The 72089-nt window shown below is 37.0% G+C and overlaps 1 protein-coding gene across 1 annotated transcript; it reads left to right on the top strand.

The window, feature by feature from the left end:
* The first annotated feature begins 42285 nt into the window (after positions 1–42285).
* On the top strand, positions 42286–44386 carry LOC127118515 (probable protein phosphatase 2C 25). The gene is made up of 4 exons (XM_051048725.1): positions 42286–42887; positions 43190–43528; positions 43635–43814; positions 43955–44386. Exons 1-4 carry the CDS (start codon positions 42423–42425, stop codon positions 44114–44116), a joined length of 1146 nt encoding a protein of 381 aa, XP_050904682.1. The 5' UTR covers positions 42286–42422; the 3' UTR covers positions 44117–44386.
* Positions 44387–72089: the final 27703 nt, after the last annotated feature.

The raw sequence follows: 72089 nt of genomic DNA, 5'->3' as shown, positions 1-72089 counted from the left end.
AATTCAAATGAAATCAAGTGAAAAATCCAATATTTTTGTGATGAGACTTGATGAAATGTAATGCATGATCATGATAGAGCACATCAAGAGAAAAATGTTCCAAAAAGAACCACTTCATTTGGCCTTTTGGTTCAAAAGTTATGCCTTCTTGAAGTTCAAATTCCATTGACAAAGATTGATCCATAACTTCTCAACCACAAATGGGAAATGGATGTTCTTTGACTTTTTGGAAAGGTGAGAGAAATATCTTCAACTTTCATGTTGGACAAAATTTCATTTGAAGCTTTCTTGATGATGTAATTTTGAGGAGAAGACCTTTCCATTTTTGGCAGTTTGAAATTACAAGTCACTTACTATTTTTGGAAACTTTTTATCTGACCTCAAATTCTTCAATGTTGATGTTTGGCATGTCAAATGAGACTCGTATGGCCATGAATGAGGTCTCTCTAACCATCTCCCACCTTCAAATCCATGATTAAATGCACAGTTGACTTATGTTGACTTTTCTAGGGTTTCAACTGACCTGGCTATGCTCAGATGAAATTCAAGCCTCTTCCACTTGAGATCTTGATTCAAAATGATGTCATGGTTCATATGAACTCTTGTGAATGATCATGGTGCCCAAATTCTTCAGAATGGCCACCATCTAATGCTCAATGAATGCCTTTGACTGGCTTGGCCTAATGATTGCTTCATCTGCAAGTAACAAGGTTAGATGATATATTTTTGTACTTTTTGGTTAGTAAACAAATGAAAAGCAATGATATACAAATGCAAAACATGCTCGGTGATCAAGAACCACACTCAAAAGATGACCCACCCACTAAGAAAGCAAGCAAAGGTGCACAATGATCCTTGAGGCAATGATATGATATGATATGATGCCATGAGGGATCTTAGGGACAAAATTGGGGTCTTACACATATGCATATGCAATAGGATCTATCATGTATGCCATGTTATGTACTCTGCCAGATGTCTCGTATGCTTTAAGTGCAACGAGTAGGTACCAATCTGATCCTGGTGATGCCCACTGGGTAGCTGTCAAGAATATCCTTAAGTACTTAAGAAGGACTAAGGACTCATTCTGGATATATGGAGGTCAGGAAGAGTTGGTTGTAATTGGTTACACCGATGCCAGCTTCCAGACATATAAGGATGACTTTAGATTGCAATCTGTTTATGTGTTTTGCTTAAACGGTGGCGCTGTGAGCTGGAAAAGTTCAAAGCAAGATACAATTGTTGATTCTACAACCGAGGCCGAGTATATTGCTGCCTCAAGTGCAGCAAAGGAAGTTGTTTGGATCAAAAAGTTCATTAGCGAACTTGACATAGTTCCTAGCATTGTGGATCCCATTGGTCTCTATTGTGATAACAATGGTGCCATCGCACAAGCTAAGGAGCCTAGATCTCACCAATGATCCAAACACATACTTAGGCGTTATCACCTCATTCGAGAGATAATAGATAGAGGAGATGTGAAAATATGTAGAGTACCTACACTTGACAATATTGCTGACCCACTGACAAAGCCTCTTGCGCAACAGAAGCATGATGGCCATACTAGATCAATGGGCATTAGGGGTATGCTTGATTGGCTCTAGTGCTAGTGGGAGATTGTTGGTGTAAGCCCTAGAGGCCAATACTTATGGTACTTGTATCGAATTATTTATTAATAATAAAAGGCTTTTTCTTTATTATGTTTGTTTAATAAAGTCCCTGGAATAGATAGTCCGTTTAATGTATCAAGTATGACTTAATCATGAGATCACATTAAACATAAGGACACTATTCTTAAAGTATCCGTAGTCGAGCTTTATTGTGAAGTGGGATAACATTAAAGCATGAAGACTATTATATTTGTAGACTGATGATCACATCTCATGGATCATGGATAAGGAGTTATCAAGTCTTAAACATGGGTATGAATATTAAGAGTAATATTTATACCGGATTGACCCGCTGTGAGAATACTATATAGAAAGTTATGCAAAGTGTCATAAGTTATTCTCATGGTGATAATGTTGTATACCACTCTTCGACCTGAAACGACTATGGACCCTAGATGTAGAGTTGAGTGCTTTATTGTTGATCCAACGTTGTCCGTAACTGGATAACCATAAAGACAGTTGATGGGTACTCCACGAAGCATGCTGAAGGACATGAGTGAACTAGATGGAATTTGCCCATCCTGCGTAACAGGATAAATGTCTATGGGCCCGATATTGAACTGGACAAGGATGACACGGTCTATGCCTTGTGATCAATATAGACATAAGGGCAAAAGGGTAATTATACACATAATTATTATCACAGGAGGACTTGTTAGATCACATGACATTTTCGTGTCTTGGGTAGCAGTGATGTGTTGCTAGATACCGCTCACTGTTTATTATGTTAAATACGTGATTTAATATAATTGCCAACGCCGTGAAAACCTATTGGGTCACACACAAAGGACGGATTGATGAGAGACAGAGTAATTAAGGAATACCGTAATGTACGGTGCCCTTAAGTGAATTATAGAACATCGTAAGGTACGGTGTACTTAAGTAGAATACGAAATATGGTAAGGTACCATACACTTAAGTGATTTTGGCATATTATAAGATATGGGCCATATACACTTGAGTGGGCTTTTTTAGCTTGCAGCCCACACAAGTGGTTCTATAAATAGAACCTTTGTGTAGAAGCATTGTCACTCTTGCTTGCAATTTCGTTTCTCTCTCTCTCTCTTTCACTCAAAGCTTTCATTCGTAGCAGCTAGCACTGAGATTGAAGGAATCCGTTCGTGTGGACTGAGTAGAGACGTTGTCATCGTTCAACGTTCGTGATCGCCACAAGAGGTAACGATTCTATCACTGATCATGCCCATTCGTAAGGATCACTAAATGGATAAAATTTTAAATTCCGCTGCGCCTTGGATGGCAATTCTCCTTCATACCCCGCTACAGAAAAGTGGCGACTCTGCTGGGGAGATTTGCCTAGTGGGTTTGCCTACTTTTCATATTTTGTTGTATTGTATTGTATATTATTTTGTGACATATTTTTTGTGCAATTTGGGATTACTGTATTGTATGTAATGATTGAATTGCTTGATATCTTAATTCCTTGTATGCTTGGTGATCTTTGTGAGATGAGTTCTATACCCGAACTCGAGTGCACTTAAGATAGGAGAGTGGCATAGTCTTGTTGACTTGTGTAGAGTTATTCCTTAGCAAGTTGACTTGCAAGCCCATTCACTTGGTGGAGGTCATGTTGGGATCAATAATGTCACACGAGTAGTCGTGGTTAGGCATTACTCTTTCCAATATAGACCTTAGAAGCCAAGGACCTTAGTTTACCAAGCCCATCTTGGCCTATTTTTTAGGACGTAGTGCGAAGGTCGTTCAAATGCAAGATTTGATACGATTGTTACGCGATACTACACTCATAAGAGTCTCTCTTGAGAATATTTTTGGAATACGAGTAGTCGTTTATCCGATAATATCCGAAAGATGGGATGATAACTATGGGAACCTCTTGTAGAACATGTTTGGCAGGTTTAAACCCTAGTACACTCCCTTTGGGTGGTTCTTAACCAAGACTTCATGCTCGTGACTTGCAACAAACCCTTGATTCATGGTTGATCCGTTCTTGTATCCCTAATATCAATGGAACTTGGGTGTTGATAAGGTGTAAACCATAATCCACCAAAATGGATGATTGATATTAAGGATGGCATAATCCATCCCATGACCTTTGTGTGGTGTGCTTTTCTTGATCCTTGAGTGTGATTGTTGCATCCATGCATTCATGCACCCATTTGCACCCATATCATCAATAATGAGAAAATTTTCAAGGAACTTAAGAGGTCTATTTGCAAATTTTCAGACATGGAACAACAAAGAAGGAATACGAAGAAGTACAGTTTCAGACAACCCGACTTAAAAGAGCTAAGGAATTTGACATCCTATGTATTAGATCCCTTGGGTTTCAAGGCTCGTTATGGGAAGCTTCTATCTATTCTAGCTACTCAAGTGGACGAAGGATTAATGAGTGTATTGGTGCAGTTCTATGATCCCTTGTACCGTTGCTTCACATTTCCGGATTTCCAGCTTTTGCCCACGCTTGAGGAGTATGCCTATCTTGTGGGTATACCTATCCTAGACCAGTTACCGCTCAGTGGCTTAGAGAGGGTTCCTACTTCTCAAGAAATAGCTGATATGTTGCATATAGTTGAATCTCTGGTTGGTGCTCATATGACTACCAAAGGTGGAATTCAAGGACTCCCTTCTGAGTTCCTCATTACTCAAGCTACTTTATATGGGAAGGCCATGAGTGAGGACGCCTTTGAGGCCATATTTGTACTTCTCATCTATGGACTAGTGTTATTCCCCAACATCGACAAATTTGTGGATGTGAACGCTATTAGGATTTTCTCTACCCTTAATCTCGTTCCTACTCTGTTGGGTGATACTTATTTCTCTTTGCACATGAGGAATGCAAAGGGTGGTGGTACCATTGTGTGTTGTTTGCCTCTGCTGTACAAGTGGTTTATTTCACACTTGCCGCAGACGGTCGCCTTCAAGGAGAACAAAGGATGTCTACGGTGGTCACGAGACTCATGTCTCTCACTGATGATGATATCTTTTGGTACAACCGTGTATATGATGGTGTGCAGATTATCGACTCTTGTGGTGAATTCTTCTATGTGCCTCTTCTCGGTACATGTGGTGGGATTAACTACAACCTTATTTTGGCACGTCGTCAGCTTGGGTTCCCCCTAAAGGATAAACCTAATAACATTCTGTTAGATGATGTATTCTTCCAGGAGGGTAAAGATCCCCAAGGCTTGAAGGGCAGGATCGTTCGCGCTTGGCGCAAGATCCATAGGAAGGGAAGGAAGGAGCTGGGTCCAAAGAATTGTATTGCTTTGGAACCCTATACCTCTTGGGTTAGGAGGAGAGCTTCCGAGTACCTCATGCCTTATGAGTATCCAAGACCTAAACCTTTGGTTGTGGCTGGGCCTTCAACCCTCACTGACCAAGGAGTAGAGGAGTTGAGAGACGAAGATCGTTCACGTGCCTGGATCCGTGAACGAGAGGAGTTGCTTCAGCAGATTAGAGAGAAGGATGCTTTGATAGAGTTCCTTGAGCACCAAGTTATTGATGAGCCTGACGATGCGTTGACTTCTCTTCTTCCTCAGTCTTCCAAGTTTTGGAAGAGGAAGTACGATCGACTCGCCAAAGAGAAGGCGGATATGGAGGCAGCCTATGAGAGGGAGGTGAAGAGGCTTCGTGCAGCTTATCTTCCAGTCTCCAGAGCTTTAGATGATTGCTTCTAGGGGCCCATAGGATTTTCATTTTCCTTCTCTCTTGTATTGTATTTGGTTACCAAGACTGTACTTCTTTGGTGTAAAAATATTTTCCAGATACTATTGATATGATATTTCCATATATGTCTAAATAATTAATATTTTCAAATATTTGCAAATAGGACTCTAAAGTTCCTCTGATAAAATAATAATAAATCATATGCACAAGCATTGCATGCATCATGTGCATAAGCAGGTTTTGCTCCAGGTTTCTTGTTCAGTGGTCTAACTCCGTGTTCTTCATTTATTTTGAAGACAAGCTGACTCACCGGTACTACACTCGAGCCAACGCTTCAAGACTAATGGATCATCTAGAGCAAGAGAACCGTGAACTCAAGGAGGAAGTGGTCAGATTGACTGCCCTGATGGAGTCTTTCATGGCCGCCCAGAGCCAGTCGTCTCCGACGCCTTCAACTCCTCCCCAGAGGACAGTCATCTCTGAGATTGCCTCTTCAACGGTGCCTGCGGCCAATGCCCACTTTGCACTAACTACTATGCCAGTCGGGTTTCCTTGGGGGATGCCTCCCAATTTTGTTCCTAAGGGTCTTGCTCCCACATTTGCTTCTCTGCCGGTATCTAGCCCGGTCCTTGTCGTTCCACCTCCTATCGTGCATACTATGCCCAAAGTAGACGACACCATCTACCATTCTGAGCCGTCTGAGGGCCCAGATGTCTATGAAAAGATGGATGCTATGAACGATCAATTTCTTGAGCTCTGCAAGGAATTGAAAACTCTCAGAGGAAAGGACCTCTTCGGCTAGTCTGCTGCTGAACTCTGCTTAGTCCCAAACGTCAAAATCCCTGTGAAGTTCAAAGTGACTGACTTTGAAAAGTACAAGGGAAATACTTGCCCTCTCAGCCACCTAGTCATGTATGCAAGGAAGATGTCGACTCAGACCGACAATGATCAGCTTCTTATTCACTATTTCCAGGACAGTTTGTCCGGTGCTGCCCTGAGATGGTATATGGGCTTGGACAACGCAAACATCCGATCCTTCAATGATCTTGGTGAAGCTTTCGTCAAGCAGTACAAGTATAATATGGATATGGCTCCCGATAGGGATCAATTGAGGGCCATGTCCCAGAAGGACAAGGAAACTTTCAAAGAGTACGCCCAGAGGTGGCGAGAGCTAGCAGCATAGATTGTGCCTCCGCTGGAGGAGAAAGAAATTACCAAGATCTTTCTGAAGACCTTGAGCTCATTTTACTATGAGCGGATGATTACCAGCGCTCCTTCTGATTTCACCGAGATGGTGAACATGAGGATGCGTCTGGAGGAAGGAGGAAGGGAAGGGCGTTTGACCAGAGAAGAAGGCTCTTCTACTAAACGATATGGGACGTTTGGAAAGAAGAAAGATGGTGAGGCACATGCTGTGACCTCCCATAACAAACCAAGAAGACCTCGGTAAGGAGGAAGACCGTGCGTCCTGCCGGTAATCAGCATCAGGTGGCTCACGTAGCACCTGTTTTCAGAGATAATCAGCACTATCAGCACAATAATAACCAGCAACAGCAACATCAACAATATCAACAACCGTAGCACCATCCTCAACAGCAGGCATACCAGCCTCGAAACAATAATCAAACTAGTACAAGCTATGAGAGGAAGAGGGTCACCTTTGATCCTATTCCTATGACCTATGCAGAGCTCTATCCCTCTTTGATAGAGAGGAAGCTGATTACTCCACGCGATCCACCGGCTATACCTACCAACCCTCAGTGGTGGTATAAGCCAGAGCTACATTGTGTTTATCATTCCGGTGCCCCCGGACATGACGTGGAGAACTGTTACCCACTGAAGACCAAGGTTCAAGACCTTGTGAGATGTGGTATCTTGTGTTTCGAGGATGTAGGTCCCAATGTGAAGAAGAACCCATTGCCCCGAGCATGGGAAATCCTCTGTCAACATGGTCCAGGGCTGCCCTGGTAAATATAAGGTCAAATATGTTAGCCATATTCGACAATCTTTGGTCCAGATGCACAGACTGTTGTGTGAATACAGTCATTATGAGCATGACCATGACAGATGTCGTGTTTGCACTGTCAATCAGAGAGGATGTCGCCAAGTCCGTAAAGACATCCAAGAAATGCTGGATGAAGGTGTAATTGAAATACTTCAGAATCGCAATGCTGATGATGAAGTCAATGTGATATCTCCGGTGTTTCGGATCCCTGAGCCTGTTGTCATCCGGTATGATGGCAGCAAACAAAAGGCTTCTCCCTCTTTGATTATTAAACCAGTTGGCCCTGTGCCATACTCTTTTGATAAAACGGTCCCTTATCGTTACAATGTTGTGGCATTGGAAGATGGGAAAGAGGTACCCCTGCCCTCAACTTCTGTTGTTAATATTGCCGATGTCAGCGGCCTGACCCGTAGCGGTCGTGTTTTCTCGGCTCCGCCAAAACCCCAAGCTGACACCAAGAGGGTTGATGTTGCTGATTATGCTGAACGCCCGGTTGGGAATGTTGTTATTACTCCGAAACCGACACTTGTTGCCAATAAACCTGCCACCGTTGTAAGAACTTCTGTCTCTGCTGGCCATAGTGGCACGATGAAAGAAGACTGTGATGAGATGATGAGGCTCATCAAAAGGAGTGAATACAACGTTGTAGATCAGCTGCTACAAACGCCATCAAAGATCTTTGTGCTATCTTTATTGATGAACTCAGAACCACACCGTGAAGCTCAGCAGAAGGTGTTGGATGTGGCGTATGTAGATCATGACGTCACAATAGAATAATTTGATAGTATTGTTGCAAACATCACCGCTTGTAACAATTTGAGTTTTTGTGATGCCGATCTCCCTGAAGAGGGAAGAGACCACAATTTGGCACTTCACATATCTATGAGCTACAAGGATGATGCCATGTCTAATGTGCTGGTAGACACTGGATCATCGTTGAATGTGTTGCCAAAATCCATTCTTGCTAGATTGTCATACCAGGGGCCTCCCATGAGGCAGAGTGGGGTGGTGGATAAAGCTTTTGATGGGTCCCGCAAAACTGTGATTGGAGAGGTTGAACTCTCAGTCAAGATTGGACCAAGTGATTTCCAGATCACTTTTCATGTCATGGATATCCACCTATCATATAGCTGTCTGTTGGGCAGACCATGGATTCACGAGGCAGGCGCCGTGACATCCACCCTACACCAGAAACTGAAATTTGTCAAAAATAAGAAGCTGGTGGTGGTAGGGGAGAAAAGGCTCTCCTGGTTAGCTATTTGTCTTCCTTTTCTTACATAGATGATGAGGATGAAGTTGGAACGCCGTTCCAAGCTTTATCTATTGCTGAGCCTACTAAGAAAGGAACTTCTTCATTTGCGTCCTACAATGATGCGAAGTTGGCCATTGAGCATGGTACAACTACCGGTTTAGGACAGATGATCAAGTTGGAAGACAACAAATCCCGGGTTGGCATTGGGTATTCTTCTGGCGCTTTCAACAAGCATGGGCTATTTCAGAGTGGTGGGTTCATCCACACTGTTCAAGATGAGGAAGCTGTCGCTATTGAGGAAGAGGATGCAGAGGAAGATCCTGGCAACTTTGTCATCCCTGGAGGGGTCTGCAATAACTGGGTCGTTGTTGATGTTCCAACAGTCATTCATAAGTCAACGTAATATTCATTTTGTTCAAAAACCCTTCTCCCATGCCAAAAGGAGGAGTGATGCCATTGTTGGCTCATAAATACAATGATATTTCATTCAATAAATTCATGTTAAATGTTTGTTTTTCCAAATTTTTTTGCTTTTTTCTTTTTTTGCATGAAATTGGTGATCACATAAAACCTTAAAAAATGGAATAAAATCAATCTTTTCATCTGCATAATGATTTGCCTTGTTTGAATTCTAAAATCTCTTTATATCCAAAATCATTATGCGGGTTGATCAAACCCATTGAACATAATGATCCAACATCATCTCCCAACTTTGAGTTCCCTGTATTTGAGGCGGAAGAAGATGATGTTGAAGAGATTCCTGACGAGATTACCCGCCTACTTGAGCACGAAGAGAAGATCATTCAGCCACATCTTGAGAATCTGGAAATAGTCAACCTGGGGTCTGAGGATTGTGTGCGAGAAGTGAAGATTGGGGCACTCCTGGAAGAATCCGTTAAGAAGGGATTGATTGAGTTGCTACGAGAATACGTCGACGTCTTTTCCTGGTCATATGAAGACATGCCTGGTCTGGATACTGATATCCTGCAACATTTCCTGCCTTTGAAGCCTGAGTGTGTGCCTATGAAGCAGAAGCTCAGAAGAACTCATCTTGATATGGCAGTGAAGATTAAAGAAGAAGTTCATAAGCAAATTGATGCGTGGTTTCTGGTGACTTCTACATATCCTCAATGGGTGGCCAATGTTGTGCCCGTACCTAAGAAAGATGGAAAAGTCCGAATGTGTGTGGACTATAGAGACTTAAATAAAGCTAGTCCAAAAGATGATTTCCCTCTACCACATATTGATATGTTGGTAGATAATACATCTAAATTCAATGTCTTCTCATTTATGGACGGATTTTCTGGATATAATCAGATTAAAATGGCACCCGGGGATATGGAGAAGACAACATTCATCACACCTTGGGGAACATTCTGTTATCGAGTGATGCCCTTCGGTTTGAAGAATGCCGGAGCCACGTATCAACGAGCTATGACTACCTTGTTTCACGATATGATGCACAAAGAGATTGAGGTGTATGTTGATGATATGACTGCAAAGTCAAGAACGGAAGTTGAACATGTAGAGCACTTGTTGAAGCTTTTTCAGCGTTTGAGGAAGTATAAGCTTCGTCTGAATCCCAACAAGTGTACATTTGGAGTCCGTTCCGGCAAGTTATTAGGCTTTATTGTCAGTGAGAGAGGTATTGAGGTTGATCCTGCAAAGGTCAAAGCAATACAAGAGATGCCTGCGCCCAAAAGTAAGAAGCAAGTCTGAGATTTTCTGGGTCGCTTGAATTATATTTCCAGATTTATATCCCACATGACTGCCACATGTGCGCCGATATTCAAGCTCCTCCGGAAAGATCAGCGTCATGATTTGACTGAGGATTTCCAGAAAGCCTTTGATAGTATTAAAGAGTACCTGTCTGAGCCTCTGATTCTGTCCCCGCCTATGGAAGGGAGACCCTTGATTATGTATCTGACTGTTCTTGAAGACTCAATGGGTTGTGTCCTTGGTCAACAAGACGAATCAGGAAAGAAAGAATATGCTATCTACAACCTGAGTAAGAAGTTCACTGATTGTGAGTCTCGATACCCGATGCTTGAAAAGACATGTTGTGCTTTGGCTTGGGCTGCTAAGCACTTACGCCAGTATATGTTGAATCATACGACTTGGTTGATATCCAAAATGGATCCAATCAAGTATATCTTTGAGAAGCCTACTTTAACTGGGAGGATTGCCCTTTGGCAGATGTTGTCATCTGAGTATGATATTGAGTATCGAGCTCAAAAAGCTATCAAAGGTAGTATCTTGGCAGATTATTTGGCACATCAACCAATTGAGGATTATCAGTCAGTTCAGTATGACTTCCCAGATGAGGAGATTCTGTATTTGAAAATGAAAGATTGTGATGAGCCTACGCTTGATGAAGGGCCAAAGCCTAGTTCCCGATGGAGCATGGTGTTTGATGGCGCTGTAAATCAATATGGAAATGGTATTGGGGCAGTAATTATTACCCCTCAGGGCACACATTTCCCCTTTACAGCAAGGCTAACTTTCAAATGCACGAATAATATGGCTGAATATGAGGCCTGTATTATGGGATTAGAAGAGTGCATTGATCTTAGGATCAAGCATCTGGATATTTATGGTGATTTGGCCCTTGTTGTTAATCAAATTAAGGGTGAATGGGAGACAAATCAGCCTGGCCTCATCCCATATAGAGATTATGCGAGGAGGATTTCAACGTTCTTTAACGAAGTTGACTTCCACCATATTCCTCGAGATGAGAATTGGATGGCAGATGCTCTTGCTACGCTTGCTTCTATGATTGTGATGAGACTCTGGAATGAAGTTCCCAATATCACTGCGATGCGCTTGGACAAACCAGCTTATGTAATTGCAGTAGAAGAGGTGCAAGATGATAAGCCATGGTATTATGATATCAAGTGTTTTCTTCAGAGTCGGATTTACCCGCCTGGGGCATTTGTGAAAGATAGAAAGACTTTGAGGAGATTTTCAGGCGGTTTCTACCTCAATGGCGATGTGCTTTATAAAAGGAATTTTGACATGGTTTTGCTCAGATGGATGGATAGACACGAAGCAGGCCTGTTGATGACTGAGGTCTATGAGGGTTCATTTGGTACTCATTCCAATGGACATGCCATGGCTAGAAAGATGTTGAGAGCAAGCTACTATTGGCTGACAATGGAGTCTGACTGCTGTAAATATGTGAAGAAATGCCACAAGTGTCAGATTTATGCGGACAAGATTCATATTCCCCCGACACTTCTGAATGCGATTTCATCACCATGGCCTTTCTCCATGTGGGGAATCGACATGATTGGCATGATAGAACCGAAAGCGTCCAACGGTCATAGGTTTATTCTCGTAGAAATTGATTACTTCACCAAGTGGGTTGAAGCGGCATCATATGCAAACATGACCAGGCGGGTGGTTGTAAAGTTTATCAAGAATCAACTCATATGCCGTTATGGTGTGCCAGACAAGATCATTACTGATAATGGATCTAACTTGAACAACAAGATGATGAAAGAGCTGTGTAGTGAGTTCAAGATCGCGCATCATAATTCTTCCCCTAATAGACCCAAGATGAATGGGGCTGTTGAAGCTGCTAATAAGAATATCAAGAAGATTGTCCAGAAGATGGTTGTTACGTACAAAGATTGGCATGAGATGCTGCCATTTGCTTTACAAGGATATCGTACATCTGTCTGCACTTCAACATGGGCAACCCCTTTCTCTCTTGTTTACGGCATGGAGGCTGTACTCCCAGTAGAGGTGGAGATCCCATCAATGAGATTCTTGATGGAAGTCAAGTTTACTGATGCTGAATGGGTTCAGAGTCGTTATGACCAACTGAATTTGACAGAAGAGAAGAGATTGACTGCCATGTGCCATGGTCAGTTATATCAGCAGAGGATGAAGAAAACCTTTGATAAGAAGGTCAAGCCTCGTGTGTTCCGAGAGGGTGACCTCGTGCTCAAGAAAGTTTTGTCTTTCGTGCCCGATTCCAGGGGCAAGTGGACTTCAAACTATGAAGGTCCATATGTTGTTAAGAGAGCCTTTCCAGGCGGTGCTTTGATGCTTACAACTATGGATGGGGAGGATTTCACTCGTCCTGTGAATTCACATGCAGTCAAGAAATACTTCGCCTAAAAATAAAAACAGAATAACTCGCTAAGTTGAAAACCCGAAAGGGCGGCTTAGGCAAAAATGAGCGTCTCGGTGGATTGAAAACCCGAAAGGGCGATCCAGGCAAAAGTTAGAGACATAAATAAATATATATATATATATATATATATATATATATATATATATATATATATATATATATCCCGCAAGATTGAGTACCTCACCCTGGGGCAATCTAGGCAAAAATTAGGGATTTGGCAAGTAACTGCATCCTGACAAGACTTTGTTCTACAACTGTCATCTGTCAGAGATTCTCGCTCAGTCATCGTCAACTGAAGTTTCAAATACATCGGATTCAGAGTTGGTGGAGAAATGGTCATTATGTTCAATGTAGCCCTTTTCCAATATATATCACCAATTTCAAATTTGTAAAGATCCATGGAGCCTTGCCATTTGCAGACTACCATTCTATCAAATAAATTTGAGCCTTTATCCAAATATTTTGCATGTTTTAATTGAAAAATATCATTGTTTTAAAAATTGTTTTTAAACAAAGTGAACATTCACAATGGCAAAAAGGATACTTGGGACGTCTTCAGTGCTCTCCCAAGGATGGTATGATCTCCAAAAGGGTAATACATTTATTCATATTCCCAGCATACTTGTATCCTCTTCATTATCTTTCAGGTTGTCTCCTCCGCGAGTGTAGAAGAAAGTTGTACATCCCACCAAATCCCCAGAGAGTTTGGAGTTTTGGATGCGGTCTCAATCTTCTAGACCCCAGTGAATCTGGATTTAGCATTTGTGCTATCAATTATATGGTTGTCGTCCCTTATGTGGATTGACCTAAAATCCCTTATAGATTGATAAATTGAATATGCTAACCTTTCCGAAGGAGTTGGTCGTCCCTCACTTTGATTTAGAAAATTTCTCCGCCAGAGTGAGCCAGAAATTCCCCAGCATAAGCAGAGTCATCATCAAGTTTGATTTGTAGCTTTTCCCCTGTGGACTTGATTACCTTTGATCTCCAGCACATTTGCTCCTCGACCATCCTCAGCAGGGTTGATCCCACTTTTATTCCCCAGTATGGTCACCAGCAGGGTATCCCCAATAGTCGCCTACGGGTAATCCCCAATTCGGTCGTCAGCAGTATTTCCCTGGTGGAACTGTCTGATCAGAGCCTGTTTGTGGTTTCCTCCCGAGCAGAGTGGTTGATGAAGATGTTTATCTTTCCTCCCCCAACAAAGTAGTGTTCTCTTCTCCTCAGCAAGGATGATTTATCCAGCAGTGCAAGGAAAGCCGTAGGTTTTGGAACTTTTTGATTGGAGGTTGTTCCCCACAAAGTTTCATTTCTCTCTTTGATAACTTCCCTAGTAGAGTTGCTTCTACAGCGGATTTTATCCATGGTTAGATTCCCTAGCCAAGACTTTGCCTGATTGCATGAAGATGTGTTGATCCCTTCCCTGTAGAGATCTTTATTTCCTGGTATCTATTGCCCGCATCAGTTTGGATGTTCTCCAGTGGGCCTGGATTTCTCTTTGAGATGTAGTACCAGATGTTTTTCCATCGAGCCTTGGACCTGGTTGTGTTAGATATGTCTGTTTGTCAGCACTCATCATACATAAACCACGCATATATGCATATTCTTAGCATTCAGATATTCATGATGCATCCTTTGCCATATATCTTTGTTTTGTTGTCTCCTGCTAGTTGGTAATATATTTCCCCAAGCAGATGTTTGTGTCTGATCTCTCCACTTAGAGTCAACCCCATAAGCAGAAAGTGTTTACCCTTTCTTCATGTTCCCCACTGAGTTATGTCCTCGTGGATGATTGTTATTTCAGTTTCCATCCAACACATGCATTGGGATGGAGTTCTCCCCTGAGATATATCCTCATTGGGTTGAGTCTTGATGCGGTGTGTCTTTCTAGTTTATTCCTAGATCGACTCCTTTTGTTATCTCCCCTGCACTTCCCCGCAGTTTAGATAAACAATTGCTCAGTAGCCAGTAATTGTCCATATATTCCCCGGCGGAGTCTGTGGCCTTCTACCCAGTATCCAGTAGTTGTAAGTCCTATCTTTGTGGTTTTCTACCCTCGTACCGGTAGTTGTAAACCCCATTTTTATCCCCTTGCAAAGTTAACCTTATTCTGTTCATCCTAACCGATGGCGGTTACTCTTATGTGGTTTTCTACCCAGTATCCGGTAGATGTAATCCCCTCTTTGTTGGTTATCTTTATCCAATATTCGGTACTGATATTCCTTCACTTTTTGAGTATATCTCCCAGTAACCGGTGATATATCTCCCGGATCATTGCCTTTGACAATGTATCCCCAGCGAGTCATCTTTCGTTTACCCTTGGCTGGTAATGATCGTTTCTCCCTTCGATTGGTCATCATTTTATACCTAGTATTCGGTATCCTGATGTCCTTTCCTTTCGGTCGATTTATCCTTTATTAACCCAGTAACCGATTATGGATAATCTTCCATGCGAGTATATTATCTATGTTTTGACGGTAATAGATAATACATCTCATGCGCTCTTTGGTCGAAGTCTTTTGTTCTTCCCCAGTTGAGTAAGATTCGTATCCCCTTTGACGGAGTCGAATGTCTATCCTGTAAATTGAGTTTTCTTTTTAGCCCTCCTTTTGGATGATTAGTTTCTTGGAAATATTCCCCAATTCACGCCTTGGTTGGTCACCTATTATATGCCCAGTAACCGGTATCCCTGGTGTTCCTTCCCTTTCTGCTCCCTATTATGACTTTTTGTCCCTTGTGGAGTCAGATTTCCTGAGTTGAAACATACCTTTTTAGGTCTTCCTCAGATGATTTTGGATGTTTGATATCTCTCACCCTCATACCGGTCTTAGATATTCATTCTCCCCGAGCATGTTGTTCTCTCACCCTTATACTGGTGTTTCGATCACATGTCTCCTTGAGCCTATTACCCAGTAACCGGTAATACCTCATCCTGTTATTTCCTCAGATGAGTCCTCTTTGGACATTTCCCAGTGAACCCCCTTAGTGGATTTTCCCCATCTGAGTCCGGACTTTTATCCGAAGTATCCTTTGTGGATAGCTTTGCTGTATTGGCATATTCCTGAATACATGCATCTCTGAGTCAGCTCGAGTCTTTCCATTGATTTATTTTCATGGAATTCCTCTCGTGTCCCTCGGCAAGTCTTAAGTCGTGACCTTCTCATGCATTTTATTCCCTTTCTTATCCCCATTAGAATCCCCAGAGTCCCTGTCCCATTGAGTGTATTACTCATATTGGATTTTCAGTCTCCTCTGATTTCTTTTCTCTTTGTGGACACATATCTGTTGGTGTAAGCCCTAGAGGCCAATATTTTTGGTACTTGTATCGAATTATTTATTAATAATAAAAGGCATTTTCTTTATTATGGTTGATTAATAAAGTCCCTAGAATAGATAGTCCGTTTAATGTATTAAGTGTGACTTAATCATGAGAACACATTAAACATAAGGGCACTGTTCTTAAAGTATCCGTAGTCGAGCTTTAATGTGAAGTGGGATAACATTAAAGCATTAAGACTATTATGTTTGTAGACTGATGATCACATCTCATGGATCATGGATAAAGAGTTATCAAGTCTTAAACATAGGTATGAATATTAGGAGTAATATTTATACCGGATTGACCCGCTATGAGAATACTATATAGAAAGTTATGCAAAAGTGTCATAAGTTATTCTCATGGTGATAATAGTGTATACCACTCTTCGACCTGAAACCACTATGGATCCTAGATGTAGAGTCGAGTGTTTTATTGCTGATCCAACGTTGTCCGTAACTGGATAACCATAAAGACAGTTGATGGGTACTCCACGAAGCATGCTGAGGGACATGAGTGTCCTAGATGGAATTTGCCAATCCTGCGTAACAGGATAAATGTCTATGGGCCCAATATTGAACTGGACAAGGGTGACACGGTCTATACCTTGTGTTCAATATAGACATAAGGGCAAAGGGGTAATTATACACATAATTATTATCACAGGAGGTTTTGTCAGATCACATGACATTTTCGTGACTTGGGTAGCAGTGATGTGTTGCTAGATACCGCTCACTGTTTATTATGTTAAATGTGTGATTTAATATAATTGCCAACGTCGCGAAAACCTATAGGGTCACACACAAAGGACGGATTGATGAGAGATAGAATAATTAAGGAACATCGTAAGGTACGGTGTACTTAAGTAGAATACGAAATATGGTAAGGTACCAAGTACTTAAGTGATTTTGGCATATTATGAGATATAGGCCAAAATGCACTTAAGTGGGCTTTTTGGCTTGAAGCCCACACAAGTGGTTCTATAAATAGAGCTCTTGTGCAGAAGCTTTGTATGGGAAAACAACACAACTGAAGAGTTGGAATTTCGTATCTCTCTCTCACTCAAAGCCTTCATTCACAAACAGCTAGCACTGCGATTGAAGGAATCCGTTCGTGTGGACTGAGTAGAGACGTTGTCATCGTTCAACGTTCGTGATCGCCCTGCGGATCTGTACCAAAGGTTTTGATCATTATCAGAGATCTGCACCAAAGGTTTGAATCGCCACAAGAGGTAACGATTCTATCACTGATCATGCCCATTCGTAAGGATCACTAAATGGAGAAATTTTTAAATTCCGCTGCGCCTTGGATGGCTATTCTCCAACAGTGGTATCAGAGCCTGGTTACGAAACCATGAATCTGATATCTGTTTTTGTTATGTAATAATATGATTAAAACAGAATGAATCATAAATTAAATTGAGATCGATCAAGTTACATATATGTGATATATGTAACCCTGATGCAAAATACATTATATATGATATAATGTTCTTGTTTCGTTCATTCAAAAACCTCGATGATTGTTTTCCTTTGAGCGATCAATGGTCGTTTGCTTCTTGATCCGACATTAGTATGGTGAAGCAATGACGTGTTGATCAATCATACTGAATTAACAATCGAGACGTGTTTGACGGTCTGAAATTGGTGCATTAGGGTTAGTGACGGCACAAGGGTTGTGTTGTCAGAGAGTTATGCGATTGGGGTTTGAACGCACAAGAGTTGTGCTTCCTAAACACTTTTTGGAACAGTGTTAACCGGTTAACGCGTATGGTTAACCGGTTAACGGAATGCGAAATAATTTTTTTGAGATTTTCAAACAGTGTTAACCGGTTAACGCATTTGGTTAACCGGTTAACGCAAGGCGGAAAACAGTTTTCCAAGACATTTTCAAACAGTGTTAACCGGTTAACGCATTTGGTTAACCGGTTAACGCAAGGCAGAAAACAATTTTTAAGATTTCAAAACAGTGTTAACCGGTTAACGCATATGGTTAACCGGTTAACGGAAGGAAATTTTCGCCCATTCGGCTAACTCAGTGCTTTAAAAGTGTCAAGTGTTGATACGAAAAGCGACATAGATTTTAAATGAATTGTTCATTAAAATGTGATGATCGGTCGTCGAAATTTAATTTGATTAATTAAAGGAATTAATTATAATAATAATAAAGTGTTTATTATTGTCTTGTGGTGATCGGTTATGGCCTTAGTTTTCCTTTGTTTTGTTTTGGGATTTTAAAATACGACCTGCGTGTCGTGCCTCTCTCTTAATCTCCCAAATGTAACTTCTTTTCTCATCTCACTCCCTCGTATGTAAAACGAGTTTCTTTCATGTAATGTAATGATATGAAGAAAGCAAAGAAGTCAATGCCAAAGGAGGACAACCTTGAAGATCTTGCTTGGAGAAGCTTAGATCGTTGTAGGTTAGCTTAGGTTCTCTCATTGGCTTGGGAGAACAATTGCACTAGGGGCCATAACTGTTTCATTATGTATGTATGTATGTATGTTGATGCATGTGAATGTATGTTGATGCATGTGAGAGACGGTTTATATGATAAACAAGCCGGTGAGATCAGAAAATTGCAATTCCCTCAAAACTAAATATTAAGTTTTAAGCTTTCCAAGTTTTAACACTCATCAAGACTAGTATCGAATAATGTAGGTTTCGCCTACGCGAGGTGCATGTTCTATATTAGTAAGGTGCGATGGGATAATTGTAATATCCAACTGTTAAAACAATGGGTCAAACTTAACTAAACAAATTATAATAAGATTATATATATGTTTAGAAGCAAGAGTTGGGAATGATCCATATGATGGATTGGAATAAGGAGTTATTCACCCAACTGAAATTTTCGAGAGTTGTATGAGATACAATTGGAAGGAGTTCCTACCTAAATAACCTAGTTTTGTGTAATCCGCCTACGCGGACTTAGAACGAAGTGAAATATGGATCTCGACCCACTAGAAAATCTTCCAACGGGATTTTCCGAATCAGATGATGAGGGTCATTTGTTTTGAGTAAAATAGTGGGAGCATATTTAATTAAAGGCCTAATTGAATATGTCAATGATACTTATATTTTCATTAATCCTTATGTAGATTACCATGACAGCAAACACCTCTAACAACATCCTGCGATCAATCCTTGATAAGGAAAAATTGTCTGGGACAAATTTTCTGGATTGGCACCGAAACCTGAGGATTATCCTCAAACATGATAAAAAGTTGTATGTCTTGGAGACACCTGTTCCTGAAGAGGAACCTCCTAGTTCTGCACCTAAGGCAGAAAGAGATGCTTATAAGAAGCATGTCGATGATGCCAATGAAACTGCTTGTCTCATGCTAGCTACCATGAACTCAGAATTGCAAAAGCAACATGAGAACATGTCAGCGTTCGATATGATCGAACACCTGAAGTTGCTCTATCAAGAGCAAGCAAGGCATGAGAGGTTTGAAGTTTCAAAAGCCCTTTTTCAAGGCAAGTTAGCTGAGGGAGCCCCTGTAGGTCCCCATGTGATCAAGATGATTAGGTATGTGGAAAACCTTGAGATATTGGGTTTTCCCCTCGAAAAGGAACTTGCGACTGATTTGATCTTGCAATCGTTGCCAGATAGATTCAGTCAATTTGTCCTAAATTTCAATATGATTGATATGGACAAATCTCTTCCTGAACTGCTCGCCATGTTAAGAACTGCCGAGCAGAATCTGAAGTCAAAAGGGAAGTCCATTCTGATGATCGGAAATGGAAAGAGACATAACAAAAGGCCCACTAAGCAGAGTGATAAGGGGAAGGGCAAGGAAGTTGCCAATCCCAGACCCACTGCTGCTTTGAATCCTAGTGGAGGCATAGCAAAAGAAGGCACCTGCTTCCATTGCGGTAAGACCGGACACTGGAAGAGGAACTGCCCAAAATACCTGGAAGATAAGAAGAATGGAGTAGAGACTTCAACTTCAGGTATTTTTGTTATTAATTTATCTACTTCTACATCATGAGTATTAGATACTGGATGCGGTTCTCACATTTGTACAAATGTGCAGGAACTAAAAAGGAGTAGAGATTTGGCAAAAGGTGAAGTCGACCTACGAGTTGGCTATGGAGCAAAGGTTGCTGCTTTAGCCGTAGGAACTTTTGTATTGACTTTACCTAGTGGTTTAATAATTCAGTTAGAGAACTGTTATTATGTACCTGCAATTAGCAGGAATATTATTTCCATTTCTTGTTTGGACAAGTTTGGTTTTTCATTTATAATAAAGAACAATTGTTGCTCAATTTATTTGAATGATATATTCTATGCTACTGCACAAATGAACAATGGACTATATGTCCTTGATCTTGAAATGCCTATTAATAACATTAATACAAAAGGGTGAAACCTAACGAGTTAAAACCAACTAGGTAATAATATTAAAACTCTTCGATCAGATCGAAGTGGTGAGTATTTAATCCTAGAGTTTGATGACCATCTGAAAGAGTGTGGGATCCTATCCCAACTTACTCCTCCTGGAACATCCCAATGGAAGGGTGTATCTGAGAGAAGAAATCGAACCCTGTTGGACATGGTCCGATTCATGATGAGTCACACCAATCTTCCAAACTCCTTTTGAGGACATACACCATTAACATCAGCTTACACACTTAACCGTGTTCCATCCAAAAAGGTTGATAAGACACCATATGAGATATGGAGTGGTGAGAAACCACACATGTCTTACATGAAGATTTGGGGTTGCGAAGTTTATGTGAAACGACAAATTTCAACTAAGCTTGAGCCCAAATCTGACAAATGCTTATTTGTGGGATATCCTAAAGAAACAAGAGGATATTACTTCTACAATCCTTCAGAGGGCAAAGTGTTTGTCGCTCGAACTGGAGTTTTCCTAGAAAAGGATTTTAATTCCAAAGGAACCAGTGGGAGGAAAGTAGAGCTTGAAGAAATTCAAGAATCACAAAGCATCGATACACCTATGGAGGAATTAGAGCAGGAAACACAAGTAGTTGTGTAAAAGCAACCTGCTCAAGTAGAACAAGACCAGCATAGGTCAGGCAGGATACGTCACCTACCTGAGATATATGGATATCTGATCAAGGTGATGTATTACTCATGGATCAAGATGAGCCTGTCACCTACCCATGGAATCTTCGTTTTGATGAAACAGTAAAACTGTATGGATTCATCAAGAACGAAGATGAGACTTGTGTCTACAAGAAGGTTAGTGGGAGCATGATCGTATTCCTGATACTATATGTAGATGACATATTACTCATTGGAATCGATATCCCTACCCTGCAACAAGTAAAGTCTTGGTTGGGGAAATGCTTTTCTATGAAGGATCTGGGTGAAGCAGCCTATCAGAATCTATAGAGATAGATCATGAAATGCTTGGCCTAAGTCAGAGTACATAGACAAAGTGCTGAGACACTTTAATATGAATGATTCCAATCTGGTTATGTGTTTTGCTTAAATGGTGGCACTGTGAGCTTGAAAAGTTCAACGCATGATGCAGTTGCTGATTCTACAACTGAGGCCGAGTATATTGTTGCCTTAAGTGCAGCAAAGGAAGCTGTTTGGATCAATAAACTTGGCATAGTCCATAGCATTGTGGATCCCATTGGTCTCTATTATGATAACAATGGTGTTATCGCACAAGCTAAGGAGCCTAGATCTCACCAACGATCCAAACACATACTTAGGCGTTGTGTGAAAATATGTAAAGTACCTACACTAGACAATATAGCTGACCCACTAACAAAGCCTCTTGCGCAGCAGAAGCATGATGACCATACTAGATCAATGGGCATACGGAGTATGCCTGATTGGCTCTAGTGCTAGTGGGAGATTGTTGGTGTAAGCCCTAGAGGCCAATATTTTTGGTACTTGTATCGAATTATTTATTAATAATAAAAGGCATTTTCTTTATTATGGTTGATTAATAAAGTCCCTAGAATAGATAGTCCGTTTAATGTATTAAGTGTGACTTAATCATGAGAACACATTAAACATAAGGGCACTGTTCTTAAAGTATCCGTAGTCGAGCTTTAATGTGAAGTGGGATAACATTAAAGCATTAAGACTATTATGTTTGTAGACTGATGATCACATCTCATGGATCATGGATAAAGAGTTATCAAGTCTTAAACATAGGTATGAATATTAGGAGTAATATTTATACCGGATTGACCCGCTATGAGAATACTATATAGAAAGTTATGCAAAAGTGTCATAAGTTATTCTCATGGTGATAATAGTGTATACCACTCTTCGACCTGAAACCACTATGGATCCTAGATGTAGAGTCGAGTGTTTTATTGCTGATCCAACGTTGTCCGTAACTGGATAACCATAAAGACAGTTGATGGGTACTCCACGAAGCATGCTGAGGGACATGAGTGTCCTAGATGGAATTTGCCAATCCTGCGTAACAGGATAAATGTCTATGGGCCCAATATTGAACTGGACAAGGGTGACACGGTCTATACCTTGTGTTCAATATAGACATAAGGGCAAAGGGGTAATTATACACATAATTATTATCACAGGAGGTTTTATCAGATCACATGACATTTTCGTGACTTGGGTAGCAGTGATGTGTTGCTAGATACCGCTCACTGTTTATTATGTTAAATGTGTGATTTAATATAATTGCCAACGTCGCGAAAACCTATAGGGTCACACACAAAGGACGGATTGATGAGAGATAGAATAATTAAGGAACATCGAAAGGTACGGTGTACTTAAGTAGAATACGAAATATGGTAAGGTACCAAGTACTTAAGTGATTTTGGCATATTATGAGATATAGGCCAAAATGCACTTAAGTGGGCTTTTTGGCTTGAAGCCCACACAAGTGGTTCTATAAATAGAGCTCTTGTGCAGAAGCTTTGTATGGGAAAACAACACAACTGAAGAGTTGGAATTTCGTATCTCTCTCTCACTCAAAGCCTTCATTCACAAACAACTAGCACTGCGATTGAAGGAATCCGTTCGTGTGGACTGAGTAGAGACGTTGTCATCGTTCAACGTTCGTGATCGCCCTGCGGATCTGTACCAAAGGTTTTGATCATTATCAGAGATCTGCACCAAAGGTTTGAATCGCCACAAGAGGTAACGATTCTATCACTGATCATGTTCATTCGTAAGGATCACTAAATGGAGAAATTTTTAAATTCCGCTGCGCCTTGGAGTATTACCTTTTGCATACGCACATTTGCATCATGAGGTCTCTTAGATACTCCAACAATATCTCCATAGAGTATTACCTTTTGCATACGCACATTTGCATCATGAGGTCTCTTAGGGACCAAAATTCGTCTCTTTGTTATTATTTAAGCCCATTCTACCTCGTTGAGACAAAGATTTTAACCTTCACTTCTCCGGCTAGAATGACCTTAAATAGGGGCATCTGTAAGATCCCAATTTTGACCCTAAGATCCCTCATGGTATCATAACATTGCATTTGCATTGCCTCAAGGATCATAGCATCTTGGCTTATTACCTTTGGATGGGATCTCTTGAGAGTTGATTTGAGATCACCAAGCATGCTTGAATTGTATATTATTGCTTTTCTCAGTTTATTTACTAACCAAAAGCATAAAAATATGTCACTAACATCTCTTGTTTGTAGCTTGAGCAGTCACAAGATCCAAAGCTTCTAGGAGATCCTATGTGCATTAATATGGTCAAGGGAAGATGAAAGCAAGCATGGCAATGTTTCCCAAAGCTTTCATCCATCAAATATGCCTCCCAAGTATCTCAATTCATCATTTTAATCAAGGAAACCCTAATTCATCTGTGTATCAACTGTGCCTTGCTCATGAAGCAACCTCAACCTATGATCAAATGCAATCAAGGGAAGTTATTTAATTAATCATTTCATACATATATGAACTTATTTGAGTGTCCTCAATCATCAATTCATCAAGATATGAGGCATGGACTTGAGAAGTTGATCAGTCAATTCATCTGACTATTTTGAAATACACTGAGACCTAACTTTTGATGTTTTTGTCAAATCTAGATGTACCCAAAATAAAAACTGTTCTTAAGAACCATATGAACAACTTTCATGTTCATCAAAAATTTATTTGAAGCTTGGAAAGTCATCATCCATTTCAAAACATTATAGGTCATTTTGACTGAAACCCTAATTTTGGGTCAACTTCCCAAGGACATAACTCATTCATTTTTCATGATTTTGAGGTGGGATCAAATGAATTGGAAATATTAAGATGTCTACTTAAAATTTCATGTTTAGAAAAAGTTCAAAATCCTAAAAGAAATACATGTGATAAAGCAAAACATTATAGGTCACTTTGGACCAAAGGCTTTAAAATGTGAAAAAGTCCAACTTCAAGTGCCCATAACTTCTTTATCAAAAATCCAAATGATGCAAAATTTAAGTCCAAATTGATTGTCTTGAGAAGATCTACAACTTTGATGTTAAATATTGTGTCATTTGGAGCTTTCATAATTGAAACAGAAGGGCTTGAACTTTGACCATTTTTGAAAATCTCACATGTACATGTTTTGCACCCTACACTTCATGTCCATTTTTCATCAATTTCCAAGTTTCAAATGAAGTTTTTATCAACATGACAAATGATCCTCATGCAAAAAGCTTTCCAACCATTACTCATAAGGTTATATTTCAGTTATGGATATGGCATTTTCGAAGACTTGAACATATTGGTACAATTTTGGAAAATCAATTAATTTGCATTGCATGAGCTAAGTCTGTACCATTTGCATGTCCAATTTGCATCTATTCTTGTTCAGCTGCCAAATCCAAGTGGAATTGGGCCCTCCATGCACCTGTACAGGCCCATGCATGGAGGCCCTTTCCACAAGTATTAACACCAAGGAATTGTGTCTCCAAGCCCTGCAAATAAGAGGTTTACTTTTGATTTTAATTTCTTCGAATCAGCTCATATTGTGCTTGTTTCTTGTTGTTGTTGTGTGATCTGAAGTCCTCTGCATAGAGGCAACATTTTAGAGCTTTGAATTTTTAAATTCCATTAAGTTCAGTTGAACACCACAGAAATTCCATCTCTGATTTCTCTCAATGTAGAAACCTAGAGTGGATTTGGTTGGTACAGGGGTGATGTACATCACCCCAGCTCTCGATTGGTACCAAGATCGTGGCATTTGGTTAACATTTTTTTCTCTGCAAGTTTTTGCTTCGCCGGAAGTTGGCCGAAGAAGACGGTGGCGCTGGTCACCGTCCAATCTCCAGATTTAATCATGGTCGTGCGTTTGTGTTTCCAGATCAAATCTCGTCCGTTCCATGTTATGACTTATTTAAATGCTATCTGTGATGCATTGACCAAGAAACATGGTAGGCGCGCGTGTGTGAGCCTCATGATTTGCCAGCTCAATTAATGAGCTCATATCAGACGGTTCACGTTTTTCCATCATTTTAATTTCTGATTTTAATTTCCTTTTATTTCTTTTAATTCCATTTCATTTTAAAAATTCATATCTCTTTCATTATTGGTCCAAAAAATATGAGACCAATTTCATTTTTCTTCTTTTAATTTCTAGTTTCTAAAAATGATTTTTAATATTTTTTATTTTATCATTTGATATTTTTTAGGAATTTTCTCTTTTCTGGTTATTTTTAATTCATTTAAAATAGTTTTTGATATCCAAAAAATACAATAATATTTTTCCAACCTCTTTGAATGATGATAGATCTATGAAAAATATTCTCATCAATTTATTAATTGATTTGTGATTTATTTGAGATTTTAATTCAATTAGGTTATTTTTATGCATTTTTAATTGATTAAAAATAGTTTCTGACTTCTAAAAATGCTGAAATTTTTTGTCAAACTTTGTTTGACCTTGTTGAACTTAGGATAATTCACTTGGACTTTTCAAAGTTGATTTGAAGTGAGTTTGAAGTTTGACCTTTCCTTATTATTTTAATTCAAGTTTTATTTTAATATTGAAAAATACCAAAAATATTTTATTTGTTTCTTGACTTCTAATTTTCATTTTGCTTCTGTTTACTATTGTTTGACATTGATCTTCTCTATCTTTGGTCAATGCTTGTTGATTATTTCATTTCATTTCCATTAATGTACTTTAATATTCACCTTCATCTTCCTCTTCTTCTTCTTCTTCTTTTTTCTTTTTTTTTATCAATGAGTTAAAGATTGGTGGTTAGCCTTGATACATGGGAGGTTTAACCTTCCATGATTCAAATCTAATTCAACTTGATCAATGGATCAAGTGAATGGCTTTGCATTAAGGATAGGTTGCTTCCTAATCAAGCAAAGAACATAAATCAATACAAAATCATTTCTCATCTTCTTCTTGCCATGGCAAGTTGTAGGAGCTTGATTCACTAATCAAGATCTCTAACTTGTGTTGTTGCCTACATTATTATTGACCGATCTCAGATAGTTGTAACTTCTACATAAGTCCAATTATGATTGCTTAACATAGCACTAAATTGCCTTATGGTACACTAACCATTAACCATTAACATTTAATTCTTGCTCTTTACATTTATGCAGTTTACTATTCTTTTACATATTATTCATTTGCTTTTTCCCTTTGCTCATTTGAGCACATATTTATGTTAATGCAATTTGCCTTTTGCTCACTTGAGCACATAATTGTGTATATACTTTTGTGCTTGTGTTTTTTTTATTATTGTGAACCAAATGCCAAAATGGACAAAAAGGAATTAGACTTTAGGAGATTCTCTATGCAAATTTGGAGTCAAAGAACAGCTAGGCATTGGGCCTTTAGAGTGCTATAAATGTTGAAGAGAACTTTGAAAGGACCAATTTTTAAACTCCTTCTTGTTCATTCTTTGTTTGCTTGATAGAACTTTTTGATGTGTGTGTTCTTGTGATAGGGATTCCAACATTGAGCCTAAGTGAAGAACCATTGTCATGAGCTTCAAAATAGAGAGAGATCTAAGAGCCATTGGGGATCTTTTAAGAGCTTGCTTGATTGATTTGATTGCTTGAGTATACACTTACTTACTTGCTTATTCCAAAGGATGGGAGCTACTTGGATCATCAATATGATCTCAAGAAGGGAACTCCATTTGTGGTCTCATTTCTTCTCCTTCATCTCTTGTATGATTAGGACTTTAGCCATTCTTCTTCTTCCCTCCACTCTAACCCAAGCCAAAACTTTTGTGCAAACATTAACACTTCTTTTCAAACATTAGAAACCTAAGCATTATGCTTTTGATTTTAAAACTTTCTTTTTATAACACTTATTTTGAATTGAATCTTTAAGTCAACTTTGACCATATTTTGTAAATACTTCTTATTGGTAAATATAACCCATTCAAATACTTTTGTGGTTTCAATGACCACTTTCTTATCAAAACTTTTCATAACCTTTAACTATTAGGTTAGAGTTATCCTTGAGGTAGATGTAATACTCACCTATATCCTTAGTGATGGACAATGAGTCTTCCATGCTTATTATAGGGTTAACCCCTCACTAGCATGTTGAAGCTATCCTCACATGGTGGATTTGTGGTTTTAGGTTGAGTTTTCTCCCTTGGATAATAAAAGACCTTAAGGCTTTTGGACCAATCAATTCACCAACTTATTTTTGAGATTTTTACCCCGAACTACGAGGTTTTGATCCTAATCTTTTTCTAAGATGGTACGTAGGCAATGGGTTTATCCATTCAAACACAAAATTGTAAATAACTCGTATATTCTCTTCTCATCTCTTCAATCATGTTTGCACAAACAAATTTTTTTTTCACAAAATACCAACCTTACAACAAGTGTGAAAAGGGCTCCCTAGGAGTACCTAGGATGTTTTGGATGCTTAAAACCTTCCCATTGCATAACCAACCCCCTTACCCCGATCTCTGACTTTTTTTACTAGTTTTTGATTCGATAAAACTATTAGGTTTTTGTTCGCTTTCTAACCATTCCTTTGGATAAATAGAAGTGCGGTGGAGACTCGACTTGTATGGTTTACCTTGGATTTAGTCAATATGTCTAATGGTAACAAATACCCCGCTACAGTATGGCGCATTAGTTGGAGGATACATGCAAAATTGCTTCACGTGAATGATATGTCCCATCTATAAATATGGCTATGTTACTCTTCATTTCCATCAAACACGCTCAATCTATACACTTTATCATCAACAAACACTTAGAAGCATTCCAAAAAATGACTTTATTAACCATGAGTGATACACATCGAGGAACTATCAACAACACTGTGGAGTTTGTAAGTTACAATTTTGAATGTATTACAAAAAATTTCGCTAATACTTTTCCTTAATTATTTTTCTTAATTATCTTTTGTTAGGATCCAAATATATTTCACTGTCGTGTACATGAATATGTACCACATAACCCATTGATAGAACCATATTTACGAGCAGGCGGTTTTGGTCATTTACTCAACATAGTCTCATACTCTATTGATTACAAATTTATCCTTGCTTTGATAGAAAGATGGAGACCCGAGACACACACATTTCACCTTTTATTCAGTGAATGTACTGTCACACTAGAGGAAGTGTACATGTTGTTGGGTCTACCTATCGAAGGTAAGGCTACTAATGGTATAGTTAACCAAGATAATGCAATATGCGAAGAATTGTTGGGTGCCCCTTTGTGTGAAGACAGAGTTATGGGTCAAGCTAGGGGTCAAGGTATTAATCTAAAGTATCTTAAATAACATTATTCAAGTATAATATTAACCATAAATTCAATAGAGTATGAAAAAATAGTTAAAACTCGGTGTTATATTATGATACTATTTAGTAATTTTTTATTTCCTGAAACTACTGATAATACGATAAATATTATGTATTTGCATTTGTTAAGAAACATAAATAAAATAGGAACATATAGTTGGGGTTCTGCTGTTTTGTACCATATATATAGTTCTTTATGTAAAAATGCAAAAAAGGGTACTTGTTCGTTTTATTCTTGCGCCTTTTTGCTCCAAGCATAGGGTTAGTCAACAATGTCGTCACTCGCCCCCATCAATGAAACAACTTCACATTCCACTTTGCAACAAAGTAAGTTTCTCTTTTTTTACTTGCTTACTTTATACTACAACTAATGGTAAATAATTTATTTTCACTCTTTTCGACTTAGGTGGTCTGTTCTGGGGATAGAGTACAACAAATGTCCCAAACAGGCTATAATAGTCTATTGAAATCTTATAGGCCACCTTGGACCATACGATGTATTACTACTAAACAACTCATTAGAATATAAATTTAGTTTTAATATTACCAATTTACAAATCTTCTAAGCATGTATTTTTCCTATACATTTTATCTGGAGGCCGTATCTGGGTATCGACCATGAGGTTAGCCCCGAGGATGCTGCACTTTGGACAAAAAAACACCCATCATCATATTCACTACTATGGAGATGTACTAGAGTGATTGTGTCAAACTGCAGTTCGGTATGCAACAACAATCCCAGACCCTCCAACGTGTTTGGGACAATGGCATCAACTAAGAGCCGATGCCTAATGAAGTTATTTCGATTGGAGAGAATTTGCTAGGGAGATGTGTATTCAATGGAGGAATATGAAGGATAATTGCAATCTAAAAAGCAGCAGAAGTTAAAATTTTCCTTTAGTGATCCTTATGAATGGGCATGATCAGTGATAGAAACCGTTACCTCTTGTGGCAATTGAAACCTTTGATGTAGATCTAAGGAGTGATCACTAGAGTTGAATGGTGACAACGCCTCTACTCAGTCCACACGAACGGATTTCTTCAGTCTCAGTGCTAGCTGCTACGAATGAAGGCTTTGAGAGAGAGAGAGAGAGAGAGAGAGAGAGAGAGAAATGAAATTTCATCAAGTCAAATGCTTCTACACAAGGGTTCTATTTATAGAATCACTTGTGTGGGATGTAAGCTAAAAAATCCACTTAAGTGCATGTGACCCATATCTTATGGTATACCAAAAATCACTTAAGTGCGTGGTACCTTACCATATTTCGTATTCTACTTAAGTGCACCATACCTTACGATGTTCTACAATTCACTTAAGTCCATCGTACCTTATGGTGTTCCTTATTTACTTTATCTCTCACCAATCCGTCCTTTTGTGTGTGACCCTGTAGGTTTTCGGGACATTGACAATTATATTAAATCACATATTTAACATAATAAACAGTGAGTGATATCTAGCAACACATCACTGCTACCTAAGACACGAAAATGTCATGTGATCTGACAAATCCTTTTTTGTGATAATACTTGTGTGTGCAATTACCCTTTTTGCCCTTATGTCTATATTGAACACAAGGCGTAGACCATGTTATCCTTATCTAGTTCGATATTGGGCCTTTAGACATTTATCCTATTACGCAGGATGGGAAAATTCCATCTAGGTCACATTTCCCCCAACATGCTTCGTGGAGTACCCATCAACTATCTTTATGGTCATCCAGTTACGGACAATGTTTGATCAACAATAAAGCACTCGACTCTACATCTAGGGTCCATAGTTGTTTTAGGTCGAATGGTGGTATACACCATTATCATCATAAGAATAACTTAAGACACTTTGCATAAAATTCTATGTAGTATTCTCATAGCGGGTCAATCAAGTATAAATATTACTCCTAATATTCATACATATGTTTAAGACTTGATAAATCCTTATCCATGATCCATGAGATGTGATCATCAGTCTATATACATAATAGTCTTAATGCTTTAATGTTATCCCACTTCACAATAAATCTCAACTACGAATACTTTAAGAATAATGTCCTTATGTTTAATGGGATCTCATGATTAAGTCACACTTGATACATTAAACGAACTAGTTATTCTAGGGACTTTATTAAACAAACATAATAAAGAAAAAGCCTTTTATTATTAACAAATAATTCGATACAAGTACCAAAAGTATTGGCCTCTACGGCTTACACCAACAATCTCCCACTAGCACTAGAGCCAATCAGGCATACCCCTAATACCCATAGATCTAGTATGGCCATCATGCTTCTACTGCACAAAAGGCTTTGTCAGTGAGTCAGCAATATTATCAAGTGTAGGTACTCTGCATATTTTCACATCTCCTCTATCTATTATATATCAAATTAGGTGATAACGCCTAAGTAGGTGTTTGGATCGTTGATGATATTTAGGATCCTTAGCTTGTGCGATAGCGCTATTGTTATCACAATAGAGATCAATGGGATCCATAATGCTAGGAAATATGCCAAGTTCACTAATGAACTTTTTGATCCAAATAGCTTCCTTTGCTGCACTTGAGGCAACAATATACTCGGCCTCGGTTGTAGAATCATCAACTGTATCTTGCTTTGAACTTTTCCAGCTCACAACATCGCCGTTTAAGTAGAACACGTAACCAGATTGTGATCTAAAGTCATCCTCATATGTCTGGAAGCTAGCATCGGTGTATCCAATTACATGAAGCTCTTCCTGACCTCCATATATCAAGAATGAGTCCTTAGTCCTTCTCAAATACTTAAGGATATTCTTGACAGCTACCCAATAAGCATCGTCGGGATCAGATTGGTACCTACTCGTTGCACTTAAAGCATACGAGACATCTGGTCGAGTACATAACATGACATACATGATAGATCCTATTGCAGATGCATATGGAATCTTATTCATGTGATCCCTTACTTTCTTAGTTGAAGGGGATTGTGTTTTTGATAGACATTGGCTATGTTGCATAAATATGAATCCTTTCTTTGAATCATGCATATTAAAGCGTCTCAACACTTTATCTATGTATGTACTCTGACTTAGGCCAAGCAGTTTTTGTGATCTATCTCTATAGATCCCAATTCCTAATATATAGGCTGCTTCACCTAGGTCCTTCATAGAAAAGCATTTCCCCAACCAAGTCTTTACTTGTTGCAGGGTAGGAACATCATTTCCAATGAGTAATATGTCATTTACATATAATACCAGTAAGAAGATCATGCTCCCACTAACCTTCTTGTATACACAAGGCTCATTTCATTCTTGATGAATCCATATTGTTTTACTATTTCATCAAAACGGAGATTTCAGCTTCTGGAAGCTTGCTTCAATCCATAGATTGATCTCTATAACTTGCATATCTTTTAGGTTTCTTATGGTATGTCAAATCCTTCAGGATGTGTCATGTACACATCCTCAAGAAAATTCCCATTAAGGAAAGTAGTTTTGACATTCATCTATCATATTTTGTAATCATGATATGTAGTGATAGCAAGGAAAATTCGAACAGATTTAAGCATTGCAACTGGTGAAAAGTTTTCATCATAGTCAACCCCATGAATTTGTTTATATCCTCTTGCAACCAGTTTTTCCTTATAGGTATGTATCTTACCATCCATGTCAGTCATCTTTTTGAAGACCCACTTGAATCCTATAGGGTTAACTCCTACAGGAGGCTCTACTAAGGTCCAAACCTGGTTTGTGTACATGGAATCCATTTTAGATTTCATGGCTTCTAGCCACTTCTTAGACTCAGGACCAGTTATAGCCTCTTGGTAGGTCACAGGCTCATCTTGATCCATGAGTAATACATCACCTTTATCAGTTATGAGATATCCATATCTCTCAGGTAGGTGACATATCCTGCTTGACCTACGTTGGTCTTGTTCTACTTGAGCGGGTTGCTTTTCCATAACTACTTGTGTTTCCTGCTCAAATTCCTCCATAGGTGTATCAATGCTTTGTGATTCTTGAATTTCTTCAAACTCTAATTTCCTCCCACTGATTGCTTTGGAAATAAAATCTGTTTTTAGGAAAACTCCAGTTCGAGCGACAAACACTTTTCCCTCAGAAGGCTTGTAGAAGTAATACCCTTTTGTTTCTTTAGGATACCCCACAAATAAGCATTTGTCAAATTTGGGCTCAAGCTTAGTTGAAATTTGTTGTTTCACATCAACTTCACAACCCCAAATCTTCATGTAAGACATATGTGGTTTCTTACCACTCCATATCTCATATGGTTTCTTCTCAACCTTTTTGGATGGAACATGGTTAAATGTGTAAGCTGATGTCAATAATGCATGTCCCCAAAAGGAGTTTGGAAGATCGACATGACTTATCATGGATCGGACCATGTCAAACAAGGTTCGATTTCTTCTCTCAGATACACCGTTCCATTTGGGTGTTCCAGGAGGAGTAAGTTGGGATAAAATCCCACACTCTTTCAGATGGTCATCAAAATCTAGGCTTAAATATTCACCACCTCGATCTGATCGAAGAGTTTTAATATTTTTACCTAGTTAATTTTGTACTTCATTCTTGAATTCCTTGAACTTTTCAAAGGACTCTGATTTGTGTTTCATTAAATACACATAACCATATCTACTGAAATCATCAGTAAATATGATGAAGTATTGAAAATCTCCTATGGCTGATATGTTCAGTGGTCCACATACATCAGTATGTATGAGGACCAAAAGATCATTAGATCTTTCACCTTTTCCTGTGAATGGAGACTTTGTCATCTTTCAAATTAAATAAGATCTGCATGTCTCATATGATTCATAATCAAAAGCGTCAGAGAGTCCATCTTTATGGAGTTTGGAAATGCATTTCTCATTTTATGGCCTAATCGACAATACCAAAGATAAGTTGGATTTAACTCATTAGGTTTCATCCTTTTAGTATTAATGTTATAAATAGGCATTTCAAGATCAAGGACATATAATCCATTGTTCATTTGTGCAGTAGCATAGAATATATCATTCAAATAAATGGAGAAACAATTATTCTTTATTATGAATGAAAAATCAAACTTGTCCAGACAAGAAACAAAAATAATATTTGTGCTAATTGTAGGTACATAATAACAGTTCTCTAACTGAATTATTAAACCACTAGATAAAGTCAATACATAAGTTCCTACGGGTAAAGCAACAACCTTTACTACATTGCCAACTCGTAGGTCAACTTCACCTTTTTCCAAATCTCTACTCCTTTTTAGCCCCTACAAATTGGTACAAATGTGAGAACCGCATCCAGTATCTAATACTCATGATGCAGAAGTAGATAAATTAATTTCAATAACAAAAATACTTGAAGTTGTAGTATCTACTCCATTCTTCTTATCTTCCAGGTACTTTAGGAAGCTTCTCTTCCAGTGTTCGGTCTTACCGCAACGGAAGCAAGTGTTATCCTTTGATATGCCTCTACTAGGCTTCAAAGCAGGAGCAGTGGGTTTAGGTTTGGCAACTTTTTGTTTCTTTCCATTTCCGATCATCAGAATGGACTTCCCTTTTGACTTCAGATTTTGCTCAGCAGTTCTTAACATGCCTAGTAGTTCAGGAAGAGTTTTGTCCATATCATTCATGTTGAAATTAAGGAAAAATTGACTGAAGCTCCCTGAAAATGATTGCAAGATCAAATCATTCGCAAGTTCCTTTCCGAGGGGAAAACCCAACATCTCAAGGTTCTCCACATACCCAATCATCTTGAGCACATGGGGACCTACAGGGGCTCCCTCAGCTAACTTGCCTTGAAAAAAGGTTTTTGAAACTTCAAACCTTTCATGCCTTGCCTGCTCATGTTACTTTTGCAACTCCGAGTTCGTGGTAGCTAGCATGAGGCAAGCAGCTTCATTGGCATCATTGACATGCTTCTTATAAGCATCTCTTTCTGCCTTAGGTTCAGAACTAAGAGATTCCTCTTCAGGAACAGGTTCCTCTAAGACATATAACTTTTTATCATGCTTTAGAACAATCCTCAAATTTCAGTGTCAATCTAGAAAATTTGTCCCTATTTTTTTTTCCTTATCAAGGATTGATTGTAAAATGTTGTTAGAGGTGTTTGTTGTCATGGTAATCTACATGAAAAATATGAAAATATAAGTATCATTAAAATAACATATTCAATTAGGCCTTTAATTAAATATGCTCCCACTATTTTACTCAAAACAAATGACCCTCACCATTTGATTCGGAAAATCCTGTTGGAAGATTTTCTAGTGAGTCGAGATCCACATTTCACTTTGTTTTAAGTCTGCGTAAGCGGATTACACAAAACTAGATTATTTAGGTATGAACTCCTTCCAATTGTATCTAATACAACTCTTGAATATTTTAGTTGGGCGAATAACTCCTTATTCCAATCCATCATATGGATCATTTCCAACTCTTGCTTCTAAACGTATATAATCTTATTATAATTTGTTTAGTTAAGTTTGACCCATTGTTTCAGCAATTGGATGTTACAATTATCCCATCTCACCTTACTAATATAGAAAATGCACCCCGCGTAGGCGAAACCTACATTATTCGATACTAGTCTTGATGAGTGCTAAAACTTGGAAAACATAAACTTAATATTTAATTTGAGGGAATTTACAATTATTTTGATTTCACCGGCTTATTTATCATATATCTCTCACATGCATCACCATACATTCACATGCATCAACATACATACAAAATGAAACAGTTATGGCCCCTAGCGCAATTGTTCTCCCAAGCCAATGATAGAACCTAAGCTAACCTAATAACGATCTAAGCTTCTCTAAACAAGATCTTCAAGGTTGTCCTCCTTTGATATTGTATTCTTCTCTTTCTTCATAACATTAAATTACATAAAAGAAACTCGTTTTACATACGAGGGTGTGAGATGAGAAAAGAAGTTACATTAAGAGATTAAAAGAGAGGCAGGACACGCAAGCCGTATTTAAAAATCCCAAAAACAAAATAAAGGAAAACTAAGGTCATAACTGATCACCACAAGATAATAATAATAAACACATTATTATTAATTTAAATTATGTTAATTAAATCAACGAAATTAAATTTCGATGATTGATCACACTACACAGAGTTAATTAAATAAACCAAATTAAATTTCGGCGATTGAACAATTCATTTGAAATCGACATCGTTTTTCGCATCAACACTTGATACTTTAAAGCACATCTCTTGTGCAATCACACCCTAATCACATAACTCTTTGACAATACAACCCTTGTACCGTCATGAACCCTAATGCAGCAATTTCATACCGTAAAACACACCTCAATTGATAATTCAGTATGATTGATCAACACGTCACTGTTTCACCATACTAATGTCGAATTCCAAAGCAAATGACCATTGATCGCTCAAATAAATAACAATCATTAAGTGTTTGAATGAACAAAATAGAAACAGTATATCATATATACCATATTTTGCATCAGAATTACTTATATCATATATATAAATTGATTGATCTCATTTGTGTAACCTATGGATGATCAATGTATCGCTGCTTCACCATACTAACGTCGGATTTCGAAGCATAATTAACATCAATCATCTAAATCGTACACACGTGATGCCAAATTTAATTACTCGTTTATTATTTAATTCATTATGTATTTTAATCGTATTAATACAAAAAATACAGAAAATAAACAACTATCAGATGCATGGTTTCGTAAGCGGCTCTGATACTACTGAAGGATAATTGTGATCCAAAATGCAGCGGAAATTAAAACTTTCCTTTAGTGATCCTTATGAATGGGCATGATCAGTGATATAAACCGTTACCTCTTGTGGTGATTGAAACCTTTGATGCAGATCTAAAAAGTGATCGCAAGCGTTGAATGGTGACAACGCCTCTACTCAGTCCACACGAATGAATTCCTTCAGTCTCAGTGTTAGTTGCTACGAATGAAAGCTTTGACCGAGTGAGAGAGAGACAGACAAAATTTCATCAAGTCATATGCTTCTACACAAGGGTTCTATTTATAGAACCACTTGTGTGGGATGTAAGCTAAAAAAATCCACTTAAGTGTATGTGGCCCATATCTTATGATATGCTGAAAATCACTTAAGTGCGTGGTACCTTACTACATTTTGTATTCTACTTAAGTGCATCGTACCTTACGAGGTTCTACAATTCACTTAAGTGCACTGTATCTTACAGTGTTCCTAATTTACTCTCTCTCTCTCTCAACAATTCGTCCTTTAGTGTGTGACCCTGTATGTTTTCACGACATTGGCAAATATATTAAATAACGTATTTAACATAATAAACAGTGAACGATATCTAGAAACACATCACTGCCACCAAAAACACAAAAATGTCATGTGATCTGACAAATCTTTCTTTGTGACAATACTTATGCGTACAATTATCCTTTTTGCCCTTATGTTTATATTTAACAGAAGGCATAAACCGTGTCATCCTTGTCCAGTTTAATATTGGATCCTTAGACATTTATCCTGTTACACAGGATGGGCAAATTCCATCTAGGTCAATCATGTCCCTCAACATGCTTCGTTGAGTATCCATCAACTGACTTTATGGTCATCCAGTTACGGGCAATGTTTGATCAACAATAAAGCACTCGACTTTACATCTAGGGTCCATAGTGGTTTTAGGTCGAAGGGTGTTATACACCACTATCACCATGAGAATAACTTATGACACTTTGCGTACCATTCTATGTAGTATTCTCATAGCGAACCAATCCAGTATAAATATTACTCCTAATATTCATACCTATGTTTAAGACTTGATAACTCTTTATCCATGATCCATGAGATGTTATCATCAGTCTATATACATAATAGTCTTAATGCTTTAATATTATCCCACTTCACAACAAAGGTCGACTACATATACTTTAAAACTAATGTTCTTATGTTTGATGGGATCTCATGATTAAGTCACACTTGATACATTAAACGGACTAGATATTCTAAGGACTTTATTAAACAAACATAATAAAGAAAAAGACTTTTATTATTAATAAATAATTCAATACAAGTACCAAAAGCATTGGCCTCTAGGGCTTACACCAACAAAATCGGCATAAACACATCTTAAATGAACCTATCACACATCATGCTAGGCCAACTCAAAGTTATTTAAATTGGTATAGGCCGGTTACAACACCACGTTTGTGTCTAACTTGAGGATGTCGACCCACGCCAACGAGCTTCGTCATCATACGTCCAATAATAAATCCCCACCCAACAACCTACTCCACACCATTACCAAACCCAACAACAATGTCTACCCACCCAAACCAAAAGACCAACCTCACAACATCACCATACCAGATACATCCAGCCACTAATTGAACATGATTACGAATCCATAAACACCCAACCCCGCAACCAATTCATGCACCACTTCATGCCATACGCCCAAACATAATACCAAGAGCATGACCCATACCACCAACAGTCATATGCTGCCACCACATCTTATTATAGCCCGAATGATGCATATGATTTCACCCCTTCCCACCATAGCTCCCAACCAATGCCCACCCAAACATCACACCACCAAAGCATCCAAACATCACATTGCCAAAGCACCCAAATATCACATCACCAAAGCACCCAGCCACCACATGACTTTCAAACACCACAAGAACCATTGTTTAGTTTCCAAAATGATTTAATGTCCCAATTCAACCAACCGGCCAGTCCACACATAATCCAACCACCACGACTCAACTACGACAACATGAGCACCAAACTCAATTACGACAATGCCGACTACGACACCGCCGACTCATGGGGAGTTATGATCGAAGATTTGTTAGAAATACCAAGACCCTCACACCAACCACCTTTGCCTTAGACGAATACTAAGAGACTCCAAACACCTCAGAAAATCGTGGGAGACCTCAAAGGCAAACGAACGCGCCAGATTGTGGAACCGGGGGCATTACGATCGACGTGTCATTGATTTTCTATTATGTCATTATGTAATTCAATTTTATCAAATAGTATTATAAATTATTTTTAATTTTCTATTTTATTTCAAATTACTTTATTATTACAATGATTAAAAAAAACCTTAAACAATGTATTACATGCTCCTAGAGGATGCATGCAAGCACCACATGCAATGACATATAATATAAGCAATCGTCATGCATGCTGACGCCAATATACAACAAATGCATGTATGCGCGATTTTTTCATTTAAAAGAGAGTTAATTTAATATTTTATTTAAAATTATAATTATTTTAGAAAATTAATCTTAAAAAATAGTTATTTTAAAAATAAATCACAATGAGTACCACTATAGTAGATAATGTGTTGAAAAAGAAGGAAAAAAATTATAATTGGGGTGGCAACGGTCATGATTCCAAATAAGCCAAATACCTGAAAAAGAACGTGTGCTTGTGTCTCTTCATTGATTCCAACGGTAAACTTCACAGAAGCTGCTATTGGGCCCCACATTGATACACCTGGCCCAATCTTATTCACCAATACAAAGAAATCTATATCTTAATCAATAAGGATGAATAATTGGGGCACTTCCAGTGGTTTAAGTCAAACCCCAAAAATATCATAAAACGCTGTTTCAACACAATACCTATAGTAGTACACTCTTTTTATTTTATTCATTCACATGTATTCTAAGACCATTTTTTCTGTATTTTTACAACTTTCGCCAGCTTTAGTATTCTTTATACTTGAAATTACATTTTTATCCTTGTATTTAATTTTTTTCTTTTTTAATCACACGTTATTAGAGTCGACATTCAAATTATGTTTTAATGCATGCTAATTCAAGCAAGTCATTCTTCAAAATTCTATTCGAATTTTAATAAATTACAGTCATATTAATGGCATGTTTGAATTTCGCAATATTACCGCTCGACCAGGGTAAAAATATTATTTATAAATTTAGCAGAAAAATACTTAATTGATATCAAAGTAAAGAAAATTCAAATATCTTTTTTAAAATAATGGCAATTGAATTTTTTTTTTCTTACCTTAACTTTTGTTTTCTCAAATTTTTTAAAGACTTATTTTGAATATATATATATATATATATATATATATATATATATATATATATATATATATATATATATATATATATATATATATATATAAAATAGTATATTATAACATAAAATAACTATAAAACACGTCATTAGTGTAATTTTGTGATTCCATTGATTTGAAATGAAAAATAAGTAAGAAATAGAAATGCAATCTCTTATTCTCTTTTGTTCATATATTAGTGAATGTAAATTCATATATGTAATGGATTTTAGATAATGGAACTAACTGTGGACTACAAATCCCTTATTCACATGAAAATTGAACTAATCAAAATCATTTCCTAAATCTTCAATTATTGTGCTTAATTTTTTAACTGGCACCAAGGTCTTTCAACAAGGCCACAACAACAACAAGATCAGTTGCACTCAGAAGTCCCCAAGCAACAATGATGTTTTCCAACTCCACTTGAGTTGCATTCAGAAGTCCCCCAAGCAACAATGATGTTTTTCAACTCCAGTCATATGAAAAGTAAGATGTATTATGACAAATGAGTCATGACTTGTAATCGAATGACACATATGATGAATGTTAAACACATAGGTTCTCATATCTTCAAAATAACTCAAAAAAAATGGCCAAAATCACAACACATGGACCAATTAGTAAGATCATTTGTGCAATACACCTTTGTGCTTGGTCGAAAACAAATTGAGAATAAGGAATCTTGTGATGCAATATCATATCTGAAAAGAAACAATGCTTCAAGATTCAGATCTGAATTTTTTTAACAAATCAGTTATTTTTTGGATCCAGATCTACAAAATTCAATTAGTAAAAATCAACAAAAACCTTGTTCCTCTTGGCTTGAAGAACCTTCTTTTTCGCCACCAAATCTAAAAAATCAACAACCTTCAACCATGGATTTTTCTTAGCCAAAAAAAGAAACCAATGAATAAATTAATAGTTTCAAATTTAAAATACCCATAAAATTTAAAGACAATTTTTTTTACAGTCAAAGAGAACAAAGAGAAAGAAGGAGAAAGAGAAGAAAGAAGAGAGAAAGAGAAAGAAGGTGACGGCTACAAGTTTCATTAGCTAGGGTTTGATCTAAATAGTGAAATGTGAAATATATTATAAATATAAATAAGTGCATGAAATGTGAAATATTAAAAATGAAAATAGTGCATTAATAAAATTTAAAAATGTCAAACAAAAAATCATGTCAAATTTTTAAAAGGCAACATAGACGGTAGTTAACTTTTTATATAAAAAAATTAACGGAAGAGACTATTTAGGCTAACGACACAATTTTAAGGGACTATATTGTAACATTTTTTAATTAAAGGATCAAAGCGAAACAATAAATTAAGTTAAGAGACTAAAAGATAAATTAAACCTAAAATTTATCTAATATAATAAGATATCTTAAATAAATAGTTATTGGATGAGAATAAAGACCTCTCACTGTATGTTAATTTTATAAAACACTCCAATCAATATCATTTCAATATGTTAGTACAAAAGCATTTTGGATGGGGAAGAAATGACAGAGATATTGAGAGAGAATGAAAACCAAACAATGACTACATCTGTTTTCTCCATCGGATCCAATTCTTGCCATAAAAAATTGGAAGAGAATTGGGAATGTCCCCGCTACCATTCATCTTGGCAACGAATACGATTCACGATCCCCAGAAATATGACCATCGACGTGTAGTTCTTGAATTCATGATCAAGAAAAAGAACTTGAAACTCTAGATATCAATTTGTTAGTAAAAAACACTTTGGCGAGGAAGGAATGAGAGATATATTGAGAGAGAATGAAATGTAATTGTATTGAATGAATAAAACTAATTACATTATACATATATTTATATATAATAGATTACTTATAATCCAAGTAGCTAACACAACTAACTAGCTAACTTACTATTTAAATAACTAACTAACTTGGATTATATCACAAAAAATATTATTATGAGATGGTCAAAAACTCTACAAAACCGACTTAATTTAAAAATCCATTACAACCCAGACGAACATGTGCACATTCACTCTTAGGCATTACATAAGAACACAACTCTTGTCTTGAGCTTCATTGTTGATTTGTATTCAACAATTTTCTACGATCTACACTAAACTCATCAAAACCTATTATAATTGTCCCAATGGTATAAACATGACCTTAATATACAAACATGCATTACTGTCATTCACACTTGGATTCATATCTCACAAACATTGATTTGTGTAAGCAATCTATCACCATACTTAAAGACACCCTTATCATCTTCAACCTATAATTATTTTTAAACCAATAATATATATATATAATTTTGTTTCTTTTCTTATTTACGCATACAATGATGTGTCATAAAACAATAGGCACAAGAGTAAATATGGTCAAAGATTGACTTGGAAGAAAAACTCTAACCGGCTGTGTTACTACTTAATTCACATCACAAACAACACGCAAAAATAAACGGGTCCCACATCCTCCATTATTACAACCCTAATAACATTCTCCCTTAAATACTCTTCAACAACGGTACAAAAACATAAACATAAACACAAGACTAATTCTAACGTTCCATTATTCATTTGACTCATCAAAAACAAAACCAATATCAAAAAACAAACAAAGAAAGAACAAAGCACAGGGAAAAAGAAAAAAAACATGTCTTGCTCCGTCGCAGTTTCGAATTCGCCGGTGTTTTCTCCTTCATCGTCTCTCTTCTGTAAACAATCATCAATCATCTCGAACTCTGAATCATTAACGTTATCTCTATCTCATCTCAAACCGAATAACTCATCATCAACCACGTCGTCTCCGTCTCCGTCTTCTTCTCCTTCTTCTCCTTTTTATCTCCGACTACCGAAACTACCCTCGGTGTTCTCAACTTCATCCTCAAGTAACTCTACTTCTCAAAACGATGCTGTTTTGAAAAGGAAGCGACCAACGAGACTTGATATACCTGTTTCTTCTCTGGGATTTGGAGTTCCGGCGACACCGTCTGCGGTGGCGCGTGATGTTGTGGAGGCTGAAGGAGACGGGTATTCGGTTTATTGTAAGAGAGGGAGGAGGGAGTATATGGAAGATCGTTACACTGCTGGGGATAATCTTCGCGGAGAAAGCAATTTGGTAAGAAATTTTTTTACCTTTTCACTTTTAAAATTTTTGATTTGGTTAAATATAATAGAATATTGAGTGGTTGGGTTTGACTGTGATGTGTTTCTGGGAATTGGGTTTGTTGAAAGTTTGAAACTTGGTATCTAAATTTGATTTGGGTCTGATTGAATTCAATTGTTTGGAGATTTTGAAAAATTGCTTTTTTACCATGGTTTTGTACAGTTATGAAATTATAGCTGCATATGGAAAATTGAGATTAGTTTGTGAATTGTATAAAATTTAACTTGTATAAGTTTATTTTGTGATTATTGCAGGCTTTTTTTGGCGTGTTTGATGGACATGGAGGTGCCAAAGCTGCGGAATTTGCTGCGAATAACTTGGAAAAGAACATCTTGGATGAGGTTATCATGAGTGAAGAGCAAGATGTTGAGGAGGCGGTGAAGCGCGGTTACCTCAATACTGATTCTGAGTTCATGAAACAAGATCCCCATGGTGGTTCTTGTTGTGTAACAGCATTGATTAGGAACGGTAACTTAGTTGTATCTAACGCTGGTGATTGCCGTGCTGTCATTAGTAGAGGAGGGGTTGCAGAGGCGCTAACATCTGATCATCGACCTTCCAGGGAAGACGAACGGGAAAGAATTGAGACCTCGGTAAATTTTCTGATCACTGTAGTGTTTTTTTTTTACCTGATGTTTATCAAAACCAATGTTTGAGTTTGGTTTGGTCCGTTCTTAAGCGTTGAAATTTGTCTTGCAGGGTGGTTATGTTGATTTATGCCGTGGTGTTTGGCGGATTCAAGGATCTCTGGCTGTATCTAGAGCTATCGGAGACCGACACCTGAAACAATGGGTGACTGCAGAGCCTGAGACTAAAGTTATCAGCATTGAACCCGAACATGACTTGTTAATATTAGCATCAGACGGTTTATGGGATAAGGTAAGAATATTGATCTACAAATTATTAGTAGTTAGTATTATATTTACTCATCAGCCAGAGATTGAACTCTCGAACCAACCGAGCTACTATTGAATTGAATAATTAACTGATCAAGTTTATTTTTGTCATTCTGATTTCAGGTTAGTAACCAAGAAGCAGTAGACATTGCTCGTCAATTTTGCGTAGGAAACAACGAACAACGACCATTGCTGGCATGTAAAAAGCTTGCAGAATTGTCTGCTTCGCGAGGCTCGTTGGATGATACGAGTGTTATGCTAATCAAATTGAAACATTATACTTAGAAGGTTCATTCGAAGAAGAGGAGAAGGTGGTGCATGATGATAGAGATTAGCTTATTCTTTTATGTAGATAATAATTATCATTAGTTATCGATTATTCATATCTGACGACATTTATCGGTGATTTTTTGTACCCGTAGATGGGTGGTAGAGATTAATTAACATTGCAGTTTAGTATAATGTTTATGTCATAATCATGTAGTAACTTTTTAGAATGATTTTGGTAATGATTCATTTATTCTTTTATACAAAATTTGTGATAGGTTTTAGTTTTTTCGGGTGCATGATTGTTTGCATAGATTGATTCAATGAGTCATTTTTTGAAATGGTCAAGCCAAGTTAGTTAGTCTTCTGTCTTTTGAATGTAACAGGTAATTAAACTGTTACAAATTTGAAAGATGAATCAAGCTGGGTATGTGTTTTGAAAGTGATGTTTTATCATTGTAATCAACACTTGATGAAAAGAATCAAATGTATTCTAATGGAGTGTGCATTAGCCATAATAGGTTCATCATGTATTTTACAACTTTTTTTTTTAATAATAGAAGTAACCAATTCTTTCTTCTAAAGATGAATTTGAAAAATAGACTCAATTAAATGATAACCATTTAACAACTAAGTGATATCCACTTACTGATAACCACTTAACAACTAACTGGTAACCACTTAACAACAAAAAAAAAACAGTTAGTTAGGATACTCGTGACAATGATGGTACTAGGATTCTAACATTCAATACTTCTCCTAAATCTTAATCAAATGTAACAATTCCATTTTTGCTCCTAAGCTTTGGAGATTGATTCTTTTGACAAATGTGGTAAACATATAAACCAATTAATAGTAGAACAATACTCAACAATAAGTTTTTGTTTGTTAACTTAATCTATCAGAAAATGAAATGTTGTCTTCATGTATTTAATTATCCTATAATAAATAGGATTTCTTACAAGATTGATGTCTAACTTGTTATCTATCTTTAGTTGGACTGCAATGTTGACGCTGATCTTTAACTCGGGGATTCCAACCATTTTTCTTGACAAGCAACTAGTGATCCTACAACATACTCAGGTTCATAGTTGGATAAGGCAATCACATATTGTTTCTTGGAGCTCAAGGAGATTGATGATCCTTGAAACTTGAAAACATAGTCACTTGTGTTCTTTCTATCCATTTTTTGACCACATTAGTCGGAACAAGAGAATCCCACCGGTTTCAACTTGCTTGACATCATGACCTTAAAAAATAGGATATTAAAAAATAGGATACTATAATGGATATTTGATAGTGAACTGGCTCATTTGTGTTTGATGGCAAAAAAAAGGAAAAAAGGCTTAGAAATAAATGATTTTGATTATGATTTTAGACTGTCTTATAATCAATTGTCGAAAGCATTTAGAGAAATGCATGTTGATTCTCTAGGTGCATTTAAGAAAACCTTTCTTAAAGAAATGGTTTTAAAACTTAAGAGAGAACTTTCAAATCTTAATAATGTCTTAGAATTTTAAAGGAATCACATGCATCTTTTATAAATGAGTAATTGTGTGTTTCTAATAGTTTAGAAGAAAAGGTAGTTAAAATGTAATGTGATATTTGTCCAATTTTAAAAATCTAAAAGAAAATTTAAAAAGACAATTGGCACATGTCATTTCATTACCTAATGTTGTATCTATATTTTCAAGTAATACAGAATAATTTTTTTATTTAAAAAACTCTATTTCTGAAATTCTGGTATCAGATATGAGATGTCGAAGGTAATGTCACGACACTAATATCTGAACAATATAAATATGATAAAAGATAAAGAAACAATAGTACAAGTGACACAAGCAATTGTTAACCCAGTTCGGTGCAAACTCACCTACGTCTGGGGGCTACCAAGCCAGGAAGGAAATCCACTAAACATAATTAGTTCAAAGACTCTCAGTAAACAACTTCAAGTTACAGTCTTTTCACCTAATCTCTACCCGTGTGACTTCTATCTAAGAACTCTTAGATAAGAGACCCTACTCACTCCCCCTCAATCACAACAATGATATGAAAACAAATATTATAAAAGAAAGAAGACACTCTTCAAGAACACATACTTGATCTTGCTTAAAAGCTTCAACCAAGTAAACACACACTCATGCTTCAAAGCTTAGAGTGGACAAATTACAACACAAAAGTCAGTCCAATTCAATCATCAATAGGATGAATGAATGACTCACAATACACAAGTCACACAAGACAAAAACCCTTATTCTCTCTCACTATTTCGTTCGTTTTCTTGTCACCTAAAACCAGGTTTTACATGGCCTTTTTATAGAAGCATTTGAATGGGCTTGGACATCATAAAACCCTAAATCTATTTTCCTTTCGTATCTTCTTATTCATGATAGCTGATCATATCTTATTGGAAAATAAATCAATCTGGTTTTAATTACTGCTTGAATGACGCGTTCAATCTCCATATCAATCACACACAAATTTGCCTGAAAAGCGCAATCACAAGATACATAACATTCAAACTGAATATTCTGTATACACATGTCTTAACATCGGGTCTGACATCTCAGCTAAATCCTGCACAACCATATTTAAACATCCTGCAGGAAACTGATATCACATGTCAAGACAACACCCGTGACAACTTGTGATAACTCTAGGTTCTACCAAAATTGATGCCAACACATAGAACCAACAAACTCCCCCTTTGGCAAATTTTGGCTAAAACATACAACAGATCATACGTTTCACAAGAAAATAATCACAGTATCAGTTCAGTAGCAGAAGTAGACAAACATACATTACTAGCAAAAATGGCAACTAGTAAACACATAGTAAACACACATGCGCTTGTGCTCAGAACACACCACCTCCCTTCTTCAGCTAGCTCCAATCTGCATTACACAGATTGAACACTTCCCTATCTTAACATCATCTCCAACATTATCTGTATCATACAGATCATCTCCAACATCATCTGTAACATCATTTATAGCATATCATATAGTATAACATAACTACTTTAGCTACTTCTTCCCATTTTTAGCCAAAAGAGACCAAAGAGACAAAATAAATGTCTATTCAGTCAAACAAACAGAATGTCAAAGGTTAAGTGTTACCGATCCAAGAACATACGCAACTTTAAACAAGCTGAGATAAAATCCAGAAAATCCAAAAAATACACATTAAATCAGCAGAACATGATTGCCAAAAAAGAACCAGGACATCCATCACAGCAAAGAGAAAACAAAACACCATCAGAAGAATGGGGGACAACTTCAAAAAGGGCTAATCAGAGGAGCTTGAGCTTGCATCTTCATCAACATCAGAAACAGAATTTCCACTTGTCTCATCTTTAGTTGCAGACCTCTCACTAGAGGTTTGGGCTTCAACTTCCTTGGCCTGTCCAATATTCTCATTTTCAGCTTGCTCTAAGCTTGCAATCAGAGCCTCCAACGCTTCTTTCCTGGCTGTTGCCACCCTTATCCTGAAGGAGAATTGTCATCCAAGGCGCAACGGAATTTAAAAATTTCTCCTTTAATGATCCTTACGAATGAGCATGATCAGTGATAGAATCGTTACCTCTTGTGGCGATTCAAACCTTTGGTGCAGATCTCTAGTAACGATCAAAACCTTTGATACAGATCCACGGAGTGATCACGAACGTTGAACGATGACAACGTCTCTACTCAGTCCACACGAACGGATTCCTTCAATCTCAATGCTAGCTGGTACGGATGAAGGCTTTGAGTGAGAGAGAGAGAAACGAAATTCCAACTCTTGACTTGAGTTGAGTCTGAGTGGAGTGACAATGCTTCTACCCAAGGGGTTCTATTTATAGAACCACTTGTGTGGGCTTCAAGCTAAAAAGCCCACTTAAGTGTATTTTGGCCCATATCTCATAATATGCCAAAATCACTTAAGTATTTGGTACCTTACCATATTTCGTCTCCCACTTAAGTGCACCGTACCTTACGGTGTTCCTTAGTTACTCTATTTCTCATCAATCCGTCCTTTGTGTGTGACCCTGTAGGTTTTCGCGACGTTGGCAGTTATATTAAATCACGCATTTAACATAATAAATAGTGAGCGGTATCTAGCAACACATCACTGCTACCCAAGACACGAAAATGTCATGTGATCTGACAAAACCTCCTGTGATAATAATTATGTGTATAATTACCCCTTTGCCCTTATGTCTATATTGAACACAAGGCATAGACCGTGTCACCCTTGTCCAGTTCAATATTGGGCCTATAGACATTTATCCTGTTACGCAGGATGGGCAAATTCCATCTAGGACACTCATGCCCCTCAGCATGCTTTGTGGAGTACCCATCAACTGTCTTTATGGTTATCCAGTTACGGATAACGTTGGATCAGCAATAAAGCACTCGACTCTACATCTAGGATCCATAGTGGTTTCAGGTCGAAGAGTGGTATACACCATTATCACCACGAGAATAACTTATGACACTTTGCATAACTTTCTATATAGTATTCTCATAGCGGGTCAATCCGGTATAAATATTACTCTTAATATTCATACCTATGTTTAAGACTTGATAACTCTTTATCCATGATCCATGAGATGTGATCATCAGTCTACAAACATAATAGTCTTAATGCTTTAATGTTATCCCACTTCACACTAAAGCTCGACTACGAATACTTTAAGAATAGTGTCCTTATGTTTAATGTGTTCTCATGATTAAGTCACACTTAATACATTAAACGGACTATCTATTCCAGGGACTTTATTAATCAACCATAATAAAGAAAATGCCTTTTATTATTAATAAATAATTCGATACAAGTACCAAAAGTATTGGCCTCTAGGGCTTACACCAACATATCCCTGTATCCAACTCTTTACAAGTTTCCTTCAGCTCAGCAATAAGACCACCTTTTGAGGCTAGCTTTTTCACAACAGATGTCATAATAATGTCTTCGACATGACTACCTTCAAATAATTTGTAGTGAACTGATAGAGGAGGTTTTCTTCTACATGGAAGGTCATTGGTATTCAGAATCCCAGGGTGTTGACTTAGGATAATCCCACAAATCATTGAGGGAAAAGCTATAGGCAGCTTTACTGCATTAGTAGAGGCATGCTTGACAATTTGTTCAAACATAAACCTTCCATAATCGAATTTCAGCTTGGTTCCAACAGCAAAGATAAATTTTCCAAGGGCATTTGAAATTGTGGAAATGTGATTGGTGGACACCCAATTTGCAGATCCTATTTTATGCAATATGGCATACTTAACAGTCAGCTTCCCAGCAGGGGGATGCTTTTTACTAGGCCACTCCTTCACCTGTCTTACTGTAATTTCCCTACGGACCTCATTGTCTGTGGCTTCCAGTTCACATGCACCTTTTGTACCTCTTCCTAGAAACTTGTTAATCACAGTGGGAGAAAATGTGATACACTTCCCTCTCATAAAATTTTTACAAAATTCCTTGCTATTTTTATCAACAATATCTTCAGGAATGTTGACAATAAATTCCTTAACCAATCCTTCATAGCACTAAGATAACCCAGCCACAGTCTTCATTAACCCAACATTTTTAATTAGGTCCATGACCTCTTTGACCTCAACCGCATCCTTGTCTAACTCTCTTTCTACATCCACCCTTCTTTGGATCACAAACTTCCATTTTGCAGCTCCATCTTCAAGATGGAAAGAGATATTGTCCAAATGTACAACAACAACTTTCACAGGGGACTTCCTAACAGTTGTCCTCTTCACATGGGAGATATCAGGGACATCTTCTTCAACATCTTCGTCAGACTCAGAAACTTCTCTCACCTTCCTCTTCTTCACATTAACTTTGCTCCAGGATTTTGAGGGACCTACACCAATAGTCTTCTTAGCTATTTTGGCTGACATCATTTCAGCCACAAATCTACCTTTTCTAGTCTTCATCCGCTTAGCCACACTAGGCTTTAAGTGGTGAAGTAAGATATCATCTTGATCATCAAACCTATCATCCTCTAGGTCAATCACATTGTTTGCAGAATCATGCTTCTCAGACTATGAAGCATTGGTAGTAGTAGATGCCACATATTTTTTTACCAGACACAGTTTGCCCTAAAGAGCATAAACCTTCAGCAGCCATGTCCTTCTCAGATCTAGAGGAATCATCATCCTTATCACTATGAGGTTCAACCTCAGGAGATGGGTACATTCTAGACAGAGGAGTAGAGACTCCCTTCACAGAATATCCTTCATTCAGGATTCTAGTGACTAGGTTTCTAATGACACGATCAGTGTGGTGCATATCGTCCTTAGAACTAGTGGCATGAGTAGAGCTAGAAGGGATACTAGAGTTGTTACCTTGCGTGGGGCATGCAGAAGCAGATGCATCCATGGGATGGTTTGAGTCAGGGGCTTTGCCTGGAATAACAGACAGAGGAATCACATCCAAAATTTCCTCATCAAGAAAGTCCATTGAAGGAGTTCTATCTTTGTGAGTAGGCTTAGTATTTTTTGAACCAGATGGAGTTTGATGTTGTGACATCTTATTGTTTTTGAGAAAAGATTTCAGTTGCCCTAGCAGAGGAGTTTGAGGAAGAAGCAAGGAGTTGGAAATGTTTGAGTAGGTAATGAGGTTGCGTGTGAAAAGGTAATAGATGGTATTTCCAATACTAGGTGATGATTTACCATAAATCGGGCGCTTTATTTTAAGTAAGCATACAATAATTTGATTACCTTTTCCACTCCATATTAATTGCTACAAATTCTCATAAATACAAATCCCTAATTTTCCTCTTAGAAATTCGAATTGATTTGCATCCAAGGCCTTTGTAAAAATACCAGCTAGCTGCATCTCAGTAGCAACATGCTTTAGGGCTACAATTTTATCTTTCACTAGTTCTCTGATAAAATGGTGACGGATATCAATATGTTTTGTCTTGCTGTGCTGAATAGGATTCTTAGAAATATTTATAGCACTCAGGTTGTCACAGTACAATGTCATGACATCTTGCGTGACATTTTATTCAGTCAACATTTGTTTCATCCATACCAATTGAGAACAACTACTTCCAGCTGCTATGTATTCAGCTTCAGCAGTGGACAGGGACACACAATTTTGTTTCTTACTAAACCATGATATTAAGTTGTTCCCCAAGAAGAAGCACCCTCCTGATGTGCTTTTCCTATCATCAACACTTCCAGCCCAATCAGCATCACAGTATCCATTCAACACAGATCCAGATCCATGAGTGTATAACATCCCATAGTCACTAGTGCCATTGACATATTTCAGGATCCTTTTCACTTGGTTTATGTGACTCGCCTTGGTTTAGATTGATATCTAGCACATACACCTACAGTAAAAGCAATGTCAGGTCTGCTTGCTGTGAGATATAGCAGACTCCCTATCATGCTTCTGTAGAGACTTTGATCCATACTGACACCATTTTCATCTTTAGACACTTTCAGATGAGTAGGAGCAGGTGTCCTTTTGTGGCTTGCATTCTCCATGCCAAACTTCTTAACAATATTTTTGGCATATTTGCTTTGAGATAGAAAGATAGAATCTTCCATCTGCTTGACTTGTAGCCCAAGAAAATAGGTTAGCTCTCCAACAAGGCTCATTTCAAATTCATACTGCATTTGTTCAACAAAATGTTCGACCATCTTATTTGACATCCCACCAAACACAATATCATCCACATATATCTGATCCACCATGAGTTTTCCTCCTTCATTTTTGACAAATAAGGTCTTATCAATGCCTCCCTTCCTGTATCCATTGTTAATGAGGAACACTGTGAGTCTATCATACCAAGCCCTAGGAGCTTGTTTCAACCCATAAAGGGCTTTCCTCAACTTATACACATGCTTTGGAAGATTTGGGTCTGTAAACCCTTTTGGTTGTTCAACATACACTTCCTCATTTAAGTAGTCATTTAAGAAGGCATTTTTCACATCCATTTGGAATAGTTTAAATGTCAGAATATATGCCACTCCGAGCAGTAATCTAATGGACTCCAAGCGAGCTACAGGGGCAAATGTTTCATCAAAGTCAACCCCTTCAACTTGAGTGTATCCTTGTGCTACCAATCTTGCTTTATTTTTAGTAACCACCCCTTGTTCATCAGATTTATTCTTGTAAACCCACTTTGTTCCAATAACATTTATTCCTTCAGGTCTTGGAACCAATTCCCTTACTTCATTTCTCTTGAATTGGCCTAACTCTTCCTGCATGGCATTGATCCAGAATTAATCAGTTAAGGCTTCTTTGACATTCTTGGGCTCAATCTTGGACACAAAACAGTTATGTGAGATAATTTCCCTTGATCTAGTGGTGACCCCTTTATTTGGGTCTCCTATAATGAGATCTTTCGGATGATCCTTTTGAATTCTGCTAGAGGGTCTCTTATTAATTTTATCAGCTTCAGGTTCAGCTTGAGTGGGTTCACTCTCATTACTTTTGTCTAGGAGATCAGCTGAGGCATCATTCAGAGATGTTTCAACATCTTCCGTGACATCAGTCTCTTGATCATCAACAACAACATTGATAGATTCCATCATTACTTTTGTTTGGAATTAAAGACTCTAAATGCTCTGATGTTTGTTGAGTAACCCAGAAGTATTCCTTCATCACTCTTGGGATCCATTTTCCTTATTTGTTCACGATCAGTCAGGATATAACATTTACTACCAAACACATGGAAGTATTTGACAATAGGTCTTCTTCCTTTCCAGACTTCATATAAAGTAGTTGGAGTTCCTTTGTTCAAGGTTACTCTATTGTGAACATAGCAGGCTGTGTTCATAGCTTCAGCCCAGAAGTGGTAGGGCAACTTCTTAGCATGAATCATAACTCTGACAGATTCTTGGAGAGTTCTATTTTTTCTTTCTACAACTCCATTTTGCTAAGGGGTAATGGGAGATGAGAACTCATGACTAATTCCTTCAGATGAACATAATCTAACAAATTTACTGTTCTCAAATTATTTCCCATGATCACTTCTGATTCTGATAACCTGACTTTCTTTTCTCTTTGAAGTCTTAGGTAAAGATCTTTGAACACATCAAGTACATCAGATTTTTCCCTTATAAAATTTACCCAGGTGTATCTGGAGAAGTCTTCCACCACCACATAAGCATACCTTTTCCCACCAAGACTTTCCACCTGCATAGGTCCCATCAAGTCCATGTGGAGAAGTTCCAACACTCTAGATGTGGTGTCATGTTTGATCTTCTGATGTGACATCTTTGTCTGCTTTCCAATCTGACACTCACCACAAACTCTGTAGGAGAATTGCGGTCCAAAACGCAGCGGAAATTAAAATTTTTCTCCTTTAGAGATCCTTACGAATGGTCATGATCAGTGATAGAATATTTACCTCTTGTCACGATTGAAACCTTTGGTGCAGATCTCTTGTGACAATCAAAACCTTTTGTGCAGATCCACGGAGCGATCACAAACGTTGAACGATGACAACGTCTCTACTCAGTCCACACGAACGGATTCCTTCAATCTTAGTGCTAGCTGGTACGAATGAAGGCTTTGAGTGTGAGAGAGAGAGAAAGAGAAAACGAAAGTAATGCAACCGCAATGAATGCTTCTGCACAAGGGTTCTATTTATAGAACCACTTGTGTGGGCTTCATGCTAAAAGGTCCACTTAAGTGTATTTTGGCCCATATATTATAATATGCCCAAAATCACTTAAGCCCATGGTACCTTACCATATTTCGTATTCTACTCAAGTACACCGTACCTTACGATGTTCTATAATTCACTTAAGGGAACCGTACCTTACGGTATTCCTTAGTTACTCTATCTCTCATCAGTCCGTCCTTTGTGTGTGACCCTGTAGGTTCTCGCGACATTGGCAATTATATTAAATCATGTATTTAACATAATAAACAGTGAGCAGTATCTAGCAACACATCACTGCTACCCAAGACACGAAAATGTCAAGTGATCTGACAATTCCTTCTGTGATAATACTTATATGTATAATTACCCTTTTGCCCTTATGTCTATATTGAACACAAGGCATAGACCGTGTCATCCTTGTCCAGTTCAATATTGGGCCCATAGACATTTATCCTTTTATGCAGGATGGGCAAATTCCATCTAGGTCACTCATGTCCCTCAGCATGCTTCGTGGAGTACCCATCAACTGTCTTTATGATTATCCAGTTACGGACAATGTTTGATCAGCAATAAAGCACTCGACTCTACATCTAGGGTCCATAGTGGTTTTAGGTCGAAGAGTGGTATACACCATTATCACCATGAGAATAACTTATGACACTTTGCATAACTTTCTATATAGTATTCTCATAGCGGGTCAATCCGGTATAAATATTACTCTTAATATTCATACCTATGTTTAAGACTTGATAACTCTTTATCCATGATCCATGAGATGTGATCATCAGTCTACAAACATAATAGTCTTAATGCTTTAATGTTATCCCACTTCACACTAAAGCTCGACTACGAATACTTTAAGAATAATGTCCTTATGTTTAATGTGTTCTCATGATTAAGTCACACTTAATACATTAAACGGACTATCTATTCCAGGGACTTTACTAAACAAACGTAATAAAGAAAAAGCCTTTTATTATTAATAAATAATTCGATACAAGTACCAAAAGTATTGGCCTCTAGGGCTTACACCAACAATCTCCCACTAGCACTAGAGCCATTCAGGCATACCCTTAATACCCATAGATCTAGTATGGCTATCATGCTTCTACTGTGCAAGAGGCTTTGTCAGTGGGTCAACAATATTGTCAAGTGTAGGTACTCTGCATATTTTCACATCTCCTCTATCTATTATCTCTCGAATGAGATGATAACGCCTAAGTGTGTGTTTGGATCGTTGGTGAGATCTAGGCTCCTTGGCTTGTGCGATAGCACCATTGTTATCACAGTAGAGACCAATGGGATCCACAATGCTAGGAACTATGCCAAGTTCACTAATGAACTTTTTGATCCAAACAACTTCCTTTGCTGCACTTAAGGCAGCAATATACTCGGCCTCGGTTGTAGAATCAGCTACTGTATCTTGCTTTGAACTTTTCCAGCTCACAGCGCCACCGTTTAAGCAAAACACATAACCAGATTGCGATCTAAAGTCATCCTTATCTTTCTGGAAGCTAGCATCGGTGTATCCAATTACAGCCAACTCTTCCTGACCTCCATATATCAAGAATGAGTCCTTAGTTCTTCTTAAATACTTAAGGATATTCTTGACAGCTACCCAGTGAGCATCACCAGGATCAGATTGGTACCTACTCGTTGCACTTAAAGCATACGAGACATCTGGTCGAGTACATAACATGGCATACATGATAGATCCTATTGAAGATGCATATGGAATCTTATTCATGCGATCCCTTTCTTCCTTAGTTAAAGGGGATTGTGTTTTTGATAGACACAGGCCATGTTGCATAGGTATGAATCCTTTCTTGGAATCATGCATATTAAAGCATCTCAACACTTTGTCTATGTATGTACTCTGACTTAGGCCAAGCAGTTTTTGTGATCTATCTCTATAGATTCTGATTCCTAATATATAGGCTACTTCACCTAGGTCCTTCATAGAGAAGCATTTCCCCAACCAAGACTTTACTTGTTGTAGGGTAGGGATATCGTTTCCAATGAGTAATATGTCATCTACATATAATACCAGGAAAACGATCATGCTCCCACTAACCTTCTTGTAGACACAAGGCTCATCTTCGTTCTTGATGACCATATTGTTTTACTGTTTCATCAAAACGAAGATTCCAGCTTCTGGAAGCTTGCTTCAATCCATAGATTGATCTTTGTAACTTACATATCTTTTGGGCTTCCTCTGGTATGTCAAATCCTTCAGGCTGTGTCATGTACACATCCTCAAGAAGATTTCCATTAAGGAAAGCAGTTTTGACATCCATCTGCCATATTTCATAATCATGATATGCAGCAATAGCAAGTAAAATCCGAACAGATTTAAGCATTGCAACTGGTGAAAAGGTTTCATCATAGTCAATCCCATGAATTTGTTTATATCCTTTTGCAACCAGTCTTGCCTTATAGGTATGTACCTTACCATCCATGTCATTCTTCTTTTTGAAGACCCACTTGCATCCTATAGGGTTAACTTCTACAGGAGGCTCTACCAAGGTCCAAACTTGGTTTGTGTACATGGAATCCATTTCAGATTTCATGGCTTCTAGCCACTTCTCAGACTCGGGACTAGTTATGGCCTCTTGGTAGGTCACAGGCTCATCTTGATCCATGAGTAATACATCACCTTGATCAGTTATGAGATATCCATATCTCTCAGGTAGTTGACGTATCCTGCTTGACCTACGCTGGTCTTGTTCTACTTGAGCAGGTTGCTCTTCCACAACTTCTTGTGTTTCCTGCTCTAATTCCTCCATAGGTGTATCTATGCTTTGTGATTCTTGAATTTCTTCAAGCTCTACTTTCCTCCCACTGGTTCCTTTGGAAATAAAATCCTTTTCTAGGAAAACTCCAGTTCGAGCGACAAACACTTTGCCCTCATAGGGATTGTAGAAGTAATACCCTCTTGTTTCTTTAGGATACCCCACAAATAAGCATTTGTCAGATTTGGGCTCAAGCTTAGTTGAAATTTGTCGTTTCACATAAACCTCGCAACCCCAAATCTTTATGTAAGACATATGTGGTTTCTTACCACTCCATATCTCATATGGTGTCTTCTCAACCTTTTTGGATGGAACACGGTTAAGTGTGTAAGCTGCTGTCAATAGCGCATGTCCCCAAAAGGAGTTTGGAAGATCGGCGTGACTCATCATGGATCGGACCATGTCTAACAGGGTTCGATTTCTTCTCTCAGATACACCATTCCATTGGGGTGTTCCAGGAGGAGTAAGTTGGGATAGGATCCCACACTCTTTCAGATGGTCATCAAACTCTAGGCTTAAATACTCACCACCTCGATCTGATCGAAGAGCTTTAATATTCTTACCTAGTTGGTTTTGTACTTCATTCTTGAATTCTTTGAACTTTTCAAAGGACTCTGATTTGTGTTTCATTAAATACACATAACCATATCTACTGAAATCATCAGTGAATGTGATGAAGTACTGAAAACCTCCTCTGGCTGGTATGTTCAGTGGACCATATACATCCGTATGTATGAGGGCCAAAAGATCATTAGCTCTTTCACCTTTTCCTGTGAATGGAGACTTTGTCATCTTTCCAATCAAACAAGATCTGCATGTCTCATATGATTCATAATCAAAAGAGTCCAACAGTCCATCTTTATGGAGTTTGGAAATGCGTTTCTCATTTATGTGGCCTAGTCGACAATGCCAAAGGTAAGTTGGATTTAACTCATTAGGTTTCATCCTTTTAGTATTAATGTTATAAATAGGCATTTCAAGATCAAGGACATATAGTCCATTGTTCATTTGTGCAGTAGCATAGAATATATCATTCAAATAAATTGAACAACAATTATTCTTTATTATGAATGAAAAACCGAACTTGTCAAACAAGAAACGGAAATAATATTCCTGCTAATTGCTGGTACATAATAACAGTTCTCTAACTGAATTATTAAACCACTAGGTAAAGTCAATTCATAAATTCCTACGGCAAAGGCAACAACCTTTGCTCCATTACCAACTCGTAGGTCAACTTCACCTTTTGCCAATTTTCTACTCCTTTTTAGTTCTTGCACATTTGTACAAATGTGAGAACCGCATCCAGTATCTAATACCCATGATGCAGAAGTAGATAAATTAATTTCAATAACAAAAATACCTAAAGTTGGAGTCTCTACTCCATACTTCCTATCTTCCAAGTACTTTGGGCAGTTCCTCTTCCAGTGTCCGGTCTTACCGCAATGGAAGCAGATGCCTTTCTTTTCTATGTCTCCACTAGGCTTTAAAATAGTACTAGTGGGTTTGGGTTTGGAAACTTCCTTGCCTTTCCCTTTATCATGTTTAAGGACAATCCTCAGGTTTGATCGCAATATGTCGTTAGAGGTGTTTGTTGTCATGGTAATCTACACAAGGATTAATGAAAATATAAGTATCATTGACATATTTAATTAGGCCTTTAATTAAATATGCTCCCACTATTTTACTCAAAATAAATGACCCTCATCATTTGTTTCGGAAAATCCCGTTGGAAGATTTTCTAGTGGGTCGAGATCCATATTTAGGTAGGAACTCCTTCCAATTGTATCTCATACAACTCTCGAAAATTTCAGTTGGGTGAATAACTCCTTATTCCAATCCATCATATGGATCATTCCCAACTCTTGCTTCTAAACATATATATAATCTTATTATAATTTGTTTAGTTAAGTTTGACCCATTGTTTTAACAGTTGGATATTACAATTATCCCATCGCACCTTACCAATATATAAATCATGCACCTCGCGTAGGCGAAACCTACATTATCCATTACTAGTCTTGATGAGTGTTAAAACTTGGAAAGCATAAACTTAATATTTAATTTGAGGGAATTATAATTGTTATGATCTCACCGACTTATTTATCATATAAATCGTCTCTCACATGCATCAACATACATTCACATGCATCAACATACATACAAACAAAATGAAACAGTTATGGCCCCTATCGCAATTGTTCTCCCAAGTCAATGAGAGAACCTAAGCTAACCTACAACGATCTAAGCTTCTTCAAGCAAGATCTTTAAGGTTTCCCTCCTTTGATCTTCAAGGTTGTCCTCCTTTGATATTGAATTCCTCTCTTTCTTCATAACATTGTCTTCTTTTCTTTCTCTTTATTACATTACAGAAGAAACTCGCTTTACATACGAGGGATTGAGATGAGAAAAGAAGTTACATTAAGAGATTAAAAGGAGAGGCACGACACGCAGGTCGTATTTAAAACCCAAAACAAAATAAAGGACAACTAAGGCCATAACTGATCACAACAAGGCAATAATAACAAACACATTATTATTATTAATTTTAATTCCTTTAATTAATTAAAATTAAATTAAATTTCGGCGACCGATCATACTACGCAGAGTTAGCCGGGGGTCAAGGGGGCAGCGCCCCTTGCGGGGTTGGAGGGGCAGTGCCCCTGTCCAAAATTTTAATGAATAATTCATTTGAAATGGACATTGTTTTGCATCAACACAACCCTTGCGTAGTCAAAACAGAAACCCCAAAATTTTGAATCTGTGAGTGTGACGACCGTCACAGGCATGTTACGACCGCCACAAGCCATGTGAGTGTGACGACCGTCACAAAGCACGTTACGACCGTCACAGGCCATGTGAGTGTGACGACCGTCACAGGGCACGTTACGACCGTCACAGCCAGCTTGTTACGCTCGTCACAAGCTCGCGACGAACGTCACGCGGCCAAAATAACAAACTTTGAAACAGTCAACGCACGTGTTCCAAAAAACCCTAAATTGACAACTCCTTGACGACACAACCCTTGCGCCGTCACCAACCCTAATGCGCCAATTTCAGACCGTCAAACACACCTCGATTGTTGATTCAGTATGATTGATCAACAGGTCATTGCTTCACCATACTAATGTTGGATTCCGAAGCAAATGACCATTGATCGCTCAAAGGAAAACAACCATTTAGTGTTTGAATGAACGAAACAGAAACAGTATATCACATTTACCGTACTTTGCATTAAGATTACTTATATCATATATAAGTTGATTGGTCTCAATTGCGTAACATATGGACGATCGATGTATCGCTGCTTCACCATACTAATGTCGGTACCGAAGCATAGTCAACATCAATCATCTAACTCGTACACTCATGATGCCAAATTTAATTACCCGTTTAATTAATTGATTCGTTCTGTCTTTTAATCATATTAATACAGAAATTAAACAGCTATCCCATTCATGGTTTCATAAGTGGCTCTGATACCACTGTAGGAGAATTGCGGTCCAAAACGCAGCGGAAATTAAAATTTTTCTCCTTTAGAGATCCTTACGAATGGTCATGATCAGTGATAGAATATTTACCTCTTGTGACGATTGAAACCTTTAGTGCAGATCTCTTGTGACAATCAAAACCTTTGATGCAGATCCACGGAGCGATCACGATCGTTGAACGATGACAACGTCTCTACTCAGTCCACACGAACGGATTCCTTCAATCTCAGTGCTAGCTGGTACGAATGAAGGCTTTGAGTGAGTGAGAGAGAGAGAGAGAAAGAGAAAACGAAAGTAATGCAATTGCAATGAATTCTTCTGCACAAGGGTTCTATTTATAGAACCACTTGTGTGGGCTTCAAGCTAAAAGGCCCACTTAAGTGTATTTTGGCCCATATCTTATAATATGCCCAAAATCACTTAAGCCCATGGTACCTTACCATATTTCGTATTCTACTCAAGTACACCGTACCTTACGATGTTCTATAATTCACTTAAGGGCACCGTACCTTACGGTATTCCTTAGTTACTCTATCTCTCTTCAATCCGTCCTTTGTGTGTGACCCTGTAGGTTCTCGTGGCATTGGCAATTATATTAAATCATGTATTTAACATAATAAACAGTGAGCGGTATCTAGCAACACATCACTGCTACCCAAGACACGAAAATGTCAAGTGATCTGACAATTCCTTCTGTGATAATACTTATGTGTATAATTACCCTTTTGCCCTTATGTCTATATTGAACACAAGGCATAGACCGTGTCATCCTTGTCCAGTTCAATATTGGGCCCATAGACATTTATCCTTTTATGCAGGATGGGCAAATTCCATCTAGGTCACTCATGTCCCTCAGCATGCTTCGTGGAGTACCCATCAACTGTCTTTATGATTATCCAGTTATGGACAACGTTTGATCAGCAATAAAGCACTCGACTCTACATCTAGGGTCCATAGTGGTTTCAGGTCGAAGAGTGGTATACACCATTATCACCATGAGAATAACTTATGACACTTTGCATAACTTTCTATATAGTATTCTCATAGCGGGTCAATCCGGTATAAATATTACTCTTAATATTCATACCTATGTTTAAGACTTGATAACTCTTTATCCATGATCCATGAGATGTGATCATCAGTCTACAAACATAATAGTCTTAATGCTTTAATGTTATCCCACTTCACAATAAAGCTCGACTACGGATACTTTAAGAATAATGTCCTTATGTTTAATGTGTTCTCATGATTAAGTCACACTTAGTACATTAAACGGACTATCTATTCCAGGGATTTTACTAAACAAACGTAATAAAGAAAAAGCCTTTTATTATTAATAAATAATTCGATACAAGTACCAAAAGTATTGGGCTCTAGGGCTTACACCAACAAACTCTTCCTTCATCAATCTTTAATTTTGGGATTCCTCTGACAGCTTCAACAGACATAATCCTCTTCATTCCTTTAAGATGCAGATGGCCCAGTTTTTGATGCCATAATTTTACTTCTTCTTCTTTGGCTAGAGTACACATTGATGAATAACCAGTTTCTTGAGAACTCCACATATAGCAGTTGTCCTTAGACCTGACTCCTTTCATGATCACCTCATTTTTTTATTAGTAATCAGACATTCTGTTTTTGTGAAGTTCACATTTAGACCTTGGTCACACAGTTGATTGATGCTGATTAGGTTTGTAGTCAATCCTTTAACAAGTAGCACATTATCAAGGGTAGGGACTCCATGGCAGTTTAGCTTTCCAATCCCCTTGATTTCACCCTTTGCTCCATCACCAAAGGTCACATAGCTGGTGGCATGAGGATGAAGGTCAATTAGAAGCTTTTTACTTCCAATCATGTGTCTGGAGCATCCACTGTCAAAATACCAGTCTTCTTTGGCTGAAAGTCTGAAGGAAGTGTGAGCCATCAAGTTAGTAGCACCTGTCCTAGGAACCCACTATTTTCAATTGACAGGGATGTGGTGTTGGGGTCTAGGTTGATGATGAGTAGGACTAGGATAGCCATACAACTTAAAGCAGAATGGTTTTATGTGGCCAAATTTTCCACAGTAATGACATCTCCATCTTTGGTGTTTTCCTTTATGTTGTCTTTCCTTGTGATGTTGTGACACCTGATGTGACATCTTCGATTTGCTACCAGTGTGACTACACTCAGGAGTGGATTCATTGAACCAAAGTTCAGACTTGTCTCCTGCCATTTTTCCAGTCCGAAGGATTTTGTCTAAGGTGTCAGATCCACTGTTTAGCATTCTGACATACTTTGTCATCTCATCCAGTTTGGAGTTCAAGAACACGACTTCGATCTTCAACTTAGAAATGGTTTCCAAGTGTTATGTCTTCTCATCCTCTAGTTGGGTTATCGATTTATTCTAATTCTCCACTTGTTGACACACTTCTTCACTTCTATAACACAACTTTCTGTATATATTGGCTAACTCATCAAAGGTTACTTCATCATCACTTGAGTCTCCATCAGAACCCCATCTTCCAGTCAAGGCAGTCATAAGTTTGGCAGACTCTCCTTCTGTTTCACTTTCATCAGACCAAGTAGCAGCAAGACTCTTCTTCTGTTTCTTGAGGTAGGTCTCACGTTCAGCTTTAATGTGTCCATACCCATCACACTCATGGCATTGAACTCCTTTGCCTTATTTGGATTTTTCCTCAGATTTTGTTCTTCTTCCAGCATCATTGGACCTACTGATGTCAAATGAGTTGTTCTTGACATTAGACTTTGACCTTACATCCATCCTTTTCAGGAGTTTATTGAACTGTCTCCCTAGTAATGCTACATCATTTGCCAGATCTTCATCAATATCCTGACCACTTTCTTCCTCTTTCTCTTCAGTGTTTAACATGAAGGCTATGCTTTTGGCTTTCTTTTCAGATCCATCATTCATCCCCAACTCAAATGTTTGGAGGGATCCAATTAGATCATCCACTCTCATATTGCAGATGTCTTGAGATTCTTCTATAGCTGTCACTTTCATGGCAAATCTCTTGGGAAGTGACCTGAGAATTTTCCTCACCAGTTTTTCATCTGACATCTTCTCACCCATGGCTCCTGAGGCATTAGCAATTTCAAGGATATTCATATGGAAGTCATGAATACTTTCATCTTCTTTCATCCTTAAATTCTCAAACTTGGTAGTAAGCAGATGCAATCTAGACATCTTCACTCTAGAGGTACCTTCATGAGTAGTTTTGAGAATATTCCAAGCATCTTTAGCCACCTCACAGTTGTTCCCCAGTCTGAAGATGTTCTTATCAACCCCATTAAATATAACATTCAATGCTTTAGAGTTTCCAAGGGCTAGTTCATCCTCCTCATTGGTCCATTCTTCCTCATCCTTCTTATCAGTTGTAACTTCTCCTTCCTTAGTAATAACAGGATGTTCCCAGCCTGTTAGAACAACCTTCCAAGCCTTATTATCCAAAGATTTCGGTAAGGCTACCATTCGAGGTTTCTAGTAGTCATAGTTAGATCCATCCAGAATTGGTGGCCTGTGAACAGATCCTCCGTCTCTATCCATAGTACTAGAAAGTAACATCCCAAGATCTCACTCAGAACCAAAGCAGGATGCCTGCTCTGATACCAATTGAAATTATGGTATCAGATATGAGATGTCGAAGGTAATGTCACGACACTAATATTTGAACAATATAAACAGGATAAAAGACAAAGAAACAATATTACAAGTGACACAAGCAATTGTTAACCCAGTTCGGTGCAAACTCACCTACGTCTGGGGGCTACCAAGCCAGGAAGGAAATCCACTAAACATAATTAGTTCAAAGACTCTCAGTAAACAACTTCAAGTTACAGTCTTTTCACTTAATCTCTACCTGTGTGACTTCTATCTAAGAACTCTTAGATAAGAGACCCTACTCATCCCCCTCAATCACAACAGTGATATAAAAATAAATATTACAAAAGAAAGAAGACACTCTTCAAGAACACATACTTGATCTTGCTTAAAAGCTTCAACCAAGTAAACACACACTCATGCTTCAAAGCTTAGAGTGGACAAATCACAACACAAAAGTCAGCCCAATTCAATCATCAATAGGATGAATGAATGGCTCACAATACACAAGTCACACAAGACTAAAACCCTTATTCTCTCTCACTATTTCGTTCGTTTTCTTGTCACCTAAAACCAGGTTTTACATGGCCTTTCTATAGAAGCATTTGAATGGGCTTGGACATCATAAAACCCTAAATCTATTTTCCTTTCGTATCTTCTTATTCATGACAACTTATCATATCTTATTGGAAAACAAATCAATCTGGTTTAATTACTACTTGAATGGCGCGTTCAATCTCCACATCAATCACACACAGATTTGCCTGAAAAGCGCAATCACAAGATACATAACATTCAAACTGAATATTCTGTATACACATGTCTTAACATCGGGTCTGACATCTCAGCTAAATCCTGCACAACCATATTTAAACATCCTGCAGGAAACTGATATCACATGTCAAGACAACACTCGTGACAACTTGTGATAACTATAGGTTTTACTAAAATTGATGCCAACACATAGAACCAACAATTTCATTAGAAAAGATAGAAGAAAAATTTCATCTAAAGTGTTTTGCCATTAATGTGGTGATAAGGGTCGTATTAAGAATATTAAGGTTCCTAATGATGTTATGTCATGCAGACTTAAATGTACTAATACTACCCTCAAACCCTCGAGTTCCCACTAGTTGGATACCTAATTATCTATTTGATCTCTTATTGGTCTTGTAACCGCGAAAAAAATGTGATTTCTAAATAGCGAATGCCCAAGGCATATGAAAGAGACACTTCAATGTTCATCAAATTTGATCGCAAAGAATATGATCATAGCACGTACATAGACAACGATAAAGATAAAATTTTAGGAGAAAGTGTTGTGGTAAATCACTCCACAATCATCATAGATGAAGTTTTATTAGTTATAGGGATTGAATACAACTTATTAAGCATTAATCAATTAAGTGACAAGGGATATTCAATCATTTTTTTTGTATATTGAGTTGCTTAATTGAACATAAGGCTAATAAGAATATTGTGTTTAAGGATTCTAGGATTGGAAATATCTATTTGCTAGACCTAGATGATGTGTCAAGAAATTATACTAAAGAATTGGTCACCATGAATGAAACTTGTGGTTATGGCACAAAAATTTAGGACACCCACGCTTTGACTTGTTAAATCAGATACTTTCCAAAAAAAATTAGTAGTTGGTCTACCTAACATAAAACTTTCAAAAGGTAAGATATGCAATGCTTGCTAAATTGGAAAGCAAACAAGAGTTTTTTTAAACCATTTTTTTAAACTTCAAAACCTCTTGATCTTGTCATATAGATCTTTTTAACCCCTCAAGAACAAAGAGTCTAGGCGGTAACTATTACAGATTTGTTATCGTAGATAAATATACTAGATTTATTTGAACTCTATTCATATCCCATAAGGAAGGAACCTTTAAAAAATGTGTTAAATTTGCTAAACTTGTCCAAATTATCTTTAATTTGAAAATCATCCTTCTTTGAAGTGATCATGGTAGTGAATTTGTTAACGATCATTTTGAATTTTTTTGCAACAAAAATGAGATGACCCATAACTTCTCATGTCTGCGCACTCCACAACAGAATGATATTGTAGAGAACAAAAGCCATGTTTTATAAAAATTAGCACGATCAATGATTAGTGAGATGAGTCTGCTAAATAATTTTGGGCGGACGGGATCAACACCGCACGCCACATCTTAAATAGGGTTGTAATTTGATCTATTCGAGAAAAGACACCCTATGAGATACTTAAAGGTAGAAAACCAAATATTTTTTACTTTTGTATTTTCAGCTGCAAATGCTTTATTTTAAATAATGCTAAGGACAAACTTAATAAATTTGATGCAAAATTCGATGAAGGAATTTTTATTGGGTACTCATCATTGAGTAAGGCTTATATAGTTTTCAAAAAGAGAATGCATGTTCTTGAAGAGACAATTCATGTTTATTTTGACAAGACCAAACCCCAAACACCGAGGAAAGGTATTCTTTCCGATTTTAATGTTTCAATCATAATAATAGAAGAATTAGTCAAAGAAGACACTCCTAAAGATGATCCTCCAAATAATGGGGACATAAAGGATGATAAAGAGGATAGCGAACACGAGTAATAAATAAATAGACCTAAATTCAACTACCTCAAGAATGGATTGTTGCAAAAGCCACAAGTTAGATCACATATATACTTGGAGATGTCAAAATGGGTGTAAGTATTACATCTAAAGTTAACAATTTATGTAAGTGTTCTTTTTTAATTTACCAAATTAAACCTAAAACGATATATGATGCTTTACTTAACGGTGGATGTCTATTTAATATTCAAGAAGAGCTCATTCAATTTATATGTAACAATATTTGGGATCTTATCTCGCATCCTACAAACAAAACCGTCATAGGTTTTAGATGGGTGTTTAGAAACAAAATGGATGGAAGTGGCCTAATTACTAGAAATAAAACTATATTAATGGCAAAAGGACACAATCAAGGTGAAGGGGTTGGCTATAACGAGACATTTGATCTTGTAACTCGTCTTGAGGCGATTCGACTCCTTTTTGGCATTTGCCCGCTGTCTGATTTTAAAATTGTATCAAATGGATGTTAAATCTGCTTTTCTTAACGCTTTTATAAACGAAGAAGTCCACATCTCACAACCCCATGTGTTTGAGGATAATGAAAATCCTGATTTTGTTTTAAAACTAAAACGACCAATCTACGATCTTAAACAAGCTCCTAGAGCTTGCTATGAGCGTATTAACAACTTTTTAATTAAGAAATGATTTAATTATGGTAATGTAGATACTAATTTGTTTATAAAGCATAAAGAAACACACATCTCATTAGTTCAAGTTTACGTTGATGATCTTAATTTTGGATCCACTAATGAATATTTATGCATAAACGTTGCTAGTATCATGCAAGAAGAGTTTGGAACGTTGTTGATTGGGGAGCTTAATTACTTATTAAGATTGTAGATCAAGAAAAAATAAACTATCACAATCATCATCCATACAAAGTATTACTTGGAGCTTCTTAAGAGATATGATATGAAGAACTCAAAGAGCATTTCTACTCCCGTGACTTCAAATCAGATCATTGATAAAGATGAACAAGGTGTGGAGATTGAGATCACCCGATATATAGGCATCATAAGATCACTACTTTATTTAACTGTGAGTAAACCATATATTATGTTTAACATATGTATGTGATTTCGATTTCAAGCGTCTCCGAGGAAATCTCATTTTAAGATTGTTAAAATAATTTTGAGGTATCTTAACGGAACCTCGCACCACAGTCTTGGATTTCCCAAGGGAAGCGATTGTAGTTTAGTAAGATTCTCTGATTCTAACTTTACTGAGTGCAAATCAGATATGAAGAGTACTGGTCGTACTTGCCATTTGTTTGAAAATCGTTTAATTTCTTGGAACAATAAGAAGAAGCATAATATTGCTCTTTCTACCATTGAGGTTCAATATGTAGTTGCCACCAACTATTGTGCATAATTTTTATGGCTAAAGAAACAATTGTTGGATTATAATTTGAACCTCAATTACGTTTCGATTAAATATGATAACACTAGTGATATCAGTCTTACTAAGAATCATGTGTTGTAATCGCGCATTAAGCATATAAAAATTTGGCACCATTCCTTAAGAATGATGTAGAAAATAGCGATATTATTTTTGAGTATGTGGATACGAAAAATCAGTTAGCTGATATCTTTACAAAACTAATACCCACAAACCTTTTCACAAGATTCGTAAGGAGCTAGGAATCTTCGACTCTTCGTGTTTTAAATAGATTCATATACTATTTTATTTCATTTTTCTATATTTTTGTTGCGAACTAACATTACTTGTGTATCAAGTTACATCTAATTAACTCCATTGATATGATCACTTCAACTTTTATATTTTAGATGCATCATTTTCTTAATTTTTTATATACGTCTATGTCTTAACATCTTATATGTCGCTTTATGTTCATAATTTCTTAAGCTGCTAAATGACTTTTTACTGTGCATTTAGAACCTTTTTAAGTGCATATTTGTTTATGTGTATTTTGAACATCTTTTTTAATTGTTCATGTATTATTTAATATTGTATTTTTGTATGTCTTAATCATTTGAGTTTTGTTGTTGTATGTTTCATGTTGTGTTGCACATTTTTTTTTTGTATATTTTGTATCTTCTATATATGTGATATATTATTATTATCTAATGTATATCCTTCTTTAGCTATATTTAGCTTTGTTTGTTTGGGTTATTTTATATGTTTGTTATTTATTTTACGTTCAAGCTCAATATCATTTATCACTTTTTGATCTTGTCAAAGAGAGAGAAGTTGTAATGCGAGTCTAGATTTGATTTATGCATTTTATGCTATTTGTGGTGTTGTGCAATATTTCAAGGGGGAGCACAAGTAAAGGAGGAAAACAGCGATCACGCTTTGCTTCTGCTCAACGTTGACTCAATTCCAATTGTAAAACTTTCAAGTTCCCAAGCATAAAAAGGGGGATACTGAAGTTGCTCTGTCTCCTAAGATTTTTCCTGGTTCATGTTTTGTTGCTTCTCAATTCAGTCTTTTAGTTGTTTTTCGTAATTGAGTCCCCTCACATAGTTATGCATTCTATGGTTAAGTGTTAAATCGTTTTACACATGCATAAATGGAAGTATTTGCTTAAAGTCGACGCAATATAGTTCTAGTTTAATAGTCATAGATTTGGATCAATTTCCCGTCAATCTATCAATTTTTAAGGGAGAATATTATGATAGATGGTGTGTACAAATGAAAGTCACATTCAAATTTCAAGATGTGCTTGGAATTGTGAATGATGGTTTCTTGGTATTAAAGGAAATTGCTACTGAGGTGCAAATAGTTATTTATCATAACGAACTATCAATCAATGTGTGTATTCAAATGCTATTGAGATGCAATTGAGGAAGAAACCACCAAAACTGTATGAGATACTCTCAAGAAGTTGTATGATGGATATGAGAAATTAAAGAAAGTAAAACTGCAATCCTTGAGAAAACAATATGAGAATTTGCATATGAATGATAGTGAAATAATTGCTGAGTTCTTCTCAAGATTAATGGTTTTGATCAATCATATAAATATGTGGTGTCTCTCTTACTTGAATGTTGTTCTTAATTTTATATAAATGTTTCTCCTCATGTCTCATCAATAACTACTAAACAATTATCTCGTAGCCACTTAATAAGAAAATCAGTTAGTTAGTCTACTCAAAACAAAGATTCTTATTAATATTATAACATTTAATACCAAATAAAAACTTAAAATCAAATTTTAATTTTCTCAAACCAAACACACTCTTTTAGGACTTCAAAGATGGAAATACCCCATGACTTAACTTTTTTATTTAAGATATGAAATTAACACTTCTTACTCGTGGAAATTACATTTTAAACTAATTATTATATTAATTTATGCTAATTCTCACAAGTTTATAAATTTATCATCGAAAATGGTTTGCCGATTTCTTATGAATTTAAAGGTAGTATATATAATATAAAACAATATTACATATTTAATTAATCAAAATTCTTATATTTGTCATTTCATATCAATATTTTAAAAATAAAAATATAATTTAGTAAAATATATATCTCTTATTAATTTATATATTTTATTTTCTCATTTCTTATTAAGACGCCCATTTTTTCCTCTCTGAACTTGTTGACTTTGACTAAGGAAAGCTGAAAGGGTGAAGCTATATTGATTGAGTTTTTGTTTACAACTTTGGGGTGAGAGAGATCTGCATAAGGTTTACGAGAATGAACCAATGTGAAAGTTGCATTAAATTCTTAATAACTAGTAGTAATATAGTAACACTTAAAATTATTTATATATATCAAACATGTTGTGAAAACTAATGTGAACGTTGCATTAGTTTATATAAATTGCGTTGGTGGAAGTTGACCAAGTTTCATGGCCATTATGTAGGAGAACCGACTAAGTTCCCTGCCGACCAGGAAAATATAGAACAATATCCGCCACACTTATTTGTCCTTTTGCAGAGACTCTAGGAATGAGCCATTACCAAAATTTAAATTTAATTTAGATTCAAATATGAATTATCAAACACCAGTTACAAATGTTTCTACAGTTTTACAAGAGAAAATGTGACCAGAAACCTGGTTTGTAGTTTGACGCGTGTGTTGTTTGAATCTGATTACAATGGTCATTGGTTGGTCCGGTTATGTGAACCTGGTTGGAATACGGTGGCCCATTGTTTAATCAGGCATTTAACCTGCCACCTTGCACTTGTAATTGACACCTCCACATTTAGAATAATTTTATCGAAAATTTTAAAATATATTAGGTTGTATCGAAAATTTAGTATTTATCAGAATTCTTTTATTTTTGATTTTTTTTATTGTAACAAAGTTAAACGTAGGACAATTGGAATTTCCAATATATATAATATCAAAAATTCTAAAATTTTCGATAAAAACACGTTTTCTTATATAGGAAATTGTAAAATTTCTGATATTTACCATAAAAATTCAAAAATATAAAATTTACGGTATTTATCACAATTTCAAAAATTGTGAAATATCCGATATACAATGAGTGCAAATTGTTCATTTTTTCCTACATTAATTTTTCTAGAATATCTGATTTGATAAAAAAACTATCTAATAAAATATAAGATTAATTACTATACACGGTCAGTGTAAAAAGTTTTACACAATCGATATATCATCATCACCCGTTTGCATTACTTTATAGACTTTTAAAATAAAAGTCAAACTTGTTTCAACATTCAACGGCTATGATCAACTGACGGTGTAAAATCATTTTACACTGTCAGTGTATTTTAATTAAATCCATAAAATATATACATATAATAAAAAATGTGTTACATATAAGAATACAAAATAAATTAGGATTGACTTCCTAATTTCACAAGATTCGTAGGGAGCTAGAATCTTCGACTCTTCGTGTTTTGAATAGATTCATTATGATGATTTCAAATACTTCTTCTTTTAACAAGAGACTTTTCATGAACACATCTCCATCGCTCGATGGTGAAAGATTAACTATACCGAAAAGGAGAATACTTTTTTTTTATTATGTTGATTTTGAATTATGGAATTTTGTTTTAGAAAGTCCTTTTGTTCATACTAATTTTGTGAATAATAAAGTAGTGGATAAACTAAGCTATATGCAGAATGTAGAAGAAAAGAGAAAAGTGTAACAAAGATTTCAAGCTAAGTACTTGATGACAAGTGCACTAAGCACTAGAGAGTGCTATTATGTTTTTTTTTATTGTAGAACAACTAAAGAAGTGTGAGACACTCTTAAGAAAATCTATGAAGCTCCAACTCATATGGAAAGGGAAATGATGAACTCACTTGTCCAAGAAATTGAGACACCAAAATAAAATGAAGATAATCTTCAAGGATGGTTCTTAAATATTTAACATTCTTAGAATTAATTTAAAAAATTATGTTTCTAATGAGTGAGTATATAAGATTCAAGAACTTGTTTCAGAAATATGATCAAACACTTGACTACAACGATACAAAAGTTGCTGATAATTTTCAGGATAGATCAAGTTTAAAAAAAACATTAAAAAATCGAAATAATTGATCAAATTGCTTAAAGATGAAGAAAACTCAAATACATTTGAAGAATCATCATCAAAATTATATGAAGAAAAGTTTGCATCATGTGAAAAAACTATAATAGTATATGAAGGATCTTCTGAAGTATCATCGTCAGAAGAATCATATGAGTTTGTTTCATCATACGAGAATTTTATAACGACATATGAAGAATTAGTTGGAGAAATATTTGAATTATCATCCAAAGATTCATCCAAAAACTCATTTGAAGATTCTCATGAAGCACTTTGTAAAGAATCAATAGAGGAATCAGACGCAGAGATAACTTTGTTTCTTAAAGCTACTTTTTATAAAGATGGTGAGGGAACTACTTTATCCAATGTGCAATTGGTCGATTTAAGTGTTAACTTTA

This window comes from Lathyrus oleraceus, chromosome 2 (genome assembly GCF_024323335.1).
Source record: "Lathyrus oleraceus cultivar Zhongwan6 chromosome 2, CAAS_Psat_ZW6_1.0, whole genome shotgun sequence".
NCBI classification, from domain to species: domain Eukaryota; kingdom Viridiplantae; phylum Streptophyta; class Magnoliopsida; order Fabales; family Fabaceae; genus Lathyrus; species Lathyrus oleraceus.
Note: the sequence above shows the minus strand (reverse complement) of the source record. Positions and strands in the feature narration are given on the sequence as shown.

Excerpts from the sequence above, each read along its gene's own strand:
- LOC127118515 (XM_051048725.1), top strand. The coding sequence starts at position 42,423 with ATGTCTTGCTCCGTCGCAGTTTCGAATTCGCCGGTGTTTTCTCCTTCA. Across the intron at positions 42,888-43,189 it reads TTCGCGGAGAAAGCAATTTG|GCTTTTTTTGGCGTGTTTGA; the intron begins GTAAGAAATTTT and ends TGATTATTGCAG. Across the intron at positions 43,815-43,954 it reads CAGACGGTTTATGGGATAAG|GTTAGTAACCAAGAAGCAGT; the intron begins GTAAGAATATTG and ends TTCTGATTTCAG.